We start from the raw sequence: 61247 nt of genomic DNA, 5'->3' as shown, positions 1-61247 counted from the left end.
GACTCCATGGTCTCGCCCCGGGCTGCAGCTCGGGCAGCCCGGGCCCTGGATCCGCCCCTGCATGCGACCAAATGGTCTATCTAAACCGTTTATCTCGCTCACATGGTGGGTCATCCAACCATTGATTTTCTTACTATCCATGATTTCCTCACATACACATGATTCTCTCACCCATCCCAACCACTGATTTGAAAATGGATGGCATGATAGACTCTGTTCGCCTAAACGGCCGTTTAGTCCGTTTAAACAGCGTTTAAACACTAAACAGAGACCTCCCGTGTTGTTTAGGCCGTGTTGTTTAGGCCCTAAACAGTGAATTAAATGGTTGGACTATTTAAACTGTTAAAAATCATTTAAACCGTCTAAATAGAATCGAGTTAAACGTGATTAGATGAGCTAAATGACCATTTAATTTATAATTTAGTTAATAGGAGGATTACAACTACCGCAATCAACAATAAACTAATTAGCATCGTAAGCATATGAAGTGTTGTGGGATTTAGATTTCTTCCAAAAAAATTATTCAGTAGAATACTTACATTTTACATTTGTAAATATGTAGACTTTCTAGTATATTTGACTTTTATATACATAAATATGTATATTTTAGTGTTATTATACAAAATCGTTTAGGTTGTTTAATCCCGTTTAAACACCATTTAAATGGTCTAAACACTAAATAAAGGATGACTGATTGTTTACGGTTTAGCGTTTAGGATAACATTGATGATAGATCATGCGGTCACAAGCATATGTGAAAAATTCATGTTCTTCCTGCGTGCATATTGTGAAGCTCTGCTAGTAGTAGTAGTAGCAACATTCAGGTGCCCCCAGACAGTCACACTATAGCGCACATCGCACGCCGTGTCAACGCGATCTTGCAGTCTTCGTGGGTTACAAGCACCAGAGGAAGATATTGTTGTACGAGGCAGGAAGGCATTTTCATCAGATGGTCCATGGCAACCGCTCATTATTTGGCTCGCCTTCGTCCACGCGGCGGCTGCGCGGTCAATCTCAGCGTCGTTGCGCCCGCCCGAACGCCCGCCTTTGAGTGCTGCGGAATCAACCGCGCGGCCCGAGTATCTGACCACCGGACGCAAGGCTGCAACACATTGCTGGCGCGAACGACAGCACGCGCAAGAGCAACTCGCACAAAGTACAGATCAGGCTTGCATTATTGCTGATTGCCGGTGCCCAAACCTCCCCGAGGATCACCTAACAAAAGGAGAAAGATAGATCTGCGTCGAGAGCGACCGCGATCCTGACGAATTGATCTGAATTCGTTGGTGCTTGGGATTTGGGAAAGGTTTTGCGTTGATCTCGTTTCACAGTTAGGGTGTCTGTGGCGCATTGGCACCGGAGGGTTTAGGTACCTGCTTGCTGGTTTGGATTTTTGTTGCCCGGTCAGTTTCAGTCTCAGTGTCTCCTTTTTCTTTTCCTCCGAGTGGCGCGTAATCACGGCTTCTGGTTCATGAATTGTCGGCGCTAAGGATGGTTATTATGTCTGAAAGAACATTATCATCTGCTTGTAGGCTGGCTAGTGATGGGTCAGTTTATGAATCAGGTGTTCGTTAAAAAAAAAAGTTTATGAATCAGGTTTATTGTGAGAGGATTGGCGGGCCAATTCCCGTCAGTGCAATAGGACGCTGTCAATTTCCGGGCGGTCCCGGATATGTGCACTCTCTCTCTCTGATTGAAAATATAAGTCATTTTCCTCCATAATTTTGAACCCAATGTTAATTCGGAAATGTCGATGTGTGTTGTTATAAAATATTATGTATGCTGCAATTAAATGCCATTTGCTGACATCTGAACAAGAAAAAAAATGCAGATGTTGGCACATATGGGATTATTGTCTGATTTTGCAGAGTGGTACACAGTCTGCTCTCTAGGAGCAAAGCTTTCAGACAAGGACTTGTTCCTGCAGGCACATGCTTCTCTGACGGTCCACATATCCTAGCACAGCAGCTGAGATCTCAGAGAGAATCAACGTGCAGGTATTACGGCATGGTTTGGCAATCAGAAAAAAAAGATATCGATGTTTCAGCTTCTATCATGCATTTCATTTCCTTCAGCAGTCTTATTCAGTCAGCTTATCAGCTATCAAACAGTGTTTTTCTCTCACAATAAATCAGCCGTTTCAGCTTTTCAGCCGACTTATAAGCTGAAGCGAACGGGCTCGTAGTAGTTTCCACACAGTTGTTAGTTATCTGTTCGTCCGGGACGGTCAGTAACCTCCGGCAGGTACCGCCACCATACAAGTCTGAATGTCTGATGTCGTGTGCTGAGTTCGGTTCAGTTCAGGACTTCAGGTCAATCCAGTGATTTGTTAATGCAAATCCGGAAACCAAAACCAGATTCCAATATACCTGCTGCAGTGGGAACATTCAGATACAACCTCATTGAAAATGATCTGAATTATAAAGTGATTCCTTCGATGATGCGTAAAGGGCCCGCAGTTTGGGTTATATTATAACGGATTTGTTTCTTTAGTTGAATGGGATCAGTTTTATTTTATCCATCAATATGTATTTCTGTAAGTGGCATGGGAAAACAGATAAATAATCATTCCCCTATTTTATAAGGTTGCCCATTGATGCTGTGATTTTTTTTTGCCACAAGGATTTTGTACGTAAAAATTCGGTCTCGCATTTGATTTTGTTTTGCTTGCTAATAAATAAATTGCTACGGTACGTAGGAGGAAAAAAATAGTGTTTTAGCCGTGTTGGTCGTGACGTGGTCTAGACGGATCTACTGCTAGCGCTTGTTGTTCGCTGGAATTCTTTCTTGGTGAGTTGTTGCTGCCCTGATTGAGCCCATCTTGAGTCCCGAGGTGAGAAAGCCATCATCAAGGCACGTCGGTTGTTACAATAACGGTGACACAATAGCACACGGTCCATGATCTTTTGTGAAACAGAGGATACGCAACAACACTCACTACAAGCATGCACATTCGTAACCCTATCTTTATCAGCATCTCTGTAAGATTGGACTGGCAAATTTTAAAATAACGAACTAGTCCAAATTATTGTGAATTTTCATTAAAATTTTACAAATTTTGCTCTTTGTTGCCGGTGAACGAAAAAATCAATTTCGGCTGAAAAATTTGAAAACTTCTAGCATCTATATATACCTCCTATAAGCTACAATAGGCATGTATCGATTGATAGTGCTCTGGTTGAGCTCTTGTTGCTCATATTAACGCGTTGTAGGTTCAATTCAATTCTCGCTGCAGACCCTATTTTTACACAAATTTCTTAGGGTCTGTTTGGTATGGCTCCACTCCAGAACTCCAGCAACTCCACCAAAAAATCCAGCCAAACACCTCAACTCCAAAATTCCATGGAGCAGCCAACTTCATGGAGCTGTAGTGCAAATGGAGGTGGAGTTTTGGAGCACCTCTTTTGCTGCTCCAAAACTCTCTATTTCGAACCTTCTCGTGGAGTTGGTGGGTAATTACCCACCAATACCACTGGTTACAAAAAAACGTTTCATTATGTTCCACCCGAGCTCCCACCCGTGCCTATTTTCCCACCCCCGTCGCCGAGCTCCGCCCCCATCGCCGCCGAGCCCCACCGCCCGTCGCCGCCCCGCCCCCGTCGCCGCCGTCGCCAGCCCCGTAGCCGCCACCCCCGCGCCGCCCCGCCGCCGCCGCGCCCCCCGTCGCCGTCGAGCCCCGCCGCCCGTCGCTGCCCCGCCCCGTCGCCCATCACCGAGCTCCGCCCCCATCGCCGCCGAGCCCCGCCGCCCGTCGCCGCCCCACCCCGTCACCCGGCGCCGAGCTCCGCCCCCATCGCCGCCGAGCCCCGCCGCCCTTCGCCGCCCCGCCCCATCGCCCGTCGCCGAGCTCCGCCCCCATCGCCGCCGAGCCCTGCCACCCGTCGCCGCCCCGCCCCCGTCGCCGCCGTCGCCGGCCCCGTAGCCACCTCCCCGCCACCCCCGCGCCGCCCCGCCGCCGCCGCGCCCCCCGTCGCCGCCGAGCCCCGCCGCCCGTCGCCACCCCCGGCCCCGTGGCCGCCCAGCCTGCCGCCGGCCGACCCCGTCACCGTCAACAGGAGATCTGCCCCTCCTCCGACGAGGACGTGCGGAAGCTCGATGTGCGTAAGTCTAAAATAAAAGGGAGAAGATGGGATAGAAAGGATGACAAGTGAGGCTTGAATTGGGGGGCAACAATGGCAATCTACACTGAAATCGGTTTTTTTTGAGCTGAGAGTACCCATCTAGCCAAACACCGCATTTTATTTCTGGAATTTTGGAGTGGAGCTGGCTCCACCTGCAGTTCTGGAGTGGAGCAGCTCCACCCAGAGCTGGAGCCATGCCAAACAGGACCTTACACTAACAAATGGGGCTCCACACCTTCCCAGGGATTAAAAAAAAAATAGCACGTGACCCTCTGGATCGGCTCAAATCCAGCCAACCATCAAGCTATAGAAAAGTTGTGAATACAAATTGTGTACAGCATTTGATAATGTTTATAAATATTTAAAGTTTCTATATCTTGGCAAATTTTTTACCAACAATCCAAATTTCACGAATTTCGTTGAAAATTCCTTACACTGACCAATGGGCTCCTCACCTTGGCGGGCATTTAAAAAAAAAATAGCACGTGACCCTCTGGATCGGCTCAAATCCAGCAAACCATCGATCTATAGAAAAAGGTTGCGAATACAAATTGTGTACAACATTTGATAATGTTTATAAATATTTAAAATTTTCAAATTTTGGTAATTTCTTTACCAGCAATCTAAATTTTACGAATTTTTTTGATTTTGAAGGGGACTGAAAAAAAAATTGAAAAACGAATTGCAAACCCTAAATGAACTCGAACTCATTACCTCAGTGGCAAGTAACCTAATACTGAAAGAATAAGCACTGTTAATTTGTGCATCTCTATAATACGCAAAAGAATGAAAAATTAGTTCATGGACAGATACCCAATTATCTGTGTCAGGCATCTGTCCTTGTAGGAATCCAAATGGTCACATGATAAAGAAGTTCAAACGGCCTTGCATGGTCACACCGAAGATATAACGCCTATACCATTTACCACAATTGCAAGAGAAGTAATAGATCAGGCTCCACAGAAATGCAAAATGAAACCTTGATCAAAAGGGAGAGGAATATCTCAGTTCGCCAGCAACAAAAAAATCATCTACTTATGCGTATCATCCTACCAATGCATTTGTTTCAATTGTGCCAGGTGGACGTACAGTGAATGGTCAATATCTGCAAAATCTTTCTGTGACATCCAAATTTCTGGAATATTCTGTCACTTCCAGTTCCAGGTCCAGGTCATTCGAGTGCGAAAGTGGAGAGCAAATGTAACTTCTTGGCTTGGCTTGCGGACCAGAAAAAGAATACATGCAGCATTCAATTTAGCAGAAGGGGAAAAATGAATGCAGGATCAAAACAGTGAGATTTTTCTTTTTTACTACACAGAAGCACCAACAAGAATTGCTAATATAACTTCCTCCAACCAAATGCATGTCTATGTCCTGCTGCGTGAACATGGAGAACCAAGCAACCCATATGCAAACATAAGTCGAGACAAGGATTGGTGTGGGAGGACACGTGCGCTACTGCAACGGGCATAGATTTGGTAGCTCGAGATTGCAGAGTTAGCCGGATGGCAGAGAAATTCATAAACTGCTGATGGTGAATCCGAAACTATGATACCAACAACGGCTTGGAACGGGTAGCTTAAGGTTGCGCGGTTAGGAAGCACTACTAGAGAACTGATCTGGGGAACTGATTTTAGATACTACTCTTTTTAGTCTCGGTTTACTTTCGGTCCGGGAAAAAAGGGGTACGTTACAATTTACTCCCAGTTGGTATTTGCAATCGGGACTAAAACCTTTTAGTCCCGATTAAAAAATCAGCCACCCGTGGGGATCTTTTAGTCCCGGTTGAAAAATTCAGGCACACGTGGGGAACCTTTTAGTCCCGGTTGGTAAGATCAATCGGGAGTAGAAGGTCACCCTTTAGTCCCGGTTGTTATTACCACCCGGGACTAAAGCAATCGGGATAAAAGGGGGTCTTTTAGTCCCGGTTGGTGTTTCCAATCGGGATAAAAGGGTCCCCACGAGTGGCTGAAAAAAGAATAAAGCCCTCAGGCCCTTTTTTATCCCGGTTGTTGTTTCCAACCGAGATAAAAAGGGTTCCCTATGTGTGGCTGGGAAAGGACTAAATCCCTTGAACCTTTTTGTCTCCATGAGTTAATACAAAAGGATAGCATCCTCTATATAGATAGATGTGGTGTGTAGGTGGGATGGCAACGTGAGGCTTAAGGTCATGGGTTCGAATCTCACAGACCGCACACATGCATATTTTGCATGAAAAATCGTGTGACCTTTGGGGAACCTCCCGATATTTTTTGGAATCCGTGATAAAAGACCCCCCTATCTCGACGGATTAATTCTGAATGCATTTTTGGGAGATATGCACCCTACGAACTGGTACTAATACCGAGTTTTCTAGTAGTGAAGATGACAATGAAACATGCAATCCTCATACACACGCCGTTGATGTAAGTGTAACCTCTGAATCCAATCAAAGCCAGGAACATTCGGACACCCCATAGGAACAGAAATGAGAATGCATGCACGCAGGGCAAAATCAAAATGACACTCAATTCGGACGAAGCAGTCCGTGGCGCTGTGGTTTACGGCGGCCAGGCCGGTTGGTGGCTGGCGACATGGTCGCGGAAGAAAAAGGCAACGCAGCTGCGAGGGAGGCGACGGTTCCTGCCTGGTTTCTTTCGCGGCCAGGGTTTGGTGCATCACCTGGCCCGGTCGTGCCCCCGAGCCCCGACGACGAGCGGCGGTTTGACTCGCGCGGCCGCGTGGTTGGAGGCTTGGAGCTAGTGGCAGGGGCAGGACGGGGATTTACGTAAGTGATTCGGTCGCGGTTTGCCGAAAGGTTGTTTGGCTGGCGCCCTCGCTGCTCAATCGATCGTCCTCTCCTCGTATGCGCAGCACGATCGCGTTGCCTGTCTTTGTCGTCGGCTCGTTGCATCTTCGTGGCCGCTTGTAAGCACGCCGCAGCTGGTACGGCGATCTTAGGGTGGCCACGACGGGGATACGGTACGGTGGCGTGTGGTGGGGTACAGCGAACTAGCTAGGATTAGTGCAGGGTCATTTTCGCGGTGATAATTAAGCTGCTGTGGAAGATGTGCGAGGTTGCCTGAAATGGAGGTCGAATCATGCGTTCACCTTACAAGATGGAAATTGGTATCTTGGAGGTTGGGCTGGTGCCGCCTTTTCGAGTCTGAAATGAAAATTTCATGTGGTATTTGTTTTTGAAAAGAGTGAGAAATTTCAAAAAGTTAAGTTTATCTCTACAGTAAAACACTGGTTTCAGCTCCTATATATATGGTGTTCAAGCTTTGTACACTTGCTCTAGAGGCAGTGGCTACCATTCCTCATAGTTATGCCTTCATGATAAATAAATGATCAATTTCCTATTACAAATATCTATTCTGGTTTAGCTCTTTTCTCAAAAGAAGACGACGGATTCTTTAACCTCTTTCGTGCCCATGTTGCATCGTGGTATTAAAGGGGGAAAAGGTGCAGAATCCAATCCAATCCAATTCAAAGAGGAGAGTTGATATAGTTAACACAGAGAGTGGCCTAGCCCTTGGTTCCCAAAAGCTTGTTACTAAAATACGCATTCTTTCTCTGCTTTGTTTCACACACTTCTTTTTTTTAAATAAGGATTTCACACACTTCTTGAAGGTCCTGTGGAGATGAGAGGTTAGATTGTAGTTTTTTTTTTTGCCCCATGGAACATGTTTTTGCCGTAGAAATATTGGACAAGAAGGAACATCTTTATGTGGGAGAAGAAATCTTTTTATGTGTTTTCCCTATAGTTTGTGCGTAAACGACTGGGACATGTCTTTATAATGGCCTTTAACATCAGAGAAGTCCTATTTATGCAACTTCCTTTTTTTTCTCTGAGAAACTGCTGAGCAGACTTGAATGAACCGAGAAACTCGTGAGCACATTCATACAACAAAGAGCAAAGCAAATGATTGAGGCTGCTTCGTTCCATCATGTTTGACTATTATTTTTCGGAAAAGCGAAGGTTCTCAATGGAACTAAATTTTTGTTAGAGAGGAAAAAAAGTCTTTTTCTCTCCCCCTCTTCATAATTCCCTTTGTGAGTATCTCGGACTTCTTTTCTTTTCTTTTTTTTCTCCCGAGCGGCCGAGCCCCGACGATGGCTGCGTGCCCGCACTGCGGGTGGCGGGTGGCGCGCACGGTTGCTGGGAGCCGAAAGGTGTTGGCTCCTCGTACGCGCGCGCGGCGCAAGCACGGCATGGTGGTGGTGCTGCTTGTCTTTGTCGCTTGCTCTTCGTGGCCGCTTGTAAGCAAGCTGTGACTCGCATGATCATGGCTGGCCACGCCGGGGATACGGTGGCCTACGTGTTCTTGCCGGTGGTAATCCACTCGTGGGCTAGCTGGATATCCATTTTTATAGCGATGAGTGGTAAAAGATGTGCCACCCTGATCCACCGCGCTATTACTGATCCTAGTGAACCCACATGTTATTCACGGTGAGAATAATGGACGATATATAGGTCGCCTGAAATATTCGAGCCTAAAAGGCTCGTGCTAACCTCTTGGGAATCATGGACCGGTGGATTCACAAACGAGAGGCAACGAATGCTCAGCTGAGAAAAGATTTGGACTCCACCTTTATGCTAACCTCTTGAGAATTATGGAAGAAAACGGAATGATCGGGTGTTCATCAGAGGCACATCCAAGCAACCGGCACAGCTGGTGCAAAGCATTTTGGAGGAGGTGCTGCTCTGGTCTTGCGTAGGCACTAAGCAGCTCTCCATCATAGGTTGGCCGGCACCAATGGAAGCTCAACGTCAGTAACATGTTAAGGCCACAACCCTTCGGTTGTTTGTTTCTGAAATGTAATACCTAAGAAAACCGAACCATGTGCATGTGCTCGGGATGCTCGCATTGTAATTTGAACTATTCTCTTCTTCTTAATACAAAGATACACATCTCCCCTGCGTATTCTCGAAAAAAAAAAGAGATCGTGCTAACTTTCAAAAAACATTTGAGAGACAAATTTCGAAAAGGTAAATTTGTCCGTACCATAAAACACCATTTTCATCTCGTACGGTAATAAACTTCCTCTAATTCATTTTGCTACCATGCATCATTTACAAATCAATAATCAATTTTCCAACCAGAGGTCCATTTTAAGCGCTTTCTCAAAAAAAAAAAAGAGACGAGCCTCTTTTGCGATCATGTCACATCGAGGTATTACAAGGAAAATAACTTGCAAACCCCAATCCAATTTGGAGAGTAGATTACATATTTAACACGAAGTGGCCCTTGCCTTTTGGTTCCAAAAGCTAGTTATAAAAATGTCTTCTTTCTCCGTGTTGTTTCGCACTTCTTGCGGGTACTTTGGAGTGAGTACTATGTTATAGGCGTAGATATTTGGATAGGAATTGAACATGCGTATGTACTCCTTCCGTTGCAAATTGTAAGTCGTTTTAGATTTTTTAGATTCATAGATGTTTGTATGCATCTACATATAATGTATGTCTAGATGTATATAAATATCTATACACCCAGAAAAATCAAAACGACCTATAATTTGGAACGGAGGGAGTACAAGAAATTGGAGTAGGTCTTTATGATTGAGGTTAACATCAGAGATAAGTCCTTTTTGGTAAAATAAATAAATAAGTAAATAGAATCCACATTTTCGAGCAAACTTATACGGACCAAGAGACTCGTGAGCAATTTCTCTCACTTACACATTAAAAAAGGACGAAATAAATGATTGGGGCTGCTCTCGCATCATGTTGTTGACTTTTATATTTGGACGAAGCGAAGGTTCTCATGGGGACTAAAATTTGGCCGAGAGAGGAAGTCTTTTTCTCTCCTTTTTTTTTTCTGTTTCCCTTGTGAGAGCGATCTCAGAGAGTTGTTCCATGTCAACTTGCGCCTTGGCTGTACTTTGGTTTATGGCATGTAGTTGGTGGCACAGGGCATTGAGATATGGCGTCTTGTCCGTTTACTCTGCAAGCTCAAATGCTTGTGCTTCTTCGGCAGGATCAATTTGCAGCATGATCGATCATGTAATTTTTACTTCAATCGGTTAGAAATAAAGTCGATGTCATGCGTCAAATTACAAATAAAGTTTTACAGATGAATATGAAGGTTGCCAGCTTCACAATCTTTCATGGCTGACTTTTTTGTTTAATCATATATATAATATAATAAAGCAAGCGCATAATCCAAATGCTTGATCGCATCGTCAGATCATCTTTTTCATGGATATTAGCAACGAAAGAATCTTTTTGAAAGAAAAGAAAAATATGGTAAGCTAAATTAATAGAATTCAGAAGGCACTTGCTCTGCTGAAGTCACCTTGAGATCGATTTGCATTGCATCCTAAGCAAAGATGCTACCAGCAATCCGTTAGCGTGAGCAGCAACTCCATTTCTTGGCCGGATGCTAGCTCGCTAGCCTGACGGCGCCCCAACAACTACTACAGCAACAAGAGGTGGAATTCTTCCTTTCCACATTGGAAATATAAAAGGCAAGAAAGGAATCAACTCAAATCATATGGTTTACTAGCAACTTCCACTTGCGGTCACATCCATGATCCGCATCACTAAAAAGACTCTTGATCCTTTACTCTTCAATGGTTCACCTCATCTGCTGGCCCTTTTTTGCAACCGAATAATCTGCCACTTTTGTCAGGTCCTGTGACTACTCTGCCTGACGTGAACAAACTCTCAGGAATTCAGGTGCCCCAGAATACTGACGTCGTCCTGTGAGCTGTGAACCTGTCTACAAACTCTGAGGCTGTGAGCTAACATCTAGGTGCATCCAGTTATTCTAGCTCAAACTATGGTTTCAGACGATCTGCAGGTGGTTTATTACAAGGCAGGCATTATTGGGTCCCGGCTCCCGCGCTAGTCTAGGGCGGCGGCTGCACGGTCAGCTTCAGCGTCGTTGCCGCCCGGCCGCCTTTGAGTGCCGCGGAAACAACGGCGACCCGAGTATCTGACCAGACGCATGGCTCCAAGATACACTAACGCTGGCACAACAAAGTGCACACAACAAGAACTTGCATTATTGCTGGTCGCTGATGCTCAAACCTCTCGCTCTCTATCCCAGTCCCAGGATAATCACCTAACAAAGGCGGAAGATCGACCGGTGCAGAGAGCGACCGCCTTCCCAGTGATCCTGACAATTTAATTTGATCTGGTCTGGTTGGCGATTGGTGCAGGGAAAGGTTTTTGCGTTCATTTCATGGTTCCGGTGTGTGTGCCTGTGTGGCGCACCAAATGGCGCAGCAGGTAGATACCTGCTGCTGGTGCCATTGGAACTTTGTTGTGCCGTCGGTTTCAGGTTCAGTCTCGGTGGTCTGCTTCGCTTTTCTTTTTTCCCTGAGTGCTGCGTGGTCACGGCTTATTGTTCATGAAATGTCGGCATTAAGGACGGATATGTCAGAAAGGGTGTAGTGATTGTAAGCCTGCTATTGATGCTACAGCTGAGATCCAGGTTCGCTATTGTGCATTTGTGCTAGAACCCGGCCAGTTCCCGCCAACGGGACAGCGGCCATTTCGGGCTGGTCTCTGTCTCTCTCTGATCTTAAAGATAAACTATTTTGCAAAAAAATCGTCCCAAACTCCCGAGAAGTCTTTTTTACTGGGTCTACGACCTCGCAAGGCACTACTGTAGCGCCGCGTCTGGGCGGGCGGGCTGAATGGATGAGCGAAAGAACCCAGCGCTGATCGGGATACGTCGATGTATATATGCTGACAGCCTGACACTATATTTTACCACGGGCATTGACGGCATGAATAGAATTACAGAAGTTGGCACATGCTGGGCTGGAGACTACTGCCTGATTGTTCAGCCCAAAAGGAGTCCTCGACGACCTTTAGGAGCAAAGTCTTGAGAGTTGAGACAAGGACTTGTTCCTGCCACATGCTCCACTGACCACACATTCTCCTAGCGCCGGAACTGGGAATAATTCAGAAAAGAGTCTGCCTGCAAACTGTCTATCAGTCTACGGCATGCTGCTGTCAGTAGTTCCGGCTTCCATTTCCATCACACCCTCTGCAAAGAAGGTACCTCTAAAGTCCAAACGCAACTGGCTGTTCATAGTCTTGCGTAGGTGTTCATAAGGGTGGATTGCGTGTGTGTTCGTAGGAGCGAGTGTACGTACGTGTACGTGAGCATTGTACTGTGTGATTCGGAAAAAAAAAATGCAACTGGCTGTTGCCTGTTATTGGTCTGTAACCTCCAGCAGGTACACGTCTAGCTACAGCCACCATACGATTAGTCTGATGACGTGTGTTCAGTTGAGCCCAGGGATTTGATAATCCGAATCCGGAAACCTAAAACCAGATTCCAATATACCCTAGTGCCGGTTTGCTGTGCGAACACTCGGATACAACCTGCTCAAGCTCAATCAATCCTAGGGGTTGTGAATTCTTTTCTTGGGCTTCGCTTTCGGGATTGCGTGCGCGGAAGGCGACGGGGTTGGCTGCCGTATTCAGCCACGGATAATAATCGCATGGATATGATGCCAGCATCGGGCGTTCGGACAAACAAGGAATCAAAGTTTGGAATAGAATACGAGCGCGCCGGGGTCCAGCGCCGCCAGAGATTAGCGCATCCAACAAGCTTGCCTATGGGCTCTCAGTGACGTCAAGACTCGTGTTATCAAAGTATGGTTTTTAATTTTGATGCCTTCTGTTCAAGTGGAGGGCTTACAAATCTATGAATTCTAACCTGACGTCTGTCGCATGAAGGTTACAATTTAGAACGAAGGGAGTAGTACTTAAATTAAAATATGTTTCTAATTGGGTATTATTCTGCGTGCCATTTGCATTGGCGGCAAGGCAACAAGTAACCACACAAGATTCTGTTCGTTCAATCGTTCTCCAACTTTCAGCTTGCTTGTGGTGAAGGTGACAAGCTAGTCTAGTTAGCCGAGCCTCACCAGTTTGGCAGTGGGTGCTACAATGACCAATTGCACCGCACTAGTTATATGCTGTATATATGTTTCTAAAATAAGTAGAAGAAATTTTTTAAAAAAGGTTAGCCAGTCGTTTCTTGTGTTTTACTTGTCATTTTGGGTACAGCTGCCAAAATATCATGCCTTTTGACCATTATTTTTCTAAACATTGATTATCATAATTACTATATATAAGAAAATACACCATTTTTATCTGATGCCCTTAATACTAAGTACTTCTTGAAGGCCACGTAGAGCCGTCGCGAAAACATGCAAGTGGGACTTGTGACTTGTCCAACCATACGAGGACCGATCGTTCTCATAGAGGTCCAAATGTCCATCACGCATGGTGTAACAGACACAAGAACCAAATATCAAAGTTGATATCGACATGCACCAGGGTCCAACGCAACAAGCCAAACACGTAGCAACGATCTGCCGTGCAGCTGTCCTGAAAGCCACTAGCTCATATAAATGTGTGGAAAAAAATGTGAAGTCTTTGCTCACCTACTCCCATGGTTCTTCCAAGGCAATATCTGATTGCTCATTTGGAGCAGCTGGAATTTGTGGGTTCATTTGGATCCAACGCTTGGATGGATTCTCTATGTTAGTTTTTCAGCACCCAAAGATCGATTCACGCCTCTTGACTACTTTATGAACCACTCTACATCTATGACAATATTTAATCTGGGGTTGTGTTCGCTATGATCACATAGTGAGCATGAACGACGTCATTACAAAAATTAAGTGGTATGAAGCAAACCAACAAACTCATCAATGGTATGTATTCATGCAGGACTTGTGGTAAGAACGAAATAGGACTTCCCAGAGTGCTTCATTGTAGGCTAGTAAGTGTTTAAAAAGGCTTGAGATGGTAGCCAAGTTGGTGATTGTTCAATGCCCTGAATTAATCCTAAGGTTGGTGGTTTGCTAACAGAAGGCTGCTGCACAATGTTCAGTTTGCTATTGTGTTCTCCACTTTTACAGTGTTTTGCTTTGCGATAATCTTTGGGCAAATGTTGACTCAGGTTGGCTATTTCTGCCATGCATAAACGCTTGCGGTATAATAATGTCGTTTTGAGTTTGATATGGTACAGGAAAAGTTATAAACCTCATAGTGGATTAGTCATATTTAGCTAAGCCATTGATTTTTCTGAGTTTAACAGCAGTGTTTTCACAGCCAATATCTCCTTTTTCCTGCTTACCTATAAATGGAAGAAATAAGTTATTATATTAAAAAACTGCGGTGGGATACACCAGGGTAAAAGCAACAGCTCTGAGTGAGTGCAATTAGAAATTATGTTACCTCAGACTCATTTTCAGTCTTCGTTCTTGTGGCATCAATTTGTACTCACATGCATGAAGTCTACTTTCTTACCACTGTAAAATCGCAACCACTGACAAGGACTGTTAATTTCTCGATGGCCCACCTTAACCTTTGCTTGACTAGACTCTGGACTGAGCCTACTAAATTATCTAACCCATGACTCCAATCAAACCCTACACCAGGTTGCACCCTCCAATGAATATACCACACTATCCCAATTTGGACACTGGTACAAATTCAACCCATCCTCCATAGAAAACAAAGTTATAAAAAGGGAAAAGGATACTTTTTAAGGCTTTTACAGATCAATGTAGTGTGTAAACCCTAGAAGGCTTAGAAATTATTTATTTAGCACTGCACTCTACCAGGTGATTGAACCATTTAAATCCTTATCTCTTCTAAGTCAACAGGACCTGTAATACATGACAAGTGGCAATACATATTTGGAAATACTACTACAAGCATACAGTATACCACCTTCTATGCAAAATGCAACGTAGGCATACACAATCAATACTAATTCAGAGAAAATACAAATTGCTCTTTTTGCTGATTTGCAGGTGAAAATGGACATTAAATTTATCAAATTAAATAGAACTGTTCACAAAGTTGCCAATCAACGTTCATCAGCTAGTCCTTAAGGACAGAGCAAGGAATGATACATATCAGTTCTTAAGAAGAATCGAGTGTATGGTTTGTTAAAAGGGAGTTGGCACATGCATGGACAGCTGATTCAGTTTATACTAAAGTGTTAGTCAAAGTTACACCATGCATGCCACGAGAATACATAAATAGTGGTTCATCCAGAGAAGAATACAAATTCTGGAAGAATCCAATAAGGATACAGAATCCATAACGCATGGATCTCGTTACATCAGACAAGCATGCATGACTAACGGATTTCAAGAACAAAGGAATATGATGACCCAGTTGCATTGTATAATAAGTCGCTTACCCTTATCAGTTGGTAAAGTAATTAGCCATTAACTAATCACAAAATCTTGAGGAACGACGAAATGGCAATAAAAAAATCATTATGCCATTACAAATGCGTGTGCTTCTTACTTGTGACTTCCTTGCGGGTGAATTGGTGATGTGGCTGTAGCCTCATGCTTGTTGACACCACATACAATAACTGACAAAAAACAAACAAGGATCATAATTTGCAACAAAATAGTAGTAAATAAGACACATATATCACTTAATAAAGTAAAAATTCTTACAGAATGGAGTATGGACACGAGAATGGAAAGAATGGGCATGAGGGCAACCAAAGAAGCAAGCCTCAGAGTTAAAACTGCTTGATCCCGTAAAAAAAAATCATGCTATCTAAGATTGGTCAGTACAACAGCTTGTATTTACGCTGGTCAGCGCCATTGCTTCGCAATCTCCTCATCAAGGATTTGGCAAGCCTGCTGCCTAGAATTATCATCCAGAGTTCTATTGCTCATCAGTAAACTGCGCAATGCTCGCAGTTCATCACAATTAGCCCGTTGGAAGAGGCCCCTCAGTGCAATATGCAGTGGATCCTGAGGTGGCATATGCTGACTGTCTTGATCCTCAATGACAACATGAGGCCTGGACCGCCAGTACTCTGTACAGATGTGATCTCTATCCCGAACCTCAATTGCCTGTTGTACAATTGCACAAATGTCAGTTAGAACAGTAAAAGAGCCTTGCCATCGTGGAACAGTGCGTTGCAGAGAATGGTCAAGCGAATGCCAAGCATCAACACCACACCTGAACTATTGCTGGTGTTAACAAGCCGAACATTTCAAAGCCATCAATTGATCCTGGAGGCTGTAGTGTAGGAAGGTTAGCCCTACCCATACTGAGCTGCCTCCTTATTTCCATATTGAGCCTCTCACGGACCATATTCCAGCACTTGGAAGGAGAGACGTTAATAAAAATTTCACCAGGACAGTTTTCTACAGTCACCTGTAAATGCAACAAAATATCAAGCAAGGCACTGAAGAAATATGGAAGGTGCATAAGCTAAAGGCCAAAAACTTACCATAAAAAGAGGTCCCTGCTGGCCAGCGTCCAATATTTCAGATATGTAGTATGTCATTTCTACTGGATCCACAATGCTGAAGTATTTTACTCTGCTCTTAAACCCTGCATTTGCAAAGGGAAAGCATGCTAAAATAACATAGCAAAACATATATCAAACTGCAGACAAAAATCAAACCTATGAGTTAAGGCATTCAGAGATGTAGATATTGTAAGATTATGTATAATGCGTGATTGTGTTGCTTGAGCCCCATGGGCTGATTATATAGGAGTACATGGCTTGGAGAGCAAGTAGCCTCTCCCAGAGATAAGGAAGGTTATCCGGGAATTACAATCAATCCTAAACTAACCATATCCGGAGTTGCCTAATATACTCTAACAGATAACAATAGCGGAAACATTCGAATAGCAATTTGGATGTCTAGATACCATATATAAAATAGAAAAAGTGTTGAACCTGATAACATAAATCCTCAAGATGTCTAGAGGTGTGTCAATTTGCCTAAAAAACAAACCTTTTGGGAAGATTGCTTGGCTTGAGGACCACAACCTCCCAGATAGCACAGTACCAATTTCAATAGGTTCGACAGAGCATTTAAATCGGTGCACAACATTAGCTATGCGAGGACCCTTCTGTGCTACTCCATTCCTGCTGTGATTTTCCAAAGAAGGCTGCATAATCATAGCTGAATGGCCCCTAGCTCTAACTTCCACACCAGATAGAGGATCAGATTGTCTTTGATGCCACCTCTCATTTAATTGTTGATTACCAAAAGCCGGATGCCCACGATGGGCGCTGCCACTGCCTGAACCAAAAGCACCATACGAATTTTTCATAACTGAAGGATCTATGAGTGGCTTTGAAGCAGAGACATTGCACAATGCTTCCTGAGATGCACTTTGTGTTCCTGAAACAGTATTGGCAAACTGCTGGTTTGCAGTACTTTGTGTTCCTGAAGCAGTGTTGACAAACTGCTGATTTACAGTACGGGCCTGACTGCTATCTTTATCAGGCATCATTGAGGTATTAGTTTCTGATGTTATGAGTACTCGATCCTTGTATGAGTGACATAGAGCTGCATTGAAGTCGGATGCCATCAACCTATGAGAATTGCTTGAGCTTCCCAGACTTGGCTTCATGTTGGCTCCGTTGTCAATCATTGACAATGACCTGTTATGATGCTCACCAAGTGAAGCTGTACCGTCTCCAGTTTGAGAATAAGTTTCTCTACTCTCTTTAAGTACTGCCAAGCCATGCACACTTCTCATGGGTTCACTTGAAGTAACTAAGGGTCTTGTCACAGCATTTGAGGGAAATGATTGCCAAGAAGGAGCTGTCAAGCTTGGTGCTGAGCCTTTGTGGCCTCCAGTCCCTCCATTATATTGTTGTTGGCTCGCATCACTATTTGCTGGACAGGATAATTCATTCTTCACGCACGGCTCCTTCAGTGGTGAGACATTTCCCGGTTTTATCTGCTCTACTGAAGGACAGGCACTATTCGTCTCCTGACATATTTTAACCAAATTCATACCTGGACTAGCTACATCCAGTATCTTATTTTCATTGTTTTTCTGTTCCCAAGAAGGCACCAATGATACTGTTGATGCCTGTGACATGTAGGACCGTCTTGGGCCATCAGTTAATCTGCGAACAGTCTTGGAATCTTGGACTTTTTCTCGTTTGACACATGAGCTCAAACTTAATCCAAGATCAGAGACACCCCACCTGTGGATGGCACTTAGCTTTCCCCCCAAAGCATCAGCTAAGATATTTAGCTCATTGACATCATAACGGAATAGAAAAAATCTTTTGTCCCAGTCACATGAGCAAAGCTGCTTTGCATGTACCAGGCAAGCATATTTCTCTGGGGAACATGGACAGCCAGAAGCAGAAAGATGCAAATCATAGTAGCACAATGCACACTCCCTATCAGTAGAATCAAATTCAGCCTCCATTTTCCTAGATTGAGATGGAGAGCATATATGTTTTCTTTGTGCTAACTCCATCTCAATTCGTGCCTAAGGAGAGTAATTTAGAGAATATTAGATATCAATGAATCTGAAACAAATGACATTACTTGTATAGTTAAATATACTGTGACTGGCATTTACCTTCAGCGACTTGCATATGGTGCTATCAGGTCCACATATGCTCTTCCACCTCAAGTTCTCAGCAGAGTTCCGCTTGAGAAATAGGATGTCCCACTGAGCTCTTATTGCTTCTCTTGCAGCCCCAAGCAATAGCTTATCATGGGAGATAGTTATTTTCCGAGATTGTTCACGATAAAGCTCAACGGCATTTTGTCCAATTGGCAGCCAATCAATGGGTGCCACATTAACAGCTTCTGCACAATTGAACCCACAGTTAAAACCAGCATGGTATGCCCGTGGGAATGTCAGTACAAACTCTCCCTCATGCTGAACACAACGGTAGACAGGTACTCCTTCAGATTTAAGCAATGATGGTGAAAACTGAGTAACCTGCAGAAGAAATTGGCATTGTCATTTACAAAAATATACGATTACAACCTGCATGTAAGAGGGAGGGAGGGAGGGAGTCTTAAGTGCCTGAGAAGTCGAAACATAATCACAAAATAGCCCGAGTAAACTATGTTATGGCATAATCCATAGTTAACATTATCTGGCAAAGCTTTTATACCTGAAGCCATAATTGACAATCACCAACCAAGAGAGAAAAGTTACCAGGTTGTGAAGCAAATCAGGTTGCTCCTCAAACAACTCAGGTAGATGTTTCCTCATTGCAGCCTCTAAATTCACAGCATCCTTTCCTGGAACTCCATACCACATCTTTGGAGCACCCCAATGCATGTAGTTCAGTGAGTACAAATGATGGTCTTCAACATGCTGTCAACAGACACGACAAATTAGCCAAATGTCTCAGGATACCAGAATATCAATCTTTGATAATTAATAGCATCAATCACAAACTATAGAAAATAGCCATGCTCACAAGCATCTTACCCAGCAGAATGATGAAAAGCACATGCCGACATACACCCAAGGCACCAAAACACCAGAAATGTCACCACCCTCAAAAGAAAGAACTGAACCTTGTAGTCTAGGCAAGTTGTTTAGATTCCACCCAGATTGTGCATACTTATCATCCACATCAGATTTCATTTCAGGAGATAACTTTGGAAACCCGCTGCCAAAAGTTCCAGTCTCCAAATCAGCACCATATATTACCTATATGAGAATGTATTTCCCGATAAGTTAGAAGATAGCATGAGTATTTCTGTATATGTAAATAAATCGGTAACACGGAGCAGTACCCATTAAGATATCATATGCAAGGTCTATGACTATTTAGCAACGCACACTAGCGAGGAATCATACTAGCAGTAACAGCACTGAACTGCAAAGTGGAAACTAAAGTAGAAATTCTCTAACAGGACATGATCCAAAGATGTCTCAGACTTGGGACCACTAGCATCGCAGTTTCAAAAGCTTAAATCGCAACGGGCATAGGTACTCTTTGCTAATTTGTTATTTTTTTAATACCTCTATCTCTTCTGTCGGCCTTTCAACTATGCGCCAATACTCGCCTTCAATGTCTTCCACTGATGGTGGTGAATCTCTGCATTTTTCTTTCATAAAATACTGATCACTGAAGGCATCTGCATACTTCTGAAACATCTGTAGTGTGAACTCTGGTCCTGGTTCAAATCCAAACCTCTCTTGGTTTTGCTGCATTCCAATTTGATTATGATTAATTTCTTCAGTCTCTGAGAGCCTTCTCCGCTTCTTCATCATTCCACCTCTTCTGCTCTTCTTGGATGATTTACGGTTTTGGAGCTTGTCAACCTTCTGTACCCTAGTAGAAAATTTTGAGCATTCCCAAATGTTTTTCTCTTTAAGAAGGCACGGCGGCTTCCATGAAGCAGGCGGAACAATACGGCAAATTCCATAAGGTTCTGCCATCGGGCGGATACTCTCAATGTATTTTAAGGTATCCTGGAATTCCTGTTCCGCAAGAAGATACCATATGATTAGTGTCTGCAAATAAAAAGACAGTACAGTGAAAGTTCTGATACAATACAATGTTGCAACAAACCTCCTCAGTCGGATAGAAAACAGGAGCCTCATCAAGAACAGGCCTGCGTGCACCAGATGGATTCCATCTTGCAATAACCTGCATGAAGTGATGTGACATAAGCAACAACATAACATCTTTGGAGGCAATACATCAATTTCACAGAATTGCACAGACCTTTTGGCAATTGGCACAATCTGGACATCCTCGGAGTACTCCTTTAGGGAATTGTTGTCTATGTCTTGCTGAACTTGCACCCTGTCCATATAATCGAGCAATATTGTGCAAGGCATTAAAATCATGATAAAATTCTGGTAACTGGTGAAGCAATAAAGGATAAAATAAGAAAGTGCAACCTTTTCTGCTACTTCAGCATCAGAATCATCGTCTGCGACAAGATCAAAGCGACTATAATCTATTGGAGGTCTGTTGCGCAGTGATTTCCTGCAGGTATCGCTTCCAGAAGTACTGCAAGTTGTGTCACTCTGGCGATTCACTGAACTGGATAGGTATTCCAAAATTTCCACATCATTGTCAACACTCTGTAATGCTACAACAGGACTAGAATGAGCATCAACAGGTTTAATATCGTCTTGGGTTGCCCACGATGCAGAGGCAACAAAAGGCCCAAATCCAGGTGGAATTGATGGTTCAGGGTCCTCAATGACTGTGGCTGCAATGCCTTCTGTTCCCATCATTGCTAAAACAAACGAAATATACTTTGATTAGCACAGCACGAAATACATTACATCCAAGCTGAATATCAAAAATGCACTGCAACTACATATATACTGACTCAAGCATCTTTGCTGCAATAAATAGCACAAGATTAAAGGAACCAAACCATAAAGCAACAAAGGAGCGTGCTTATCATCAAACGACCTAATTCAACATATAAAGATTTGAAACAAAAGGTGAACATGAAACTGAAGAGCAGCATCTTGACAGTTGCAAATAGCTTAGTTCCCATTTCAATTGTTGTCATATTGCCCTACATCTACTTAGTACTTACTCAAAAAAGTATATGCTTATTAATTATGTCTAGTATAATCAATTCCAAACCGACATCATAAATTCCAGATCATCTCCAATTCTCCACAGCAGATCCAGAAGAATACCAATCAAGAAGCATTCATGGATCAAACGCAACCTATCAACTTATAATTAACTCCACAGGGGCGGATCCAGTATAGGACATGGGTGTACATATGTACACCCAATGATTTTTTTTTTTGCAAATAATCGAAGTTAGTCAATATATCAGATCCGAATAAAATTGGCTTACATTAGGGTTTTGGGGAGGTCGATTTCTACAGCGGGAAGGGAAGGGGATGGAATGGAAGGGCATACCTGATGAATACTCATCACCCGCGCAGGGCCCGACGAAGACCTGGCGGAGGATGGCGCCGCTCGCCCAGTCGTCGGCGCTCGCCCAGTTGTCGCCGGCAGGAAAGAAAGGAAGAGGGGGGTGAACGGGAGAAAGCCTTGCTTGGGTACCGTCGTCAGCCGGTAGCAGCGAGTCGACCAATCACAAAGCAATGACGCAAGCAATGGCTGGGGCCTTGGGCGAAGTAGCTGTTTGCTGCCCTTTGTACGACTTTTTTTTTCTTTCTTTCATCGTTTCATTGTGCTTTCTGGTTTCGATTAATCAAAAATGGAAAAGGGTATTACTCTTTAGCATACAACATAATTCTATTTGTATGTCTAACATTTTTTTTGTTTTTTTATTTGTGACTACTTAGTAGTATTTTGGTCATTAAATGATTGTAAATCTATTCTAAACCCAGTGCAAACCAAGAGTTACGTGTTTTGATATCCCTAACCCAAACCTCTTCCTTGTGTTTATCATTTCTCATTTCCCTATTAAAAGCATGATGTATTCAAATGTCACTGGAGATTTTTTTTTAAAAAAAGATGACAGCAATATCATTTTTTTACCCTTTAATTTAGAATATTTACGAACCGTTTGCACAATCCTAAGTAAATGTTTGGAAAAAAAACTGGTTGAAGTCAAATGCGGTTTTACCATATGATTATAATCAGTTCCTTACGTTTCTAGAAAACAAAACAGGTAGTACTGCAGTGTGGGGGATGGACGGTCACGGGAGTTTGAGGGGTAAAAGTTACATCTCCAACCACATAATATAAGATAACAAATACAAATAATATCTAATTCACCTAATTAAAAATTGCATCGTATGTAATAATATTATAAATATATGAACTATTCTAATAAGTTCAACATTGTGAAAGTGTCTCTAGCCTAGTGGTTAGAGCACCTGAGTAGCACTAAGCAGGCTCGGGTTCGACTCCGCGTGGGAGCGAATTAAACGGGTCTGGAATTAAAAAATATAAAAAGGGTAGGGATTCCCTTGCTGACTTCGGTCCAAAAATAAGTCCAACATTTGCAATAGAGATGTTCTTTGCCACACTAATTAAACTACTACGCTCATCTACGAAGCGTGCCCTCGTCCGACATCAACACGCCAACTTTACCAAAGTATGCTCCTTTCTTATGACAAATCTTGTGTAAGATAAACCTCACCATGTCCGTTAAAACGTTTTCGATGTCTTTATCTCCGATCTTGGTATATTTACCGCTGATGGTAGGCATCTGCAACTAAACAGTAATGAAATTACATGAAATAAAAAAGGAAAAATTAAAAAAAACAAACCGGTGCTTGTTGGAGACAGGAGCGTGGAGGGTCGGATGGCATGGCGGCACTAAAGGACGGGAGCAGGGGGTGGGAGGGGCGGCGGCGCTTGGGGACAATAGTGGGGCCAGAGATGCGGCAGCCCTCGGAGGCTGGAGGCGGGGCTGATGGTGGGGCGCTCGGGGTAGTGATCGGTGGGAGCGACAGCGCTCGGGGATGAGAGTAGAGTCGGAGGATGCGGGGGGTTTAGGGACAGGAGCTGAGGGGGCGGGTTGCCCACACGCGCGCACAGGTCAGGGAGGACGGAGGCGTGGCGGGCCTCAGAGAAGGTAACGGGAGGGTGGCCGCCGTCAGGCGTGGAGACAAAGGGGCGCAGCGGGCCGGCGGTGCTCGGGGGCAACGGAAGGGACGGGGCCTGCCGCGTGCGCTCATGGGCTGGGGAGGAGGGAGGTGCAGTGGCGCTCGAAAATGGGAGGGGGTCGCCACTGGGGTTGGGGTAGGTGAGGGGTCGGTGGTGGAGACGAAGGGACGTGGCGGCGCTTGGGGGTGCGGAGGTGCAGCAGCTAATAGACGAGCGGAGGGTGACCGCTATCGCTGTGAACATGCGGAGGATCGGCAGCTTCTCCGGAGGGCGAGGTCAGTTCCGACATGAAATTTGGCAGCTTGACGGCGTGATTAGATTTCGCACCGGGACTTAGGAAATTTTGCGCGCCTCCCCGCGCCTTATAGGGAGGCATCTGTGCTGGCGGGTGCTGGCGGATTTAGTGACCGGCAGTCCACCAGGGGGGTTTCCAAGTGGTAGATTTGTAGGCGAGGGAGATCGCAAGACTAAAAACTCAAATGGTAATAGAAAGATGTAAGGAATAGATAGGTTCGAGCCTCTGGAAGGTAATACCCTACGTCCTGTGTTCTGGTGGGTTGTATTGCTAGTATGGGAACAGATGCGCTGGGGAGAGTTGAGGTGCCCTTGGGGGGTGTCTCTGGCCGTCTTATATAGACTGACGACCTAGGGTTACAAGTCGGACAGGATCTAATCCTAGTCGGTTGTTACATGGAAAGCAATCTAAGTCGAACTATAACATATATTCTGCAATATCCGGCGGATTCTGTTCGCCCGATCTCCTAGCTTGTGCTCCATGCATCTTCATGCCTTGCCCCGCACGCCAAGGTCGGGTGGGGCCCACTTGTCAGGCCGGCCAGTATGCTAGTCGGTAGGGACTCGTGGGTACCCTTATCCCTCAAGCCCTCGAGCAATATGGAGTTGAATAGGAGCCTGACGGATACACAACGAAGCTTGTGGTGTTCTCGGCTGAAGTTGCAGTTTTGTCGTAGAGACAGAGAGGCTGCGCAGTGCTCAAAAAAGAAAAAGAAGATTTAGACTCGAGCAAGCGCATGACCAAATGCACGTGGCGTAAGCGACTGCCAAGCTTCAGGATGTCAGGCATCCTGCAGACCAAAGGGAAGCAAATGGAGGGCATCGTAAGACGCACTCCATATGGAGTAGCCCCTGAGCCTTGAAGCAATTAAAGTAATCGGTCCAAGGGTCAAAAAATCTTGTTGATCAAGTTGTTGATGTGTCGTTAATGACCAAAATGGAATGCCCAGCACCTAAGCGCAAGGACTGGCGAAACCAAGGAGGCACGCCAACCTAGGATAGGCACCCAGCCCCTAAGCCATGGAGGCACGCGGACCTCAGACATGCATCTAGCCTCTGAGTGCGAGGACTGGTAGAGCCATGAAGGCACACTGACCTGAAATAGGTGCCCAACCCTGAAGCACAAAGGCTGGTAGAACCATGGAGGCACGCTGACCTGAAAAAGGCATCTAGCCCCTGAACACGAGGACTGGCAGAGCTAGAGAGGCACGCGGACATGAAATAAAGCCATGGGGGAACCAGATGGAAGTCCCGCGGATTCCGTCAGGCGCAAGCGTCGTTCCGTCAGGAGGGGGCGTTTTCGCTAGGGTTACGTAGTTGGGGTATTCAAAAGATGAAGGGGTGCGGTCCCCAAATCCACTTTAGTTCCACTGCACGTAAGCGCCGCCGCCCGCGAGCCCCATCGCTTCCGCGGCCGCGAACCCTAGGTCGCTCCACCGCATCCGCAGGTCAGAACCTCCACCTCCTGCCCTGAAGCGCTAGCTGCTACCACCACGCTGCCATTGCGCATCGCATGCGAACAAGAGGTCTGCCTACATCCGATCTGCATCGCGAGGAGTGGAGATCGAGGAAATAATGACAGAGCAAGCACTGGATCCGTCCACCTACTAGGTCAAATCCGTGATGACGGAGGAGAAGATCCAGGCTCATGTTGACCATGGCCTTCTGGCCCCAAGGCACTTCTGGAGTAGAAGGCGACCGTGGGCTAGGATTTCCCCACCAAGGATAAGATCGAGGGTGTCATCTTTGTGGTGTTCTTCGAGTGGGGATTTGGAATCCCAACCGGGGTTTTGTTCCATGGATTCCTGAACTACTACAAGATCGAGTTAGTGCATCTCAACCATAACTCAATCTTGGACATTGCCATGTTTATTCATTTCGTCGAAGCCTTCCTCAGAATCCTGCCCTATTTCAACCTTTGACGGTATCTTTATCAACTCAAGATTGTATCGGCCAAGGGGAAGCCGAGGGTAATTGGCTGTTGCGGGTTTTCTCTATGGCCAAAGAGGAGTCTCGAGTATTTCGATCTGAAGTTGAAGGATTCGAACAAGGGGTGGCACAAGGAATGGTTCCTTGTTGCCAACCAAAAGCCCGAGCTACCACTCCCCGCTGGGTACGCACTTGTGACGAAGCCGGAGTGGTCGAATCAGCAGAGTTTTGAGGAGTAGGTTCAAGTCGACAAGCTGTCGAAGGAAATCGCCGACTTGAAGAGCATGGTCTCACTTCTGCAGCTATGAGCAATAGTTTATGTCGAAGACTAACCTAGCTGATCAAGGACAAGGTCCACCCGGCCTATGAATTTTCGGTCCAATGGATCCGACCCTGGAGCAGCAGTCGAAGGTTACCCGGGATGAGGTTAACGCCCAGGTGTCCGAGTTCTTCTACGGCGTGACCAAAACCAAGCACTGCCCTAACGCCTACTCCCTCAAGAGGCCGATTGACCTGGTGAGTTGACCACTGCATAATTCTTTATCTTTATGCAATAGACTGCCCGCATAACAAACTTGGTGTCTTTTCTAGAGCTAAGAGTTCAAGTCCTACTGTTCTGCGCCACTGCCCAATGGCTGCGAGCAGCGCAGGCCCAAGGTCTACCCGGCCACCGAGGACAACCAAGCACCAGCGGCCCTCGAGTGGGAGTCGAACTCATCAATAGAGAAGTTGGACAAGGATGTGGCGAGCCAAAACAGCCTGAGGGGCAGTGCCGATGACTCGGTAGGTCGTGAAGAAGGATCCTCTTTCCCAATCCCAGATGCCGAGTGGGAAGAGGAAGAAGAGGGCTAGAAGGAATAAGGAAGATGTTGCGCCTGGCACCACCTCTGAGCAAGTGTTAGCCAGCAATATGGGTGAGGCGGCTGAATCACCTAGCCCTACCGCCAAGAAGAAGAAGGCCGGCCTCCTCGAGACTACCGCTGCGGATGTGGAGAAGCTCAAGGAGAGGCAGAAGGTGGAGATCTGCGGGAGAAAGCAGAAGGAGGCGGCCAGGCCGCCACTGGCCCCCCCTCCACCCGAAGTTCCGTGTGAAGTAGATCACCGTGTCGGTAACTGTCAGTGTTGGCCTGTGTCTTTTGTGTTGACACTGCCATTTCATTTTGCTGATGCGTGTGCCAATATCTGTGCAAGAAGGCGGTAACAGAGGATGAGGCCGACGCGCAGGATGCCGATGCTGGGACTCGAGCGGAGGATAGGACTGGTGACGCATACCCAAGTATTGCCTCCCCGTCCTCTATCTAGGCGGGCAGTGGGAGCAGCGCGGTGGTGGACCCTATTAGGTCCGAGCATAGGTCTTTGCCATGTTTGGATGTCTTCGAGGACGCCGTTGCTACTGCGCCCAGGGCCGTGGGTACTATTGATAGTCGTTAAGTACCAAATATGATCGTCAATATACTCAAGAATAAAAGAGGATTAGCATTTCTTACATGCATATTTGGTTTCAAATAATGTAGTTCCACTTGTCCTTGGAGAATATTTGGTTGCAGGTGAAATAACACAAAAGGATGGAGAAAGCACCCTCTATGGATCCAAGAAACACGCTTCTGACCAATGGAAGGTTGCCACGTGCACATCTCATGGATTGAACGGCCCACAAACTACCACAACCTACCTCAATCCACTGGATAACGCATACAACCACCATTGAGACCCAGCAGGTAGTCACCTGGAGAAAGGCAGTTGTGAGGGGGGCCCACAGGGGGTCAGCCGAACCCATGGTTTGGCCGAACTGCCCTTGTCCCCTCTCTTCTCCAGCTTCCACATGGCGATGCCTTAAGTCGGTTAAGGGATATTTCCCAAAGATTCCCTCGTAGAACCGCCTCTTGGAGCCTATAAATATGAGGGGAAGGGATCCATTCTAGGACACATACCACAAGTGAAGCATTCTCTCCCTCTTAGTTTCCAAGTTAGTGAAGTTAGGCTAAAGTAACTCTACTTCAGGTTCCAGGTCTCCTTGGTGTCTAAGGTATGACTCTTATATCTTTTATTCCTAGGTTGAGTTTATTCTATTCAAAGTATACGTCTTCCTTATATAGTGTTGTGCTTGGTTCTTCTATACATGAGTTGGTTATATATCCTTGCTATAGTGACGTGCTAGGCTTATACGCTCGTATGCTAGTCGTACACCCTTGCTATCGTAGTATAGGCTTATATACTCTCATGTGTGCTTATAGACCTTGCTACATGTTATACCTTGTGTGCATACATATCATGTATCGGATATGTATAGGCTAGTTCATCTATGCTACGACATCGATTCAGTGGCCATTCCCATGGTGGCTTCAGCCATTGTCATCATAACCAGGATGGTTGGAGTGTTGTTAACAATGCAAGCATGGTGTTTGGATTGCTTACCATCATTGGATATGAATTTGCCCCACGGATTGCTAGGGGTCGGCCGCAGATGGTGACAGCCCTATTGGTCCTTTGTAACCCCCCACGTTCGGGTATGCTGTAGGAGTTCGTAAATCAGCAGTAACCACGCCGGCAGACCAGTAGGGTACTGTCTCCCCGTGTGTGCTTGGGTGCATAGGCCTGGTCCCTATACAATGTGTTTGTATGCTATGCTTGTATGATCTGTGCAATATATAGGAAGTACATATGAACCTAGAGCTAACTCGTAGTCCTTCTCCCTAGCTTAGTTATCCTGAGATGATTCTTGTGTGTGTTACGCTACTTATCTATCATTATCTTACCCCTACCATGTGTATTGTCTCTATCCATCCCATGGTATACTCATATACATAGTAAACTCTTGTGACGTACCCGCCTTTCTTTGGAAAATACAATAACCTTGGGAATACTCTTAGGGTGAAATGCTACAACGGTATATCCATGCGCTTGCGGATTTATTCGTGATTGTTAAATATACCAACAATCATTTCTGGTGCCGTTGCTAGGGAAGACACTGGTTAGAAGTTTTTACTTTGTATATGTTAATATTCATAGTTGGTAGATCTTTACTCAAGTAGGCTAACCATGATATGTCTTCTCTATCTTTGATGTGAAGATAGGTAGTGTATGACTGGTTTCGACTTGTTGACTAATTTCACTAAGAATCCTAAGTCATTTGTGACAAGGGTATGACCTCGTGTTGTTTCTCCTCATATTACTCTCTCGGCAGCCGATCCAACTTCCTTTGCACCATCTACGTCAAACGCTATGGCCCAGAAGACTCTTCGTGAGTACTCCGCTCTCTTAGCCTCTCAGGTGCTGAAAGGACCTAAGGTGGACATGAGGAACGCAAGCTTCAAGATCAAGACGAGTCTCATTACCATGGTGCAGGCTAGCCCATTCTGTGGGAAAGCCAACGAGGACATGAGTGCCCATCTGCAGTAGTTCCTTGAACTTTGTAGTACCTTCACCATCAAAGGGGTTAGTGAAGATGTTATTTGTCTCCGATTGTTCCCATTCTCTCTCCTTGGGAGAGCGAAGCAATGGTTCTATGCGAGCCGTATGGAGGTGAATACATGGGACAAATGCTTTGTGGCATTCCTCGCGAAGTTCTTCCTGTTGGGTAAAACCAACACCCTTTGTGGGAGGATTTCTAGTTACCAGCAAGTAGCAATTGAGTCAATCCCCAAGGCATGGGAATGGCTCTAGGAGTACATCCTAGCCTGTCCTCACCACGGGATGGATAAATGGCTCATTCTTCAAAATTTCTACAACGGGTTGACTCCGACATCCCGAGGCCATGTTGATGCTGCTGCTGGAGGAGGCTTCTTCTCACTTACCATTGATGTTGCTACAACATTAATTGACAAGATGGTCTCTAATTAAGGGTGGAGCGATGAATGACTCCATCCCCATTAGAGAGGTACATATATCGTCAAGGAAGCGGACATGCTTACCGCAAAGATGGACCTCCTCATGAAAAGATTGGATGACTGCACCAAAGAGAAAGCTACCAAGTCCAACATCGTCCAAGCTATGGATTCTCACATGACATGTGAGGTTTGTGGGAACACTGGACACTCGGGGAATAATTACCTTGAAGCTTTGGAGGACGTGTTGTACATGAACGACAACAGCAACGGATATCGTCCACAAGGAGGCTAAGGGTGGAATCAGCAATGCCCTTACCAAGGAGGTAATAACGGTAATTATTTCAATCCCAATCAACCCTCCTTTAGAGATCTCGTTTTTGGGCAAGCCAAAATCAAGGAAAGTCTTAATAAAAAGTTAAGCTACCAACGAGAAAACCTTGGATAGCCTCAACATAAAACTTGATGGTCTTTCTTCTGCTTTCAAGAACCAGCTGAGTTTTAACAAAATGCTAGAAACCCAGTTAGCTTAGCTAGCCGCTGTTGTTCCTTCTGCTAAGATCGGGAAGATTCCAAGGCAATCCAAGTCTTCTCGTGAAAATGTTAGTGCAGTGGCCGCCAAATGGGGTAAGCCATCTTGGAGGCCATTTTTGCTAACCAAGCAGGAAAATCCCATACGCCAAGGAAAGAATTATGGGATGAACTAGCAGCAACAAGCAAGGAAGATCCGAGATATCCAGCAATCAGCTGCTCGATATATGACTACTACATCGAGCAAACCCTTTGTGACCTTGGAGACAGTGTCAACATCATGCCCAAGGTAATGTTTGAAAGGTTGAACTATCCTGCTCTTTCCCCTACCTTGATGAGGTTGCAACTAGTTGACTCGACGATCTGATACCCTGAGGGGATAATGGAGAATCTTCTGGTGAAAATCTAGGATTCGTACATCCTCACGGATCTTGTGGTCCTCGATATGGAAGGTGACTTGGGAATGCCGCTCATTCTCGAGCGACCATTCCTAAACAACGCCAAGGCAAGGATCGATGTTGGAGCTGGCGAAATCCATTTCCACATCAGGAGGAAGAACGTGATGTTCAGATTTCAACTAAGGAAGGAGCAATGCTACTTGATCCATCAATAAGATGAGTGTCACAGGGAGTGGACGGAGCCACAACCCCAATCTAAGAAGCCACCGACCAGACTGACAAAACCTTTAGAAGACCAAGAAGGTATGGCAGAAGGTGGAACGAGCATCTTCATCCACTTCTCCAGGATGGGACACTGAATGGTAAAACACGACGGAGAAGAGTCTCGCTCGTCGGACTCAAAATGGTGAGCCCTTCGCCGAAAGGTAAAATCGGTAGTTATCTCATATTTCCCTTTCCAAAATTTGATTTCCTCGTTATTTGATTTTTCCATATGCATATTTGATTTTTGCAACCCACATTTGCATGATGGAATTTTTTTTGGCCATTTTTCCCTTCCCAAAAAAAAATTATGAAAATGTTTTTTGAGCTAAAATACCTTTGAAATTTGAGCATTTTTTGAGCAAACTTTGACCGAGGCACCCAGGCATGATGTCATGTAGCCGTTGGGGAGCCTCTGGCCAAAGGGGGCAGCCGTTCGGCTAAACTAGGAGCAACGGCTCCTGGGTCCCACTTGCACCAACAGCTAGTAGCTATTGAGCATGGTCGGGATCCGACCGTTTGCCTCCATTGCTCTATAAATAGAGGCCGAGAGGGGGTGATCTTGACCCATTCAACACATTTCATTCACTCTCTCCCTCTCTACTTTTTGCTCTTTAGTTTTCCTGGAAGTTTTGCTTAAAATTGAGTGCAAGCAATCTCTCTCTCTCTTGATTTCTTTGCTTTAAGATTGGCCAAGCATTAGAGGAGCAAATTCAGGTAAGAATTTCATTCGATTACGCTAACTCATTCCGAGTTGCTCTTGTGTTTTCTCTGTCTTCGGTGGCAAGCATGAAGCAGGTTGCTGGTGCGTTTAGGAGGTTGACGGGTTCAAGCTCGTCCCGTTCGTGGGCTAGCACGAACTCTCCTCATTCCTCCGAACCAACACCGCGCTTGACCTTGATGGACTATGAAGAAAAGCAAGAAGGGCAAGCCGAACCACAAGTTGAAGCCATGGAGGTGGACGCAAGTGATGCCCTGTGACCACCCTAGCTAATTTAACCTTGCTTAAGCTTGATTAGGGTAATTAGAAACTCATTGAGCACATGAAAGGCCCAAGTTTCCCTTTTAAAGCTAAATTTGGAGTTAATTCAAAACTTGAAATTTTGTATAGAAACTTAAAGTTTTGCCAAACTAAAAGTTGTAGAGTTTTACTTTTCTAGCAACTTTCCTTATTAGCACTTTTGCTAGTAAGTGTTGAAAATAGTGAAAATTCTCAACTTGGCAGCCCTGTTTCTCACCAATTTGTACATGAACTCGAGTCAAACCTCTCATAGAAGTTTAAGTGCTACAAGTTTATTACAAATCCACTTATTTGACCCAAAGCTAAATCTCAATAAAAACCCTTCAAAAGTCAGGTCAAAGTCGACCAAAATGGTCAACCCAGCCAAAACCTCAAAACTTATGCTAAGTCTGAAAACAGTTCAAAGTTTGTACCTTGGCAAGCAAATTACTCACAAAACTTACACTAAACCTAAGAAAAACCCTTTATAAGAGTTTTAGTACTAAGTTCATAAAACAATTTAATAAAGTAGACCTTGGCCAAATTCCTAACAGAAGCCCTTCAAAATTTAAGCCTAAGTTAGCTAAAACCATCATTTTCGCCCCAAAGTGCAGGATCGGCTAAGTCTAAAAGCCAGCGTTCCCACGAACTTTGAGGCCTCGTTCCTCTAAATCTGTAACGAATTTGACCCAAATCCCATTCTAACAATTGAAGTGTGACATCAGGGCTACATGTTTTAGTTTTGGAGTTTTGCAAGTTCATTTGAAAATTTTCAAACAAAACACCCCCAAAACCCAGCCCTTTCGTCTGCACTACACGAGCACATGGTCGCCAAAGTGCGCCCGGCGTTGCCCGGAGTGCCGCCCGCCATGTGGCTTTGCCGCACCGGCGAGCTCGCCGTCGCTCAACCCGCTTCCAGGACAGGACCGGTCGAGCCGTGGCAGACCAATACGCCGGCGAGCTTATCCTTCCCCCTGCCCAAGATCCCTCTCGCCCTATCTCTCGCAGTGCCGCACATGTCCGCCCGCTCCCCGGTGCACCACGCCGCTGCCTCTCACCGGCTGGCTCTGCCTCCCTAACCAGCGACAAGACGCACGCCCCGCTCCGCCAGTAGCCCCTCCCGACAAATCCGCCTTTGCGCGCCCCTAATCTCCTTTAGCCAATAAGCACAAGATTGACCACGAGCCGCATCCCACCCCGCCAATGGCGTCCATCCCAATATCAGAGCGCCAGTGACCCACCGGCTCCCCTCCGCCAATCACCACCCCGACGGGACAACCCAACCTGCCACTTCGCCAATCCCTCCGCCCGGCAAAGTCGCGCTTGCACGTTCCAAATCATCGCGAGCCAATCACCACGAGATCATCCCCGAGCTCCGTGTGCCTCGGCCAATGCACGCCACCGGCCAACGGTGCTCCTTCCCGTTCCTCTCCTCCGCTCACCTCCGGCCACGTCCGCCGCCAGCATTGGCTCCGCCCTCACCCTCCGCACCTCCCCAGCTCTATAAAAGGAGTCGATGCGCCGCCTACGCAGCTCCGCGCACCCGCAAAGCTCCGCTGCCCCCTCTACTATAATCGTCGCCACACCACCTCTCCATGGAGCCCCCTGCTCTGCACCACCCATGCCTCGCCAACACCTCCGCAAGCTCCGCCACCACCAGGCACAACTCACAGCCCCCTCCTTTGGCCGCCCGAAGCACCGCCGGCGCCGAAACACCGGAGCACCTCGCCGCCGCACCCGCCTTTCGTCCCCACGGTCGTTCATCATCGTTTATCCTTCACCGCCACCCAAGACCTGCCCCAAGCCCCTCACGGAGAGCACACCCGCACCCTCGACCCCTTGTTCCCGCGAGTCAAGCCCTAGGTCACCGAGATTTTAGCTGCCTGCCACCATGGACGCCACAGGGACCACATTGCATTGATTGCATTTTATCCAGGGGCCTCTGCGTTAGTTTCAGGGACCACTCGTGATTGTTTAAAAAGTCTAAGGGTCCCCGCGTAAAACTGCCACTGCTTTTCTGTTTTAAATGTGAAATAAAAAGGTTGAACTTTGAAAATGCATAACTAATGGTAGGAAATTGATAAAAATACCAAACCACTTTTTTTAGAATCTTCAAGAGGAGTGGTTTCACAGAAAAATACTTTTGCACATGTCACTATTAAATGTATTTCTCTAGATTTTATTTCTTATTTAAGCCATGAAATGCCTAATCAATCATGGAAAAATGGTAAAATAGCAAAACCACTTTTGTTAGCTTTATTTGAGTAAGATTGTGCTATGAAGAATACCTTGGCCCCTATTCTAGATGTCTATGTCACTATTTTAGTTTTATCTTTGAAATCTAGTGAAAAATCTTTCTTTATGCATAATTAATGAAATTTGTCAGAGAAAAATGTGAAACCACCTGGGTTAGATCTCTTATAAAACTTTCTTGCTAGGAAAAATATTAGTCACTGAATGAAGCTTGAAGAAACATGCTTAACTTTTTATACAATTTTAAATGAAGTAAAAATATTGATAATAGATGTCCTTCACTATAAATCTTTGAAAAATCATAGGAGCGTCTGTCACACTAGTGCAACCTTCTGTAGAAATATCAGAACCAAACTACTGCTGGAACTCGAGTTAAAAATAGATCTCTATAATCTACCATAGGGTAGCTCACTAATTGAGATTAGGAAGCCTGTGTAAAATTTTCAGAACCATACCCTATTAGGAGCTACCAGAAACATTTTGGGAATTTAATCCCTAAAAGGAAATGAATAAAAACCATTAGGTAAAAGAAGGGTAAAATGGTAATTTTAGAAGAGGTACAAAAAATATTCAGAAATAGGATATCTTTCCAAATGAATCTTTAGCAACCCTAAAGTGACCCCACCTTTATTTTTGAAGTCAAAGTTGTAAAATCTATATATGTACACAATCACCATCAATTACACCCGAGGTTTAAAACACGAAATTACTCATCTAGTATATAAAGTTTAATGTTTATCTAAGTGTAGTGGTCGTTGCGCTTAATATGTCTTTGCAATTTTAAATGCATCTTGCTTGCAAACTTGTGAAACTTGAACATTGCATATTCATCTCATGTAGAAACAAACTTCGCAGACAGAACCTACGAGTTGACGCCTGCTGCCGAGGAAGGATCTGCAGAGCTGCACCACGTCGAGGCCGAGCAGGAGATTCGCGAAGCTTCCAACGACCCACTCACTAACATAGTTCAGGAAGGCAAGCGCCGGAGCATAACCTAGTTTTCCTAAATTTATGCACTACTTATGTTGATTATGTTTGTGCATTTAAGTTCATAGAATTTGCTTGAAACCTTAGCTACATGATCCTAGGTACCTATATGTTGAATACTAGTATGCTAAGACGAGTAGTTGCAATGCCTAAATAGGGACACGGTAAAAGTCGAGTGATTTCCTGTCACTCGCGAGTTATAGGAGTTGATTGCTTACTTATGCTGCAACCCTAAGGACGATGGGTGGGGCTTGGCTATTTGAACTATTTTGGTGGTTGGTGGATTGCCCCGTCTGTCTAGCGGAAAACTGCTAAGGTTGAGATGTGTTAGAACAGTGCTCAAGTGTTTGAAAGTACTAAGCTCATACCTAGTATGGGATGGGAAAGCCTAATACCTGATTGAACCGGCATGGACCTTTACCCTGCTCTCTCTGGAACTAGGTTCCCATGCGGCCGCATGTGGGTACAAGGGCAGCCATGGTACGACGATGTTCCATAACTGGTGGGGCATTGTATGCCAAGGGAAGTGGGCTCTGGACAAATGCCGTGAATTGATGGGGACGGCTGATATATGTGAACCCGACGCGACAGGAACATATATCATGGGTTTAGGTCCACCTTGCAAGGTTAACAAACTCGATTCGAATCGTCTGCCTCTCAGAGTTTGAGACTACTTGACTACGTTTCTGCACTGAGTAAGAAGAGGAAAAACTGGTGATGATTAATACTGATGCTTAAATTAAATTGTTTGCTTACCATGTTTGCTTAGAATAAGTGCTTACCTAGAATGGTTAATCAACTAGAACTTGATGCTAAAATTTGAAAGTATGGACCTACTTTAGATGTTTTTGGCAAAACAAACCCCTCAGCCAAAAAGCTTTGCATGTCTAGGAGTCGGTGGAGTAGTTATCACTTGACAGGTAAGCCTTGTTGAGTATTAGTATACTCAGCCTTGCTTGTGGCTATATTTTCAGGTAGTGCTGATTTTGAGGAAATGGTTGCCAATTTGACTTGGCTGATCCAACTCCCTCCGGGTTGGATGGTCAAGTGGAAACTGTCCTCAGACAGCGTGGATTGTGGGAATTGATATTATGGTCGGCTTCGCCATGGTATTATGTATCAATGTTTAGCTTGCTTCCGTCTGTTTTACTTCTTCGTTGTTTACAACCTTGCAAAACTCTATCTGAATTTTGAAAACTATGATGTAATAATTAATGAACTATGCTAATGCGATGGGAATGTTATAATCTCTGTGCTCACTCACCTTTGTGTGAGCCATGCTTCTCGATCCTGAGTAAGTGGTTTATCGGGTATAACCCGACGGACGACCAAGTTGACTTGTTTAAAGTGCATGATCGCTTGTTAGGCAACTTAAGTGCATTTTAGCCAAGTTAATTTGGGCAGTTCCGCCACATGCCTCCTACCTCGACTTGCAAGGAGACCAAGAGAAACTAGCCTACGCTATCCTCAATGACCAGATCTTCGGTCAGACCAAGGCCTACGACCTGGAACTTCTAGAGAAATAGGTATGGGTATCAACTTCGCCTCTGTTTGGTTTGCTATTGTGTGGGATGAGTTTTCATTGATTGAGGAGTTTGGTTCTCGACCCCTCACCAACAGTTTCTTTGCACTATTAGGGAGGTGACGGATGGTGTTTCTTTCCAACTTTTCATGATGGAATGCACAACTCTTCGCTTGATGCACAAGTGGCTGGCCATCACTCTCTTTCCAAGAGAGGACGTTAGGCCCGTGTGCAACGATGAGTTGATGATTCTATATGCCATGGTCAAGAAGATCAAGATCTCCCATATCAAGGCAATGGTTCGGCAATGGCTTGAGAATTTTAGGATGATGGGTCCCATTAAGTGCACTTCTTTGATCACCCGCGTCGCTTCGAAGATCGGGGCTCTAGATGGGAATGCTATTCCCTTCATTGAGACGCCTCGACTTCACATCGGCAAGGTGTATTTGGTTTATGGTCACACACTCAAGAAAGGCACGGATGATTCTTTGGTTTTCTTCTTTCACGGCTATACAATTGAGATCCCGTTACCTAACCTGGGGCTTCATTTGTATAATTGCTGGTCGCTGACCATGCCTCATGTGCCACAAGAGGAAGCTTGCAGGAGCAATGTTTCTGGTGGCAGGATGACTAGGAACATGTTGAAGAGTGCAGCCATGCAGCAACCACCACCACCACAACCAGACCCTCCCGTACCTACAGTGTCGGCAGAATGGGCTTCGACTAGTTACATGCCCAGGGTTACACCCGAATATGCTCCTGGTTGGGACCAGCCCTCCTACCAACATGGGGCAAGTTGCTCGGCGTGGCAGAGCACGGGCAGTGACGAGTGGGCCCAACCGATCCATCAGGACCGGTCCACTAGTTCTAGCTCCGGTGGTGTTCCTTCCATGTCCGCCGCCCGGTGCTCGTTCTCAGCTCGAGACCACTCCCATCTTGGTCAGCAGCTGAGCGAGCTCACCATGCCTACCAGTGACATGGAGGAGTCGCTGAACCAGCACATCCAGTCCACTCAGGATTGGCAGTGACATACTAGCAAGAGGATCCACGAGATGCAGCAGTTCCAGCGGTAGCAGCGAGAGGAGCTATAGGCTTACTTTCGTTGGACGGGTACAACCCCAACCAACAGCAGTGAGCCTAAAGCTACCTTGGGGGAGGAGCCCCACAAGAGAGGTAACTTGTACCTTTACTGCTTTCAGAATATGCATGATAAAAATAAATAATAATCTAAAAAACTAAAAAAACTAAAAATATTTACTGTTTTCCTATGCGTGGTAAGAATGTTTCAGTTCTCCATGGTTGAAATGATGAATAGATGCTCCATCTTGTTACAACTTAGTATCCTACCCATGTTTTTGAGTTTGTTGGCTTGCATGATCAAACCTTAGATTAAAACTTGTGGGAAGCAAAAAGCATGATCCATGTCTAGGTTGTTGTGAGATATGATATGGTAGAATAGAGTTGCTATGATCTTGTTCTACATGATGCTTGAAATTCGGAGTTTTATTTCTGAAAATGCTAAAACGATAAGTTCCTCAATGATGAGAAATTTCTATCCAAGGCCATATGTTGATCCTATTACGTAGCCTCCACATATGCAGCTTATTCTCTCATTGAGCTTTGTCAAATTGTTGTGAGCCTTAGTGAGAAATTTGTCATACTCCTATGATCAAGATCATGTACATACTACCACCATATGCTAAGCTTCCACTCTGGAAGTTAGCAATCATCATTCATCCATCCACAAAATAAAGCTCCATGTTGTTTTATGACCTCGCTCTCCAAAGTTATTCTTGCAAAAGAGACTTGGGCTATGTAAAAAGAAATAAAGTACATGCTCATGAAAGTATGATGAAAAAAGAGAAAAAGAAAAGATAGCCCATGCCTTCAAAAAGAAAAAAAGCAAAAGAGAGAGAAGGATCATACAAAAAGGAGTCCAAATACCACCCACCATATCCATCATCCACACACATGCACATCTTGATTAGGTTGTATGACTTGCTTCTCCAAAGGATCCGGTCTTTGACTTAGCAATAAATGAGAGATAGGTATGCCTCCATTCTTCCCTACCTATAGCTCCACAAATAAGCCTATTAGGAGTAGGTTGTGAAAGAAAGGCAATCCTATGCCTTGGCGAGGAATCATACACATTGAGTGATTCAAGAGTATCATTTGAGGAACTTTGATTTCTTTTGAAAAACCTTTCAAAACCTTCGAATTGATAGTTGATCAAAGGATGAGTGAATGGTGATCTGTGAAACTGTTCTATCTCTCAACTGCCCAAGACAAGGTGAAGCTACATGCCCCACAGGAGTAAGGTAAGAGGTAAGATCAATGCCAACTCAATCAATTCTTGGTAGAATATTTTATTGTAGGCTTGGCATACGTTAGACATACAACATAGTAGTAGCTCTTGATCAACCAACTTAAGTCTTAGCATTTCCTCAAGACGAGCAAAGGGCTAGCTTGGGGGAGCTATTGACGGTCGTTAAGTACCAAATATGACTATCAATATACTCAAGAATAAAGGAGGATTGGCATTTCTTACATGCATATTTTGTTTCGAATAATGTAGTTCCACTTGTCCTTGGAGAATATTTGGTTGCAGGTGAAATAACACAAAAGGATGGAGAAAGCACCCTCTATGGATCCAAGAAACATGCTTCTAACCAATGGAAGGTTGCCACACGTACATCCCATGGATTGAAGGGCCCACAAACTACCACAACCGCCTAAATCCACTGGATAACGCACACAACTACCATTAGGACCCACCAAGCAGTCACCCAGAGAAAGGCGGTTACGAGGAGTCCCACAGGGGGTTGGCCGAACCCAAGGTTCGGCCGAACCACCCTTGTCTCCTCTCTTCTCCAACTTCCACGTGGCAATGCCTTAAGTTGATTAAAGGATATTCTCCAAAGATTCCTTCACAGAACCGCCTCTTAGAGCCTATAAATATGAGGGGAGGGGCTCCATTCTAGGACACACATCACAAGAGAACACTCTCTCCCTCTTAGTTTCCAAGTTAGTGGAGTTAGGCTAGAGTAGCTCTACTTCAGGTTCTAGGTCTCCTTGGAGTTTAGGCTATGGCTTTTGTATCTTTTATTCCTAGGTTGATTTTATTCTATTTAAAGTATACATCTTCCTTATATAGTGTTGTGCTTGGTTTTTCTATACATGAGTTGGTTATATTGTTGGAGGTATGCCCTAAAGGCAATCATAGAGATGATGATATCTGATTGTATCCATAATTTGTATATTGTGTTCATTGAATATCCATTAAAGGCTACTTGAATTGATCTGCAATTATGTGAATTGTATGTGGAACTCTTTACTTGTATGGTTATTCTAAAAGTTATCCCTAGTCGGAGTTCATGTGTGGACACACATAAATATTAGACTAGTACATGTATTAGTTGATGACTATGTTTCACAAGTCATGGACATGGAGATGTCAAACTAATAATGTAGGCATATGTAGAGACATGTGCTAGGACTAACCCAACATGATAAGTAGTTCTCTCTTTACACAACATGTACTCTTTGTCCTTAGACCTGAGATTGTTGCATGTACTCAAGATGTGGATCGACTTACTTAGGGGCTATCAAATGCTACACCGTAACAGGGGTAGTTAAAAAGGTAGCTTTCGGGTTTGTCAGGAAGCATGCTGTGAGGCATGGTCAATCAAGATGGGATTTGCCCCTCTTTGATTGAGAGTGATATCTCTGGGCCCCTCGAGTGATCGGATCCGAAAATGCATGGCCATGCTACGTACGGTTAAGAGTTAACCTACAAAGGGATTCCGAATCACAGGATCGAGAAAGAGCGGTCGGCTTGAAACTAGACCAAATATCGTGAGGAAAAGGGAATAGCATGTACGTGATGTTGTGACAGTTCATCTGATATGATCTTCGTGTGCGTATAGGAGTTGGCACGTCTTGCTAGAGGCCGCTACTGACTATTGGGCTGAGTAGGAGTACTCGGGCCATGTCTATACGTATTCGAACCCATAGGATCACACACTTAAGGTGCTGGAAGCCCAATTCGGATATGATCCGAGTTGGATCAGGTTTACAAGATCATGATACAAGCTTGGGCGGATGAAGAAGACAAGGAGATTGAGAGGTTTGAGTCTAGTCTTAATAGAGGCCAGAACAACAATGGCCAACACAATGACAAGAACCGTAATGATCACCCCAATAATGACAATCGAGGCAACTACTCGGGTGGTCAAAATTGCAAGATGAAGCCAAACAATATTGTTGCGGCAATGTCCCAGTCTTCCAAGAAAGGCGGCAGGAATCAAGAATGAACTCCATTCAGTGAGCTCCTGAAAAAGCAGTGCCCGTGGTACCCACACCATAAGCACTCTGCGATGAATTGCTATAGTCTACGCAGAGTCATGAAAGATCTACTAGAACCTTCTTGAGCAAAGGACATGGGCAAGGCCAAAGAAGGTGAAGACGATGGCGACAACGGCAAATTTCAGAACTCGTCCAACACTGTCAACGTCATCTTCGGCACACACCGGGTACTACTACTAAGTAGTCCTAGAAACTAGCCTTTTGAGAGATTATGTCCATTGAACCAGCAACACCTACATTCCTCAAGTGGTCCAAGCTGCCAATCACCTTCTCCGGGAAGGATCAGTGGACTAGTTTCTCAGACCCGGGACATTACCCTCTCGTTCTGGACCCAGTAGTCGTAGGCTCTCGACTCACAGAAGTACTCATTGATGGAGACAGTGGTCTCAATGTACTCTTCACCAAGACTTTGAGGAAGATGGGATCAACACTATGGATATGCTCACACTGACGAACTTCCCATTCTACGGGATTGTCCCAGGCAACACGGCTGTACCCCTCGATCAGGTGGTTCTACCAGTTACCTTCGGGACCAAAGAACACTACCGAACAGAGTACATTCGGTTCGAGGTAGCTGATTTTGAATCTTCGTATCATGCTATCCTAGGAAGATCCGCCTTGGCCAAATTCATGGCCATCCTACATTACGTGTACCTAGTACTCAAGATGCCGGGACCCAAGGGAGTACTCTCCCTACGGGGAGACTTGAAAAGATCCTACGACTGCAACACAGAAGCCGTGGAGTTGGCAGTGAATACTCAAGTGCCAAATTCGATGATGCAAGTCTTCACCACTTCCAAGAAACTGTCCCCATTAGAACTCGGGATACCAGAGAAGAAGTCGGGGGCAACCAAGGTCGAGACAGCAAGTGAAGTCGATATCAAAGCCATTGACCTTGAGACTAGTGATAGCTCCAAGATAGCCTTGATTGGCTCAGGGTTGGATCCCAAATAGGAAGCCACGGTTGTCAGCTTCCTCCGGGCCAACCAAGACATCTTCGCATGGAAGCCATTAGATATGCCGGGGGTGCCCAGGGAGTTGATCGAGCACTCACTAAATGTGGATCCCAAAGCTACGCCAAAATGACAACAACTACGTCGATTCGCTCAAGATAGAAGAGAAGCAATCAAAAAAGAGTTGGCCGAACTACGGCTTCATAAAAGAAGTCTATTATCCAGAGTGCCTAGCCAATCCCGACTTGGTGCGGAAGAAAAACAACAACGAGTGGAGGATGTGTGTTGACAACACAGACCTCAACAAGCACTGTCTAAAGAATCCCTTTGGGCTCCCTAGAATTGATCAAGTCATCAACTCGATGACTGGATGCACTCTACTCTGCTTCCTTGATTTCTACTCGGGGTATCACCAGATAGCCCTCAAGGAAGAAGACCAAATCAAGACCACGTTCATCACCCCTTACGGAGCATTCTGCTACACTACGATGTCCTTCGGGTTGAAGAACGCAAGCGCAACCTATCAACGAGCAATTCAAGAGTGCTTCAAGAAGTAACTAAATCTCAACGTAGAGGCGTACGTGGATGACATGGTCGTAAAGACCAGAAATCCCGACAACTTGATTGTGGATCTGGAAGAAACTTTCGCAAGCTTGCGAGAGTTCCGGTGGAAGCTGAACCCAACAAAGTGCGTGTTCGGTGTACCCTCCGGAAAACTACTTAGTTTCATCATTAGTCACCAAGGAATTGAAGCTAACCCTAAGAAGATCACCGCCATCACCAATTTGCACACCCCATCATGCATCAAGGATGTCCAGAAGCTGACTGGATGCATGACGGTCCTCTACAAATTCATCTCAAGGCTTGGAGAATGGAGACTAGCCTTCTTCAAACTACTCAAGCGGCAGCATAAATTCCAGTGGACCGAGGAGGCGGATCAAGCCCTTCAACTGTTGAAGGACTTCTTATCAAAGTCACCAGTCCTCATGGTGCAAAATCCCAATGAAGACTTGCTACTCTACATTGTAGTGACTACCAATGTCGTCACCACGGCGATCATGGTCGACAAACCAGAACCAGGCCATGTATATAAGGTACAGAGGCCCGTCTACTTTGTCAGCGAGGTTTTGTCAGATTCCAAAACTAGATACCCGCTAGTCCAAAAGTTTCTATCTGCAATACTACTCATCTCTCGGAAGCTTGAACACTACTTCCAAGAACACAACATCTCCGTCGTCACAGACTTCCCCTTGGGAGAAATCCTCCACAATCGAGATGCGACATGAAGAATCTCCAAGTGGGCAGTAGAACTCAGAGCATTGCCCCTGGAATTCAAGTCAAGGACTACCATCAAGTCACAAGCACTAGTCAATTTTATGGTAGAGTGGCGGAAAAACCAAGTACCAATGCCAGCAAAGCGCCTAGAGCATTGGGTCATGTACTTTGATGGATCACCCAAGCTCGAGAGCGTCGGCGCAGGAGTACTCTTAATCTCTTCCAAAGGCGAACAACTCAAATATGTCTTGCAAATCTTCTGAGAGGTGTCCAACAATGAAACTGAATATGAAGCGCTTCTGCACAGGCTCTGCCTGGCAGTTTTGCTAGGAATCAAGTGATTGTTGGTCTACGGCGGCACACTACCAAGTCATCAGTCAAGTCAACGACGAGTGGGATCGCCACAAAGACAACATGGATGCGTACTGCCTGGAAGTACGCAAGCTAGAGAACAAGTTTTCTGGTCTGGAGTTCCATCACGTGGCTTGTGATAATAATGTAGCCGCAGACGTCTTATCCAAGCTTGGATCTACTCGTGGCCAAGTTCCAGCTGGGGTCTTCATCCATGAACTTACAAGCCATCCATAGCGGAGCCCGCGCCTTCAAAAACCACTAATCGAGGCCACGATGCGCCAGATCGGGAGGATATGATGGATGTAGACTAGAGAACCCCCTTCATCGACTACATCAAGGAGCACAAGTTACCTCTAGACAAGACAGAAGCAGAGAAAGTCTCACGGTGTGGCAAGAACTATGTTCTAGTCAGGGACAAGCTCTACAAACGAGGCGCATCATCAGGAGTACTCATGAAGTGCGTATCACGGCAAAATGACAAGGGCATACTGGAGGAAATCCACAAAGGCATCCGTGGCAACCACGCATCCTCATGAACGATCGTGGGCAAGGCTTTCAGAGTAGGATTCTATTGGCCTACAGCTCTTGCTGACACCGAAGAACTAGTCTGTCGATGCCAATGGTGTCAATTCTTCGCCAAGCAACAACACATCCTTGCCTACAAGCTGATCACCATACCACCCTCTTGGCTCTTTGCATGCTAGGGGCTAGACATGATTGGCCCATTGCCTACGATGCCTAGAGGGTTCAATCGAGTACTCATGGTGATCGACAAATTCACCAAGTGGATCGAGGTGAAGCTGATAACCTGCCCCAAGGTAGACAGAGTACTCAACTTTCTCGACGAAATTCTCCATCGCTACAGCTTCCCAATCGCATCATCACAAACCTGGGCTCAAATTTTAACAATCACGAGTTCTGGGAGTACTGTGAGAATAGCGGGATTGGCGTCAAGTACATCTCTGTCTCTCATCCTCGGGCCAACGGCCAGGTTGAGCGCGCTAACAGGATGTTACTAGAGGCTCTCAAGAAAATACTACACGATATTGGAAACACCAAAGAAGGCAAGTGGTTCAAGGAGCTACCCAATGTCCTCTCAGGGCTTCGCACCCAGCCATGCAAGACTATAGGGTACTCACCCTACTTCCTGGTCTACGGATCAGAAGTCGTCCTCCCCGCTGACGTCATGTGGAAATCTCCAGTAGTCGAGAAGTACGAGTAAGGCACATCAGAAGAAACATGGCATCTAGACTTGATAGCCTCGAAGAAGCTCGCTGTGCAGCACTTGTCCAGTCAGCAAGATACCTTGAAGGAATTCACTGCTATCATGATCGCAACGTCAAAGAAAGTTCGTTTAACACAGGCAACATGGTCCTCAAGTGTGTTCAAGACATAAGGGGCTGCACAAGTTGAATTCACCATGGGAGGGTCCTTTCATCATCTCCAAGGTCACTGGACTTGGGTCGTATAGGCTACAAACTCTCTCTAGCGAAGAAGTCGACAACTCGTGGAACATCGAGCACCTGTGTCGATTCTACCCATAGTTTACATATTTATGTAAGTTAGCCATCAGCCTCAGTTGTACAATTACAATTTAATAAAATGGATTTATTTTTGTTGTAAAACAACTACCTATTTCTGCATGATCATGACTTGAAAAAAGCAAGTTTGCCGAGCTATTCAGCTCCTCGGGTACTATCGCCCAACTCAAGGCTTGTATTCATAAGCCTGCAAGAAGATATTTTCAAGTTATTCAACTCGTTGGACAAAATTGTCCACATGCGGCTTGTAATAACTAGTCTGCGCACACATTTTTCGAGTTATTCAACTCGTTGGATGAAATTATCCAGCAGCTACTTGCAAAGACAAGCCTGCATGTAAAAATTGTGAGCTAGTCAGTTCCTTGGAAAAATCTGTCAATCGATGGTCTTCAGAAAAGAAGTCGTCAGTAATTTGGGAAGTTTTTTATACTACCCAAGCTCTTACCTAGACAAGTCTGTCTAGTCGCAGCTTGTGGCTGTGCAGCCAGCCTTAGCTACAAGCTCAAGTTTCTTTGGAAGGTCTACAAGAAGCTACAAAACTAAGACAACAAGTTGTTGAATAGGAGCAAATATTGAGCGACTTGAAAATGAAGGCACAAGCTTCAGATGCAACAATAAAAATGCAGTTTGAGGAGATTGAGAGTTTGAAGAAAGAAGTAAGACAAACTGAGTACCTCCTTTGCTAAACAGCAGAGGGTAAGGTTAATGTGTTTCTTAGGCATCTGCTCATGTCCTCCCAGCTGCTTAGGCCAGCTTTGTTCTTGGTCAGAGAGATATCATATGTAGTGGTTTGTGATCTCTTATGGACAATATGCTTGTGCTTGTTCTTTGGACATGAATAATAATGTGTGAAGTGTGATGAGAAATATTTATTTGTATGTGTGGTATGTACGAATTATTTGGTCTGTCAATTACGGAATTGATTTGTATGTAATATTAAATTTGATTATATTTCAATTAAACGCTAACTGGGCTGCACCGGAAAATAACTGGGCCTAAAATTTCGTGGGCTCACCCCCTCGGCCCATTATTTCATGGGCGTAAATAAAAATATGACGACAGCGAATGTTCGGCTAAATCCATTAAGAATTCGGTCTCAACAAAGTTATGATGTCAGTATATGTTGCGCTTGATCCATAAGAATTGGGCCCAAACCAAGTTATGACAACAACAATTATTAAGCTCGGTCCAACAAGAATTGGGCTTAAATCAATCTATGACGACAACAATTATCGGGCTCGATCCAACAAGAACTGGGCCTAATTCAATCTATGACGAAACAATTCGTCACAATTGTTAAACCACGTCAGACCGTGGCATGCTACGTAGGAGCCAGTTTATGATGATATATGGGATGAACTTTCATTCTTCATTATCTTCGTGATGCACCAAAATAAGGAACGTCACTAATTGCGGTTTATGACGCTCGACTAATGACGAAGGGTTTTTATTATTCCAGCATCATAAATCACGGTTTATGATGCAAAAAGCGTGTTTATGACACTTTTAGGTTTGTCATAGACCGGAAGATTTCTTGTAGTGTGAGTTTCCGACACAAATAGCTGAAGTCTAGCCAACTCGACACAATCAATCACTTTATGCAAAATCACGTTGAAGAAGTAACACATCCATGTGATAACCATCTTGACAAATATTGGTTTGATAGCCCGGATTGCAATAGCGAGAAAAATTGTTATCATCACATGGCAATCATGAGAGTTATAATAGGTAAGCGTCATGTCCTTCAACAAGACTAGTGACTAGATGTTGGATGAGAATCAAGTTGGCACTTTCAACCCACGCAAGCACTTGCACATAGCCAATCTCTCATTAGATTGGAGCTAGCTGGGGGAAGTTATTGCTTACCATTAGGAAGTTCTTGCAAGTGGAGCTCTATCCTGATTTGAAGTGCAACTAGATCCTTACATGATTTTAGTCCATCCTTTGCCTTGCCTGATAAGCCCAAGAATCTGCTGGTGCTATCGAACACATCCTTCTGAAGATGCATTCCATTGATGGCATGGCGTACCGCCAGCTCTTGCTAGTGTGGTAAATACTTAAAGAAGATGGACACATCAGGACGTCTGTAGTTTCAGCCTGCTTCCTTCTCTTTCTAGAATTATCAACACCAACTATTGACTTCTTCCCAAGTTTGAACTTGACCTTGTCACACATTTCAAATACTATTTTAACTGTAGCCGGTTTTGGAGCAAAATCATTCTCATTGGTGCCATCGAAAAAGTCCTTCATCCTGCACTATTTGTGCAACTTCAATAAGAAGTGTCTGTGCTGCATGAACATTGTCTTCATAGATCCATTAAGGTACACATATGATGTTCCATCCAAGCAAACTACTATGCCTTTTACATGACCGGTTAGGGCAAATAGGGCTGGATAATTATTGATGATAACAAAGATAATGGTCCTTAGGGTGAAGTGCTCATGTCTGTACTCATCTTACATCCAAACCCCGTCTTCCCAAATATTCTACATATCTTCCATCAATGGCTCAAGGAAAATATCTATGTTGATGCCAGGTTGCTTCGGGCCTTGTATGAGAATGGTTAGCAAAAGAAATTTTCTCTTGTGACATAGCCATGGGAGAAGGTTGTATATAGTCATCAGCACTGGCCATGTGCTATGCATGCTGCTTCTTTCACCAAATGGATCCATGTCGTCTGTACTCAACATGAATCGTACAATCCTTTTTTCATCTGAAAACTCTCGATGATTGGCATCGAAGGTCCTCCACTGGCAAGCATCGGAGGGGTATCAAAGCTTTCCATCATCCTTTACGAAGCGATCAACATGCCAGGTCATTAGTTTAGCAGTCTTTGCATTTGAGAACAAACGCTTCAAGCAGTTTGCTACTGGCAAGTACCACATCACTAAGGTAGGAACTCTACACTGAGTCGTGTCAGTAGCTATATAGGACTAGTCCTCCACTTGAGCACTAGCACTTTTCTTCACACCCTTCTTCCTCTTATTCCTGATGGAGGAACCGGCACGGTCCTCATAGAAGTCGGCATTACATTTGTAACGCTAGCATCGCAATTTGGACACTTTTCCAATATTGCGTACTCACCGTGGTACAGTATGCAGTGGTTCCTGCACGCGTGTATTCTTTGCACATGCATCTTTAATGGATTGATAATCTTATTTGCTTCATATGTGTTTTTAGCACAAATTTAGACTTCAGAAGCAATTTGCCCAGTAGAATAAGGAGATCATTGAAACTATTGTGTCGAATTTAGGCTTCAAAATCAGGAGATGAAGGACGAAAACCAAGACTGCCCACTCGTCCCCACAGCCCTCATCCATACGGTCCTTTGCTGCCTTCTTGAGCATCTCGTTCTCTAACCCTTTAGCACTCCCTAGCAACACTTCTGGTTCAATGTGGCGCAACATGTCCTCCATATCAACATCACATTCGTCGTCCACCTATGGCTGCACAGGTGCATCTATTTGATTACCATTTTGATCTTCATGATCATCATCATCATACATCATAACAGGATCATTATCATTTTCATCATTAGCACCCACTTCATCATAGGCAGTGTCAATGTCTGTATTGTTGCAAGTACCTCTTGCCTCACCATGGTGGGACAAAATTGTAGAACAATCCACAAAACCCTGCTTTATGAAATGCCTCTTGATGACATCAGTATCATCCCATCCAATGTTGTTGCTGCAGTCAAAACATGGATAATGGATTTGCTTTGTCTTTCTATAGCGAGCGTGCTTCTCCGCTGCCTCGACAAATTTTGATACCTTTGACATGAATGTATGTGAATGTCTCCGTATGACATACATCCATGTCTCCGTATGACATACATCCATACCCTATCATCCATCTTTAACTAGCGATGGCAACAAGTCTATATGATATGAAATTGGACTCAATCAATCACTAATTTATGAAGGAAAAAAGTCCAAATTACTCCCCTCAAGTATAGACAGAGTACGGATAACCCCCTAAACTATGTCTCGGTTCAGTTTACCCCATGAACTATGTAATTTGGTTCAATTTACCCCTCTAACCTAATTTGTCTTTTTTATTTCTCCATGCACAAGTGGAGTCTTCAATTAAAATTTTGTGAGATGCTAGCAGATATCTAAGACATGTTAGAAACATATCTAATGAATCTTTTTATCATTATTTTGGTTGGGTATGACATTTAATAATAAATTAATTCTTGGGATACCAAATTATACAAAAAATAATGATGAAAAAAATGTAATATATTTTTTTTGACATACATTACGATGTCCACTGCCATCCTGCAAAATTTAAATTTAAAATTCAACTTATGTACGAAGAAAAAGTAACAAATTATGTTAGGGGTAAATTGGACCAAATGACATAGTTTAGGGGTAAACTGAACCAAAACATACTTTTGGCTATTCTTGAGGGTAGTAATTTGGACATTTTCTATTTACGAAGCTATGTATGCAATATTTAATAAGTAGGAAGAAAAATAATCAAACTTAATTCTATATTAAATTAAATCAAACTCAATAAAACTATGGATGTACTAATTAATAATTAATAAGTAGAAAAAAATATAATCAAACTTAATTCTACGTTACATTAAATCAAACTAGAAAAAGTCCATTTTACTCCCCTCACCTATCCACTTTGTCCGTTTAACCCCCTAAACAAAATTTTGGTTCACTTTACTCCCTTGAACTATTTCACTCGATCCAATCTACCCCTAATTAGATTTATAATTTTTGTTTCTCCGTGTATGAATTAAATTTTGAGTTCAAATTTTGTAAGCAGATACAAAACATGATGTTTTATGTTAAAAAATTATACTAAGATTTTTTTCATGGTTATTTTCATAGGTTAGAAATATTTAATACGAAATTGATTTTAGATATACAAAATTGTATGAAAAGTAATCATAAAAAATTTTAATATATTTTTCTATCTTAGAGCATCATGTTATAAGTCAACTGACAACATCTGAAATTAAAACTCAATTGTACGTGAAAAAACAAAAAAGAGAAATCTAATTAAGTGGTACATTGAACCAAATGACATAGTTCAGGGGGTAAAGTGAGCTTAAATTTTGCTTAAGGGGTTAAGTGGACAAGTAAATAGGTGAGAGGAGTAAAATGGACTTTTTCCAATCAAACTCAATTAAAACTATAATGTAATAATCAATAAGTTGGAAGATACGTAATAAAACTCAATTCTATATTACATTAAAATGACAAACATAGTCTTGTAATAGTTATAAGATGACCATATAATTTTATTTACAAAATAATCAAGCTCTAATTATTTTCTCTCTCCTCACTCCTTTCTCCTCTAGGTCTAGATGACAACTTAATGAAGCTAGGAATGACCGAATGATGGATAGAAGTTGGAAAAAAAAGATTGGAATGGCACAAACTCACCTTATAAAGCCACCTCCTCTAAAGAAATCAGGAACAAAATCTTCCCGCTTGGATTTGGTGTTTGCTCCAAATGGAAGGTTGGAAGGAAAAAGCTGTCCGCAACCTTATCTGGAGCATCTCTGTGCTGGCGAGCGACCTTACCACCCATCAGCATAGATGCACCCCATCTGTATTGACGGTCACTTAGATCACCAGCTAACATAGTGGCATCTCTAGCTCAAGCCGACCCCTAGCACCTTTGTGCTAGCAGGTGCCAATCCCTCTCGTCAGAACGCTAAATTCTCCGTGCCAGTATAAATCAATTCTAGCTTAGCGCGAGTCTCTAAATCACACGAGTCTGAGCATACATTGTATTTCTGCTGTTCATTACGTGCACTACAGCAATTTCGTTGTGCCTGAAAATAAACCAGAGAAGCCCACAGCTCCACGCACTCCATGAACGTAAGCTCATCTGAAATTCCTGCTACGAAACCAGGATAATAAGCTTCACGTAATTTGCCAGTGCCCACATTATTACACATACACCATGTGTACCCAGATATTCACAGAGGTAATAGTAATGCTATTGCACCCTTTTTTTCTCATTTTGCTTTAGTCAAAGCAACAACTCTTGTCACCAGCAACAGATCAAAACATTGATAGAAATATTTACACTTGCAAAAGTGATAACTTAGTCATCGGTTTGGCAAGCTACCAGGCACACTCAACTGAAGAAAAATCGATATTTACATGCACACAACTCCCAGGGCAACCATATGTACAGTGGGGGCCAGTCGTGCCGGCCACAGGTCATCTTCCCAAGCCATGGAAAAGGGATTACAAAACTTCCACCAGCCTGGGCAATTATAGGTTTACAACCCTCGCATTTTTAATTTACATGGTGTAGAAGACTTTGACGACGCTATATATAATCTGTCCTACGATCTGTACACCTGTGCAGATGGATAAAAACGTCCATCAGAACAAATCAGACAGTGCCAATTTTCAAATAGGTAACGAGTTTTGCAATAGCAACTCTTACACTGTACAAGTTTGCCCCTCCACCATTGGAGGAGACTGCAGCACGTGTGCTCCCCAACCAGCTCGTCCAAGATAGAGACAATGCAAGGAGTGCAAAAGAATGAAGGGACACCTCAGTCTTCTCAATGAATTCTACAATTGAGAAGGTCCGTGGTATTTGCACATGGATTCTTTCTTGTGCTCAGGATCAAGGCTGCAAACGTGAAAAAAAAAAAGTTTAGCTAAATTAGCAGCAGAGGACATGATTCTTTCACCAAGGCACAGTCGAACCTTCAAAATCATTTTTTCTCACTGCCTCAATTTAGACATGTTATTTATAATAATACAAAAATATATGGACTTCCACAAAACATCAAAATTAGTAAATCGCTCCACTTCGTTGATTTAGTAACTAAACAACCCGATTTGTTAACTGAGTCTTTGGTACTTTCTTCTACTGAATTCTTTAACAGACACTAGAAGTAGAATATTAAGCACAACATGTCATTTGACAAACATAGATACATAACCACTGTCCACTGATCAAGGGTTGGTCTTCACAATAAACCACTAATTTTTTTTGAACTAAACAATAAACCACTAATAGGAAGAACAAATATTGAGGTGGCAGCTTACAAGACCTGGACAAGTAGTTTCTTATGTGGTGTTTAAAATCCCCACTCACACTCTTTGGTACTCGCATCATAAAATTTTATAGATGACCCGCATAATACAAACAACAATAACACAGAGTCACAAACACCGGAGCTAAGAGTGAGCAAAAACTGACCTGTTCCTTAGCCCAACAAGCGCACAATGGAAAGCACGAGCAGATGCCGATACTGGAGCTACTGCAGCAGCTGGTGCTCCACATATTGCAGTAGCCAGGGCTGATCCAGCACCAGCCCGATTATAAGCTTTAATAGGATTGCTAATCAAAGCCGAGGCAGTCTTTCCAAACCCATCAGTTAAGCTTTCATAAGCCTGCACAAATTTTCAACTAATGTTACTAGCACTAAAGCACTACATAACAGGAGCTAATAGTAATTAGGCACTTAGCCTAAGCCTGTTAAAGTTCAGAGATTCATGAGAAATTAATTTCAAAGTTTATTCCAGATCATAAATTATATAGTGGCCCCTAAGTTATGCAAAGTGTTAAAATTAAACCCAAACAGTAACAGCTACGTAAGTAACTACTGAAAAATAACATGATTATGCAACTCAGAGGAATTCATACCTGTTTTATCCCTTGTTGCGCACTTTCAGGTTGGTTAGCTCTTATGTTGTGTTTTGTTCGTTTCGCTTCACATGAAGCTAAAGGTGGTGGAACAGCTGTAAGGGCCCGTTCTGTCTTCACAAGCATATCATGAGCTCCCGCAGCCAAATGGACACCAAGCCCTACCGCTTCAATGGAAACACTCCTTATAAAAGCAACTGCACCTGTCAAACAAGATGTCAAAGCCGTAGTCATTAGTGGTAATCGAAGCTGCATGACACCAAGTAGTTCGCATTACCATGGCATAATCGCACTTCCAACAGAAATGTTAGCTGACATATGTCCTACAATATACATCTGTCTTACCTCTTTGCATTCCCTTGAGCAACTTACGGTCCTTCTTGTAGCTTTTTATGGGCAAAGATACCAACTTCTTAGTCCCTGAACTCACAGCAACTAGTGATCTTATTGGAGGAAGCCCTTTTAACAATTTGTGAACCTACACAAGCAACAGATATTTCAATTCACACTGCAATGGGGTTTACTAATTCAAGTGCAGATTTGATATTTTTCTCTATATTTCCGCAGGTATATTTGTGTATGCGTGACCAAATGGAGCAGTGCAAATTTCAACTACATTTCTCTTTAGGCGTTATCTGCATTAAGTTTTTACAAGTTCCGCGTTTGTGCATGCACAAGCATACATGTCTGAAAGTACAGGTGCGCATGGGTAGACAAGGACCTGGTTTTTAGAAATGTCCTCCAACCATTCTGCAGCTACTGTATCACATATGCTGTTCCATCCATAAACACCCATTGCAGAAACATGCTTAAGCTTCAAATCAATTCCCTGTTCAACAAATTTCCTGTCAGGGTTATTTTTATCCATTTGTAAATAATCACCTAAAGGTTTCCTTGTTACTGATTTTTTTTCTCAACAGAAATTTACCTTCCACGGAAGAATGTTGAGAAGTTCTGCATAATTTCCTTTGCCTAGTGCAATGGGGTCAAACTGACGAGGTATATAATTAATGTGCAGAACAAGCGGCTTTACATCAAATTTCTGGCATCAAATAGGGAAAAAATAGTAATTAGATCACAATTTTATATGAGCCCAGTATTGAACAAAAAAGTAAGCGATGATGAACTTTCAAATACCTGAAAGAAAGGAAGTAATGCCTCATCCACAACCGTATTTCTTCCATAGCTTGTGCTTTTCACATTGAAAATCTCTTTTTCGCTTTGCAAATGAGGGTCATTGTTACACAAATCATTCTGAAAGAACTTTATTAGGAAGTTAAGTTGCCCTTGATCAAGATGCAACTGTAGAGGTAAAATCTCCAGATGAAGCCTGCAAAAGTTAGGATAATGCAAGAGAAGAGAATTAATTGTAATATCAACAGAGCATAAAAAATGTGAAAGGTCATTTCAGATTGTTGTTATAAATGGCTCTGTTACATAAGAGCTATGGTATGTTATTTCAAATTAAGCAATAAACGCCTGTTGCCCGAACCCTTTGCTAGACAGGGTACCACCACAGCACCTGGGCGTCAATGCCTTAAACCTCAACCTCCGGTGAGACAGGATTACACCCTTAGACACCTAGGCTCTACCATATATATTTATTCACTGATGCAAAAGATAAATAGGCAAACTGCATTTTGTCTTATTCCAGCACTGATCTGTACATATGTTTAACCAAAGAATGTTTTCCTATAGGTATGGATGACATAGACCTTCCCATTCTCTTCTTATTTATTTGAATTCATTGAGTAAAGCAGAACTCAATAAGGATTAATAGAAACAAGCAAAGGACCTTTGGCATGAGAGTAAGTCTGTACCTGTAGTCTTCCAAAGGAGCATGCGGTTCGGGCCTTACAGACTCCAGTTCAAACCTGAATACACTAGAGCAAGATTCTCTTGGGTAATCCTTTGAGTTGTAACATCCAAGAACCTTTTTGAATGGATGAAAAGAATTAAAAACCATTAGCCATGGGACTAAAGCAAGTTTGTAATATAACTTAGCAATAATAGACATACCAGTTTCCACGGAGCATGGATACTTTGATCACAAAGACTTAAGTCCTGAGCAGCAATGGATAGCTTAGATATAGAAACATCTCCATCTGGATACATGTCAAGTTGGATACTGAGCCCTGTCAGGGAAAACTCCAAAGAAGAGCTCCTATCTCTGCCATCTGTGCATGCGAAGCTAGTTGGATCTTTCTGAGGTAATAACCAGTCATTTCCAGCATACAGCCGCCACTTGACATCTATATCGTGAATAAGAATCTTTCCTTTAAGATTACAGGATTCATCATCAGTATTCAAGTGGCAAACAGATGCCTTCACTTCTTGTTGAAGTATTTGCTCTCCTTTTTTGCTTTTCTTTTTCGAAACATGGTTCTCAACTATTGTCAAGGGAACATTGTTATACCATCCACCATCTTCACTCTCCCCGCCAGATGTACACTTATGCTCTTCAATACATGGAGCTGATGACGATTGATGAAGTTCAGGCATATAATATGAGTCAATGATTTGATCAGGACAGGAGTCTTGTCTCAGTGGTATTTGAGTAACATTGGTTTCCGAAGTAACCAATGATGATCTAAGCAAAACATGAGAAGTGGCCGTGTTCAGTTCAAACCCATCATCTGTTTCACTGCTACTAACTGAGTGACAGCAATTGCTCTCCCAAAAGTCATTGGCCATGTAGTCCTCTGTGTAAAAAGCATTCTCAATGATATCATCAAGCAGTCCATCTGACTGGCAATCACCAGAATCCGTCATATTCTCCAAACTGCTCTCAGACTTGTCTGATGCATCAGCAGCTATATTTTGCTTGTTTGCTTGTTGGACACTATTCCACCTAGATTGTAGATGATCTAAAGCATCCCGCATATCTGGACCATATAGCTGCTGGAGTTGGGAGCCTAAACGAATAAGACCATAAGTTGTATCACGACAAGTAGCAATATCAAATTGGGAATCCAATATTTCAAGCTTCCAAAAGGAAGAATCGATTCTTAGAGAAGCTTCGATGAATGTGTTCTGGGCAACCTTAACATAACCTGCTTGACGAAGGTAATCTACACCATAACCACAAGTGACATTTTTTGATCCAGATGACTCTGAAAGGAGAACCCCAAGATCACGTAACTGGATATCAAAATCAGTGGCTGCAGAGGCTGATGAAGATTTATTATGAAGTTTAAATGATGACGCAGCTAAGATGCACGAGAAAAACTTTGGGTCCGTTGCTTCGGCAGTGAGAGTGAAATATTTGAAGTGAGGTTCATAGCTAACAGCAACATCAGTCAACTCAAGAAAGAAAGATGATGCATATGGTTCACCAGACCGAGAACTATTTACTGTGTTACTATTATCTGACTTTCCAGTTCCATCTGAACCTGAACTGAACAGCAGGCACATCGCATTGATCCAATCCATACGGCCACCAGGTGCCACAATTGTACCAGAACGAACACCAACAGAAGTGTAGTTCTCTTTTAGCTTTGGGTTCCTGATGTGGGTCACAGAACAGCCAGCAGTGCCAATAGACAACACATTAGTACCTTCACCATCACCCCGCCTGCAAGCAGAGTCCTTGCAAACCACTATAAGAAAATCTTTGCTTTCTCCAGGGACTTTATCATCCTTAACACTAACAGAACCCCAAAGCTCAGCTTCACCATGATTCACCCAAAGAAAACTGGCATTGTTGAGTCGTCCAACATTAGAATAAGAGAAAAGAGAAAAATTTGAAACTTTCAACTTAAGCGAGCTCCAGGATCCTTCTAGTTCTGTCTGTAACAAAGGACCAACTTCCACTGTTTCATCCAATTCAGTGCAAATTTCCAAGATGCTGCATTCAAAAATGACGGATGTTTGGATGCAAATATCATTTGGAACAGATTTGTCCTTGCAATTTTCAGATGTGCTTGTTTCTTCATTTGATATCCCATCAAGGACATGATCTAGCAACTTATTTAGTAGTCCGCAATCCTTTTTACAAACTTGTACTGAGACACAAGAAAGTTTAACATGAAGTAAGAGCTCAGAGCTCTTAATGAGCTCCTGGCGCATGCTAGATCCTGTCTCCTCAAGATCTTGTGCTGTAGAAGGGGAAATGCCAGCCCATTTGCTGTTCTGTTTTTTAGTAATCAATTGATCATGAAGCTTTGCCAAACTCCATGCTTTGCTCACCATCTCAGGGCAAGTTACAGGATACTTTCTCCTAATAAGTGTGATTCCAGAGTCATTACAACTGGCTCCAGTAACAGAAAAAATCTTCATTGTAGAGAAAGTTTGCCTACTTGAAGAACAGACTCTACCATCCAGTACATCATTGGCAGGTTTAACCAAATAGATGTCGAAGTTCCCTGTAGCCAAACGGATTGAGGTACATGGCTTGCCAAGATGAACCTCATTAAGAAATTCATTTTGAGGATGAGATGCAGCTTCTGCGACGTTCAGACATGACGTGTGGTCGATCACCAGGAACTTATCCAGGACAGATGGGTGGCTTAAATCCCACTGAAACTCAGATGGAAAGCAAAGGATGATTCTTGCAGGTGACATGGATATCTGAACCTTTAGACTTCCATTTGAGGACACACCTGTGCTGGTGGTCAACCTGCTTCCATTATCATCACCATGCATGTGAATTTTATGCTCTCCATGTGACAAATCAGACTCAACTTTACTGATAAAACTCAATAACATGTATAGTGTATGGAAATGCACCCATAAAACCAAAGGAGCCAAACAGATTGACATAGAAGTTGAGCTTACTAAATTGCCATCTTGATCTTTGGTACTAACATCATAATGGAATGTGCACTCGCCAAAAGTTTTTAGCAATTCAACTTTAATCAGTTCACATGAATTGTTGCCACAAAGTTCATAGGTTTCAACTGAGGGATCTCCAGCAGCAAACAGGCACTGAGGGAGGGAAGCTTGAACTCCTTGCCGCAAGTTATTATTCAAGAAGTGGTTACCAAGGTGTGAATCATCTGAATTGTTGTTTCCAGCATGGTAGTATTCATCAAGCTTCACTTGAGCGATTGATGCCTTGAACCTAACATTTTCTGGATAGGTCTGCAGATAATAACAAGAAAAATATTCAACACCAAGCTTGATGGCACTAAAATGATGCATGGACTAAGAACAAGCGCTACTGTACTACCACCAGACAAAAAATGAATACCTGTAGATCAAGATGAATTTTCTGACACTTGGCTTCGAGATGATGCATATTTAAGCTGGACGCAGTAGCAGGAGATACAATTGATTTCTCAAAATGCTGAGAGGAAAGGCAGCTCGAAAACATTTCAGAATTTCTCATATCATCCAATGCACTGACAGGAACACTGGAAGCGTCGATATCCATGTCATCACTGAACAAAAGAAGAACAGATACCTCAGCAACGGAGGCTCGTAGGGTCTTCTCAATCACTGGTTCTGTCAGGAAATGGAAATCATTAGAGGTGTATAAAGGGATGATCAGAAATTTAAGTGGCAAAAAATAAAAAGCTACAAACACTTGGTCGGACAAAAGAAATAAATGCAAGGGTTTTGTAATGCCTGTGGTACTAACAAATGGCCATGACAAGAAACTGTTATTCATAAGTCATTTCAGGTGCTAACAGTCAGATACTCACTCGAGACAAAAAAAAAAAGTTGTCCTTTTGGGATACATGCAGTAAATGAATTCTAAGCCACGATATCACTATGCATGTTTAGAGTTAGGCTATAACATGTACAGATTCATATTGACAAATACTTTCATGATATCATCACAATTTATCTGGCTCTGAACATATACATCAAAAGAATTGATAGCAAAAATTGCACTTTGGGAGTTTAGTTCTAAAAACCCTATTAGCATGGATAGGTTTGAGAATAAAAGAAAATAGCAGATGAAGAAGCCACATTATCCATTTTCATCATAACCAAAACCAAGAAAAGAGTGGATGCTATAGCATAATCAATACTAAACTGAAAGTTGTACACTGAAGTTGAAATGAATACCTTTAGGAACTTGATCTGATCCAGAAGCTAAGGTTGATGCAAAACTTATGGCATTGAATACTGAACAAGTCCAGTCCCATATACCACTGTTTCCCAAACTAGATTGGGAGTTCCTCAATTCCTCAAAACATTCAAAGAATTGATCAATGCTGTCAAAAGTAACAAGGTATTAGTAACATATTTAGAACAGTCCAAGTCCTTTCGGGGGGAAAAATATGCTTCCCTCAAGAATATAAATAAATAAGACCTGGCAAACAGCAAGCAACTCTTATGTGTCAAAGCAAAGGGAAATTTATGCTAAATCCAAAGAAGAGAATTAATACATTTGACCTCTAAAACTCCAGGCTATATACCAAAGGAGAAGACAAATATTCAGTTAATGCCAAGTGCCCTCTGCATGTTGCACGGTTTTATGGATACAGAACTTCAAAGGATGCGGTGAGAACAAATCCAGAAAGAAGCTAGCAAAGTAGCAATAAGTGGATGCTGCGACGGTCACAAATGAGTCCGAAAGAAAAAAGCTGTTTACAATTGGAAAGCATTCATGGGCGAACAAACTAATTTTGAAAAAATCTATAGCAGGTCTAATATTCACAAAAGATAGAAATAGAAGCAAATTGTGGCCTAGCAACAACAAAATTGACAATGATATGGCAAAAAAAATCTCAAGGTGGACTACAAGAATTGGCATTAGTGTTAATGCAGTGCAGAAACGAACCTTTCATCACAATCTGAATCAGGGTCGCCTTGATCCTCAGAGGCAACAGGCTCCATCCAGTCTGTTATTACATATGCCCTTGTAAGGAAAGAATCCTGAATTTTCTCTTGCCTGCTTTGAGAAAATGTGCTATGGGCCAAGCATTCGCTGGTGCCTATCACAGAATCTGAACCTGATTTCAAAGAGCTTGATGCAGGTGAACACAAGGTAGACCTGAAAGAGCTAATAGAGATATCTGCAGCATTATGAGCGGAATTTTGTTCGTCTACTGGCTTTCTTTGGAGAGAATCCCATACATTCATGATCCACCGGATACTGCTTATTTGTAACCGTAACTCTAATGAATCAACGGATACATCTGCATCAATTTTCTCAAAGTTCAAGCACCCCTTATTCCATGGAATGCTTAAGTTGAGTTTCCCTGAGAATCCACCAATGGGACCTGTCAAGACTGCAGTAGTACTATGGCATGCTGAAATGTCAGTTGTTCCTCTAACTGGATCATTTTGAAGCAGTGCATCGACATCATCCATCTTCAATAACTCAATGACCGCCTCATGGAAAGTTAAAAAGTTGTCCAGTTTAAACTGACCGAGGTGGGTTCCAAATTCTAGCTCTTTAATTCGAAAAACCAGAGATCGATTAGTTTCTGGGAGCCTACTATCCAAACTGGTTTGAGGATCAAATACAACATATACATTCTTTAACTTGATATTAAATCTTGTCAGAAACCATTTGACGGCATTGGCAATTCTCTTGACACCTTCATCCACATCTCGAGATACAGAAGTAGAACACTGATTACTATCGGATTCGTATCTTTGGGTCTTGACTGATGTCTGTGTGTCACTTGTACAACCAGAGACAGAGCATTCATTATGCACATCCACAACTTCACTTGCAACAGATGGAGAAAGGACAAGCTCCAGTTCTTCCACAACAATCTCGCAACTAGCAGCAAATCTAACTAGCAGGGATTTTATCGATCCTTCTTTCAGCATAATAGGAGATCCCGACAACTGAAATAGTAGTAGTAGAGAAAATTAACTGATGGTTCGTTTTAAAACAGGAAGCAAACAATTTAATTTCTGCAGGTTTTGCAACTTTTTTTCTTTTGCATCCACATAAGAGACTATTTGAATGCTTCGTGTTAGAAGAAAACGAGTAAACAACGAGCATTAAAGCTAGAAAGAACTGAAACTAACATCTACTGGGCAAATGATACTTTCTACTAAATTGACTTTTAACACTAGCCACACTTAGCAATTCCGTCATTCTCTCTGTACACACTTTGCATTGTTATATATTTGAATTTAGTCTGATTCAAAAGAATGAACTGCAAATAGCAACAAAGATTCATAACCCCTTCTTCTTCTCCCAAAAACCTGATGGTCCAGCAGGTCCATAAGACATAAGTTAAGAACAAAATCAATAAATTCAACTTAATCAAAATTGACATCCAAAATTGCCAGTCTCGACACCAATGAAAATACAGCTCTACTTATTTTCCCCACCAATCCCTAGCTCCACCACAAAAATAGCCAAAACATCCGCCTCAATCGTAACCACAACTAGCCTAACAAACAGTTGCCATCGCGATCAAAATTCAAAATCAAACATTAAGTAAACCCCACCCGGCAATCAAATCAACGATACCTCGCCCCACCGCCAAGTTCTCGCTTTCCCACGCCACAATTCGATCATCCAGCCAGCAGGCACGCGCCAGTCGGCGCCCAATGGAAAGCAGACAGCAACGCCCCCCAATACTATTGGGAGAACAAGACGCGGGAATCGCGAGAGCAAGCCGGGGCGGCGGCGCGGACGAAAAACGCACCTTGCGGTTTATTAAATCGGCGTTGAGGGCGAGGTCGTTGAGCTGCACCGTGCCGCGGCCGAGTTGGATGTCGAACTGGTCGAGGTCGAGGTCGCCGAGGATCAGATCCCCGAGCCGCTTCTTCAGCAGCGA

The 61247-nt window shown here is 43.7% G+C and overlaps 2 protein-coding genes and 1 non-coding gene across 4 annotated transcripts in view; all 3 read right to left on the bottom strand.

Annotated features, from left to right (window-relative positions):
* Positions 1 to 15051: 15051 nt before the first annotated feature.
* Positions 15052 to 21952, bottom strand: LOC117852154 (lysine-specific demethylase JMJ703). The gene is made up of 13 exons (XM_034734130.2): positions 21752 to 21952; positions 20758 to 21101; positions 20579 to 20659; positions 20423 to 20500; positions 19870 to 20331; positions 19330 to 19554; positions 19051 to 19212; positions 18460 to 18828; positions 16863 to 18366; positions 16349 to 16452; positions 16075 to 16272; positions 15558 to 15965; positions 15052 to 15469 (listed from the first exon to the last, which is right to left on the bottom strand). The coding sequence occupies exons 2-12, from the start codon at positions 21097 to 21099 to the stop codon at positions 15702 to 15704; spliced, it is 3789 nt and encodes a 1262-aa protein (XP_034590021.1). The 5' UTR covers positions 21100 to 21101; positions 21752 to 21952; the 3' UTR covers positions 15052 to 15469; positions 15558 to 15701.
* Positions 21953 to 29227: 7275 nt separating this feature from the next.
* Positions 29228 to 29334, bottom strand: LOC117854345 (small nucleolar RNA R71). The gene has a single exon (XR_004640273.1). It is a non-coding gene; the product is annotated as a small nucleolar RNA R71 (small nucleolar RNA).
* Positions 29335 to 50922: 21588 nt separating this feature from the next.
* The window catches only part of LOC117854183 (autophagy-related protein 2), a 10532-nt gene continuing 207 nt past the window's right edge, over positions 50923 to 61247 (bottom strand). The window contains exons 1-14 of one of the 2 annotated variants that reach the window (XM_034736485.2): positions 61116 to 61247; positions 59282 to 60300; positions 58564 to 58712; positions 57740 to 57993; positions 54568 to 57630; positions 54369 to 54481; positions 53686 to 53878; positions 53477 to 53590; positions 53270 to 53377; positions 52894 to 53026; positions 52549 to 52751; positions 52102 to 52295; positions 51334 to 51525; positions 50923 to 51244 (exon numbers count right to left, since the gene is read on the bottom strand). The exon at positions 61116 to 61247 is cut by the window's right edge and continues 204 nt beyond it. In XM_034736485.2, coding sequence (XP_034592376.1) covers positions 51465 to 51525; positions 52102 to 52295; positions 52549 to 52751; positions 52894 to 53026; positions 53270 to 53377; positions 53477 to 53590; positions 53686 to 53878; positions 54369 to 54481; positions 54568 to 57630; positions 57740 to 57993; positions 58564 to 58712; positions 59282 to 60300; positions 61116 to 61247 — 5736 coding nt within the window. In that variant the 3' untranslated portion in view covers positions 50923 to 51244; positions 51334 to 51464. Of the gene's footprint in view, positions 51245 to 51333; positions 51526 to 52101; positions 52296 to 52548; positions 52752 to 52893; positions 53027 to 53269; positions 53394 to 53476; positions 53591 to 53685; positions 53879 to 54368; positions 54482 to 54567; positions 57631 to 57739; positions 57994 to 58563; positions 58713 to 59281; positions 60301 to 61115 lie in introns of those variants that run through there. The other variant, XM_072293121.1, reaches the window with a different exon arrangement.

Source organism: Setaria viridis, chromosome 4 (assembly GCF_005286985.2).
Source record: "Setaria viridis chromosome 4, Setaria_viridis_v4.0, whole genome shotgun sequence".
NCBI lineage: Eukaryota > Viridiplantae > Streptophyta > Magnoliopsida > Poales > Poaceae > Setaria > Setaria viridis.
Note: the sequence above shows the minus strand (reverse complement) of the source record. Positions and strands in the feature narration are given on the sequence as shown.

Bases quoted from the DNA above. Each gene is read 5' to 3' on its own strand.
- LOC117852154 (XM_034734130.2), bottom strand. From the start codon at position 21,099: ATGATGGGAACAGAAGGCATTGCAGCCACAGTCATTGAGGACCCTGAA. The intron at 20,332-20,422 runs GTTTGTTGCAAC...CTTGCGGAACAG, and splicing joins TTTTCTATCCGACTGAGGAG to GAATTCCAGGATACCTTAAA. The intron at 15,966-16,074 runs GTGTGGTGTTGA...ATTGTACAACAG, and splicing joins TAACACCAGCAATAGTTCAG to GCAATTGAGGTTCGGGATAG.